Genomic DNA, 72,089 nt, shown 5'->3' on the forward strand with positions numbered 1-72,089 from the left:
CTTCCGAGACGAGAACCACCAAGGCACTTTCTTCTTCCTTCCTTCAAGTTTCGGCCAAGCATATCTTCTAAAGGATGAAGAACCTTTTTTCACCAACCAAGCTCCAAGGGATGCAAGCTTTCTCTCCTTCTTCCTCAAGCTAGATCCGGCCACCTCCTCCAAGCTCCAAGAGATAAAGGATTTCGGCCACACAAGAGGAAGAGAGAAAAGGAGAAGGGCCGACCACACCAAGGAAGAAAAGAGGGAGAAAATAGAATAGAGTCGTTCACCACGAAGGCACCTCTACCCCCTCTTTTATAATCCTTGGTCTTGGCAAATAAGGAAATTTAAATAAAAATTTCCTTAATTCCTTTGCCATGAAAAAGAAAAATTATTTTAATTAAAACAATTTTCTTTTTTCAATTGCAATGGCAGGCCACCTCTTTTCCCAAAACAAGGAGAGTTTTAATTAAAACAAAAATTAAAACTTCCTAATTTGTTTCTAGAAATTTATAAAAATTTCTCCAATAATTTTTATCCCTTCATGATTGGTTAATAAAAAGGGAATTTTATAAATTAAATATCTTTCTTTTAAACATCTGGATAATTTCTAAAAGGAAAGTTATCTCTAAAAATTAAAATGTCCTTTCAATCTACAAATAAGGAAAGATATTAAATCTTTTCTTAATCTTTTGTAGAAACTAATAAAAGAGAATTTTTAATTTTTAAACTTTTTTTTTAAATCAAGAACATGAATAAAAGGAAAGTTTTTACCAAAATTAAAATCAACCTTTTAATCTACAAATAAGGAAAGAGATTTAACTCTTCTCTTAATCTTTGTAGAATCTTATAAAAGGAAAGATTTAAATTTTTAAACTCTCTTTTAAATCATGTTATCCACATAAGAAAAAATTTTAAAATTAAAATTCCTTTTTATTTTAATAGGGTCGGCCACCTAAGCTTGAGTTCAAGCTAGGGCCGGCCACATGAATTCACCCATGAACCAAACCATGGCCGGCCCTAGCTTGGTCTCCAAGCTAGCTTGGTCGGCCCCTATAGGATGGGTAAGAAGGTGGGTATAGGTGGGTATAGTACTCTATAATTAAGAGGCTACGATAGGGACCGAGAGGAGGAATTGGTTTTGGTCTCCCGATAAAATTAAGCATCCTGTGTTCGCCCCGAACACACAACTTAATTTTATCAATAATAATTCATTCCACTAGAGAACTATTATTGAACTACCGCACCAATCCCAAATTACATTTTTGGGCTCCTTATTATGAGTGTGTTAGTCTCCCTGTGTTTAAGATGTCGAATGCCCACTAATTAAGTGTGTTACTGACAACTCATTTAATTAATATCTTATTCCAAGAGTAGTACCACTCAACCTTATCGTCATGTCGGACTAAGTCCACCTGCAGGGTTTAACATGACAATCCTTATGAGCTCCTCTTGGGGACATTCTTAACCTAGATTACTAGGACACAGTTTCCTTCTATAATCAACAACACACACTATAAGTGATATCATTTCTCAACTTATCGGGCTTATTGATTTATCGAACTAAATCTCACCCATTGATAAATTAAAGAAATAAATATCAAATATATGTGCTTGTTATTATATTAGGATTAAGAGCACACACTTCCATAATAACTGAGGTCTTTGTTCCTTTATAAAGTCAGTATAAAAGAAACAACCTCTAATGGTCCTACTCAATACACTCTAAGTGTAGTAGTGTAATTATATAGTTAACATAAACTAGTACCTAATTACACTACGACCTTCCAATGGTTTGTTCCTTTCCATCTTGGTCGTGAGCTACTGTTTATAATTTATAAGGTACTGATAACATGATCCTCTGTGTGTGACACCACACACCATGTTATCTACAATATAAATTAATTAAACAACTACATTTATCATAAATGTAGACATTTGACCAATGTGATTCTTATTTATAGATAAATGTTTATACCAAAAGCTAGGCTTTTAGTATGCATCCTAACAATCTCCCACTTATACTAAAAGACTAAGCTGCCATATCTGCTGCCATATATCTGAATCTCAACCCTTCAACATGCCCATCAAAAGCTCTTGCTTTAAGGGCCTTAGTGAAAAGATCTATAGGTCATCATCTGATGCAATCTAGGCAGCAACAACTTCTCCTCGTTTATACGATTTCTCGTATTGGGTGGTACTTGCACTCTATTGTGTTTACTTGCCTTATAGACTCATGGTTTCTTCGAGTTTGCTACTGCACCACTATTATTACAATAAATTGTAATAATCTTTGGACAAAACAGAAATCATATCTAAGTCTATCTTGAGGTTATTGAGTCATTCAGCTTTTATGACTACCTCAGAGGCTTGTCATATACTCAGCTTCTATGGTGGAGACCAGAAAAACACCTATGCTTATCACTCTTCCATAGTTATGACTTTACCTCTTAAAGTAAACACAAAACCCCGAGATTGACTTACTATTGTCCCTATCCGATTGGAAGTCAAAATCCGTGCAACCCACAGGGACCAAAATAACTGCCTTGTAAGCTAGCATATAATCTCTAGTGCCTCTAAGGTACTTCAATATATGCTTTACTGCAGACTAATGTCCTTATCTAGGGCTACTTTGATATCTGCTAACCATGCCCACGGCAAAACAGATATCCAGTCTCATACACAGCATTGCATACATTAGGCTTCCCACAGCCGAAGCATAAGGAACTGCCTTCATGTCCTTTATCTCCTTTAATGTCTTCGGAGATATCTCTTTAGATAAAGCTACTCCATGCCTAAAAGGTAAGAAACCTTTCTTAGAGTTCTGCATGCTTAAAACGAGCAAGGATTTTTTCGATATATGAAGCTTGGGATAAGTAAAATATTCTTTTCTTGCAATCCCTTATTACTTTGATCCCAAGAATATATACATGCTCCCAAGTCCTTCATATCGAATTGTTTGGACAACCATACCCTTACTTCTGATAACACTTTGATATTGTTTCCAACTACCAAAAATGTTATCTACGTATAGTACAAGAAGTACCACCACGTTTCCATCACACTTTTTGTATACACAAGACTTATCTGGTTACTTAAATAAATCCATAGGTCTGGATTACTTTGATGAACCGGATGTTCCAAGACCTTGAAGCTTTGCCTCAGTCCATAGACTGATTGAGCTTGCACACACGATGCTCTTTGCCCTTTGCAATGAACCCTTCTGGTTGCTTTATATGGATGTTTTCTTTAAGACTTCCATTAAGGAATGCTGTCTTGACATCCACTTGCCAAATAGATAAAAGAATCCGGATAGACTTAAGCATGGCTACCGGTGAAAAGGTTTCATTTTTTAACAAGCCTTGCTTTGAAAGTTTCTACCTTCCTGTCTATCCCTCTTTTCCTATTATAGACCTTTTTACACCCAATGGCTTTTACACCATCTGGTGGTTCTACAAGCTTCCAGATTTTATTAGAATACATATATTCTAATTCTGTTATTCATTACTCTTTGTCAAGATGCTGCATCTTTATCTTGGAGTACTTCATCATATGTCCGGGATCAGGCTCATGTTCATTTGGGATCAAGTCCAAAAGACTTTCCCAAAACATGAATCTTTTAGGTTGTTTGACAACCCTCCCACTACGATTAGGCACTTGTCTATAATTGTGTATCAATTGTGATACGTGTTGTAGTTTCTTGTGATATTTCATCTTGTACAGTTGGTACTAGATTAGACGTGTCCTTTATTAAGAACAAATTTACTTATGGGCTTGTGGTTCATTATATAATCATCTTCTAAAAATCAGTCATTGATGCTAACAATGACCTTCTGATTTTTAAGACTATAAACCTCCTTTCGTTTCTCTAGGATAACCCACAAACAAGTGAATTCCTATCCAACTTATCATTGTCTCTCTTCAGCATATATGCTGGACTACCCAAATCCGAATATGCTTCAAAATAGGCTTACGCCTATTCAGCAATTCTATATGAGTAGAGAGTTCTAACTTTGGAAGGTACTATGTTCACTTTCTTTTTCAGAGTATATCCTTAAAACAAACTTGGTAATTTTCTGAATAACTCATCATCAATCTAATTATTTCCATAAGAGTCATATACCTTCTTTCTACTACACCATTCTGTTGGGGTGTACCAGGTGCAGTTAGTTGGGATTGAATCTCTACTTTTGATAAGTAACTCCTAAATTGTCCCAAGAGGTACTTGCCACTACGATCTTACCATAGTGACTTGATACTTTTACTTTAACGTTTCTCCGCATCAGCCTTGTACTCTTTGAACTAATCAAAGCACTTAGTCTTGCGGCACATTAAGTAAATGTATTTGTATCTTGAATAGTTGTCTATAAAATAGACGAAATATTCGATACTACCTCTTATCTGGATAGTCATAGGATCACACAAATCAGAATGAACCAATTCCAATATCTTTGGCTCCATACCCCTTAGACTTAAAAGCTTCTTGGTTATTTTTCCTTCCAAGTAAGACTCGCAGGTTGGAAAGATTTTCACTACTAATGAACCCAAAAGTTCATCAGCTACCAATGAATCCTACTCAAGTTAATATAACCTAGCCTTAGATGCCAAAGATATAATTGGTTCATTTCCGAAGGTTGCTTTCTCTTAAAGTTAGAAGATGTGTTACTAATTTCCATTTGTTACATCGTGGGAGTTATTGGATTTATAAATTGTCAACCAATATACCATAACAGATAACTTCCCTCTTTTTCTTAATAACAACTTTGTTATTAAAAGAGGCAGAATATCAAGTTCTTTGAATAGTTTAGAAACTGAAAACTAGTTCTTTCTAAACTTGGTACGTAAAGACAATTACTTAAAATTCATATTTTATTCTTATCAAAGGATAAAAATCTCCCACTACAACAGTTGCCACTTTTACAGCAGTGCCCATGTGGACGGTATTTTTATTTTCATTTAGTTGTCGGGTTTCCTGGAACCTTGCAATGAATTGCGGACATGATTAATGACATCTGTATCTACACTCCAGGTTCTGGTAGATAACACCACTAAACATGTTTCAACTAATGAATTAAATACACTTATATTGTTCTTAGTTCTAAGAAGACAATCTACCTTAATGTCCAAGTCCTATTTCCAATCATTACAATTGGGACTACTAAGTCTTTTCTATAGTATAATAACTAGAGAATTGACAAACATTTTAAATCCTAAGAATCACAAAAATATTTGGTCAAGATCAATTCTTTAAAATCCCTATGAATTTTGTATGTCACGATAGTGTGGACGTATACAAAATCAAAGAGGAGATTTTATCCATTAATTTTATTATCTCGTCAACTTTACTTTATGACGAATAAAATTAATAGTTGATCTATCTTTGATCAAATATTTGGTCAAAACTTTTTGAATTTAAAATAACATTGATTCCTCAAACAATATTATTTAAATTCACCAACACCTCAAACACCGTGAATTTTGCATGCCACGATAGTATGGACGTATACAAAATTTAAACATTTGTAAGAGGAGGGTTTTACCCATTAATTATCTTATCAATAAATCTTTATGAAAAAATAAAATTACCTCAAACACCGTGAATTTTGTATACCACGATAGTGTGGACGTATACAAAATCAAACATTTGTAAGAGGAGTTTTAATTTTATTATCTTGTCAACCTATTTATTTGACAAATTAATAGTTGGTTTTCTTCGGTCACACAAATAATAGCAGTGACTCCGATGGGGAGGATACTATTAGACGTGCCTAAGTGTATATCATTACTAGACACTAAGTCCATTAATAAGATTGTGCCCCTTCCGATGAGGAAGATCACACGCTCTTAATTAACTTCCTATAGTCATCCAAAATGGAAGTTTAAGCTTGTAACGCCCGAAAATTCTCAAAACTATTTTAGAAATATTCTATGATTTTTCTGAAATTTTAGAATATTTTTATGGAATTTTTAGAGTAGTGGAAGTAGCAAAAATAAATAGGACCGTAAAACGGCCTAAGCGGGAATTGAACCCGAGACCTATGGTTTACGGGTAATTCTAGTAACCCGTTGAACCCAGCAGGGCCGTGCTGAAAGGAAAGGGAAACATTTATATTTAAGTTTAAGTTTGGCCGAAATACCCACTTATTATAAATAGGGAATTAATGGGTGAAGAGTTATTGGGCTTTCTCTTTGAACGTGACTTGCTCCTCCTCACCCTAGTTTCCGCCGACCCTCTCCCTTTTCTTCCTCCTCTCGGCACCAACCACAAGAGCAAGCGAGGGTTCCGTCCCAAGGGCTCCGAGAGCACTTTCCGGCGACGACTTCGACACGAAGACGCTCCCCTCTGCGAGAGGAACGCATAGACGCGAGAAGATCGTCGAAGGGATCGTCTTCTCCGGAAATTCAGCGATTAGAATCGTAAGAAAATCCTAACAGGAGGTAAGAAACCCCTCACCTGCAGTATAAGTAGCTTCTGTGTGAATTCCATGTTTTAGTTTAGTAATATGTAGACTTTCGGCACATGGATGCGAATTAGTGCATACTAAGTGTTCGATTAAATTATTTAGCACAGAAAAATGCAACTTAGGCAATTTAATAGCTCAGTAAATGCAATAGAAGCATTTAAACAGTTTAGTTAGCCTTGCCGCAGCATATATGGGACTACGGTCCAATGGGTGGGCACCCACAGTCGCCTCTAGGTTCAGATAACCTAGTAGAAGGAAGGTAAATTAATTAGCTATGATTCAGTATTTTATTTTCAGTAGTGGCACTAGATATCCATTGGGCTGGGCTCCCATAGTCGGTCCCTAGGTTTAGATAACCTAGTAAACCTTGCTAAATTCGGGATTTGCAACCCCGGGTTTAGTTGAGGATGCGCGCATAGCATGTACAGTTGTCGGGCTCATTAGCAGTATGATTATGTATTTTAATCTATTATATTATAGTTTTTCAAAACTCACAAAGATCAGTTATGTTAGTTGAGTTTGAATTCAGTTCCAGACTAGTTTAATTCATGTTCGGCTCAGTTTTCCTTGTTGTTACACATGATAGTTATGGTTAGCTTTGTATGTCATGCTTTGGTGTTCATGTTCAGCTTTTATTACACATGTTTAGATGATAGTATGCCATGACTAGCTTTGATTTCTATGTATGATAACATGTCATGTTTCAGTCTAATCAGTGCACTTTCAAACAGCATGTTTTAAATGCATATTGCATCGAATGCATGTTTTAGTGAGGTAGATGGTTTCTTACTAAGCGAAAGCTTATAGATACTTTCTTTTCCTTATACTGCAGATAAAGGTAAAGGAAAGATGGACTAGCGGAGGCTGGAGGACAATGCTACGAGGATGTGTGTGGGCAGGAACTTGGAATAAAAGATCTTAGGGATCTAACAAGCTTTATTTATGTATTAGAACTTTCAGCAAAATTAGTTAACTCTTAGAACCTTATTATTCTACACATAGTACATTTGCATGCCATGAATTAGTGAATCATGCGTGATATCATGTTTAAAATGTTAGCTAATACATGTTAAAAATGTTTCTAGCTGTTATAGACTTGATGTGTATGAGTTGGGCACGAAATAGTGCTGAAATCAGGGGTTCTGATTTGAAATCAGAAACCCGATCGATCTGATCGATCGAATTGGTTATCGGTCAGCCGACCGATCCAGATGCCAACAGAGAGTTAGCGTCTGCTATGGATTGGTCAGCCGGGAGATCTAGACGAAATCTGCAGCTCACCGATCGGTCGGCCGACCGATCGGTGACTGAAGATTTCGCCGACCGATCAGTGTACTCCTGGATCGGTCGGTAGACCGATCCAGCCGCATACAGAAGCAAGATAGCTTGTGGATCGGTCAGCCGACTGATCCAGAGTTTTTCCCGTGCCGGTATCAAGCTGGATCGATCACTGGATCGATCCGACAGCCCAATCGATTCATGGATCGATTGAAATGTCTGATTACAGCTAGCAGGACATCCGAGAGGCATAGATTATCTTCCCTAGCATGTGTACAACTCCTAGTACACCTAGAATATTAAGTTCAGATTTTACAGTAATCAGTTTAGTAAAATTTTAATCAATCCAGATTTCCGCAATAGTAATTTAGCACAGCATAATGTAGCGATCGGCCTCACAGCCTAGTCAGTAGAAGGCGGGTCGTTACAGAGTGGTATCAGAGCAGTTTCCATACTTCGTACACACACATCAACATTGTACCTGCAGCTTCCAAGTAAGAATACTTCTCACTTTGTATGTTTATTGCTTTTCTATTATGGATAACTAAAGCATGCTTGTTTATGATAGTAGTTAACATGATAACAATAGTTTCTCTATTATGCTTGTGTTAGTCATGTATGTCCTGCATGTCTTTAGAAATGGCACGAGGACGCCCAGCTAGAAGGGCACCAGCCACTGAGCCCTAGCATGAGGCGTTCGGTGCCTCCCCGCACTCACACTAGTGGCTCGATTCTGAGCAGAACAGAAATAGCCACCTTAAAGGCTAGTCGCAGAACACTCCCACCGTCACCCGGAGCCTAACTTAGTGACACCGGTGGTCTTAGAGGTTCCACCGATCCAGCCTACGGCACCAGTAGCAGAGAAAGCAGAGAAGCCTATCCGATCCAGTGGCAGAGAGTCAAGCCAGAGAATTTCTCGGGAGCAATGAACCATGGGATGCTCTGGCATGGTTCAAAACACCTGGAAAGTACGATGGAGCTCTGGTGGCGAACATGAGAAGGTGAAGTGCGCCTCATTAGGAGATGCACGTATGTGGTGGGAGAGAATCAGAGCGAAGCTCCCAGTGAACCAGATGACATGGGCTGACTTCGAGAAGGAATTCTTTGAGGAGTTCTTTCACGTGCGGGTCACCAACTGTCACTACGACGAGTTCACTGAGTTTCGTCAGGGCAACCTATCAGTTGAGGAAGCCGTGAAGAAATTCAACAGGTTGGCTCGTCTATGCCCTGAATTAGTCAGCACAGAAAGGGAACGAATCCGGTTGATGCTCAAGATGCTGAGGCCGGAAATAGCAATGAACGTGGCTGGTGGCGTTCATAGGCCACAAACCACAGAAGAATTAGTGAGCAGTGCTCTAATCACTGAGCATTACCAGAATAGCATCAAGCAGCAGAAGCAAGTCCTCTCAGAAGCTAAAGGTCAAGGAGGCTCAGGCACTCAGAAACAACAGGGCCACAGCTCTAACTGGAAAGGGAACTCCAGCAACAAGCGCAAACCAGGGAGTTACCCAAAAGGAGGGCCAGCCAGCAAGCAGCCCAGTTATCCAAAGTGTGCTACTTGTGGGAAATTCCATCCGGGAGTTTGTCGTAAGGGCACACGAGGATGCTTTGAATGCGGACAGGAAGGGCATATGGCCAAGCAGTGTCCAAACAAGACCAGTCTTCCTCAGCCACAGCCGATTCAGTATGGAGGCCAGCCAGCTCAGTTACATCAGATGCAGGCCGCTTTAGATGGTCCACATATCAGCCAGGGCAGATTAGAAGCCCCTCCAGCTACGACCAATGCGAGGATCTACTCACTCACCAGAGAGGACGCAGCAAATGCCTCGACAGTTGTTACAGGTCAGATTAGTATTTTACAGCAAAGTACAACTGTCTTATTCGATACTGGGGCAACCCATTCATACATATCCAGGGCATTTGCTGAGAAGTTAGCAGTACCTCCAGAGGTACTCAGTAGCCAGTTCCTTACGACGTTACCCTCAGGAGAAATCATGGCGTCTACGCACTGGCTCAGAGCAGTGCCGGTCACTATAGCAGACAGAGAGCTCTTTTGCGATCTGATAGTGATTAATATGACCGACTACGACGTCATCTTCGGGATGGACTTCTTGATCAAATACGGTGCCTCCATCGAGTGTCGTAAACAGAAAGTCATATTCCAACCCGAAGCAGAAGCGCAGTTTGAGTTCGTCGGAGAACCCAGGAGAAAGGCCAAAAAGTTTCTCTCAGCTATGAAGGCACAGAGGTTGATGGATTCAGGATGTACGGGATTCTTAGCACACGTAGTCAGTACCAGCTAGCAGAGGTCCAAGTCGTATGTGACTACCCAGCAGTCTTCCCTGAAGAGTTACCAGGCCTAGCACCAGACAGGGAGATCGAATTTAAGATAGAGCTCATTCCCGGTACAAATCCTATCTCCAAAGCACCTTACCGCATGGCTCCAGCAGAACTGAAGGAACTTCATGAGCAACTACAGGAGCTGCTTGACAAGGGCTTCATCCGTCCTAGTCACTCACCATGGGGAGCACCTGTATTGTTCGTGAAGAAGAAAGACGGGATCATGCGCATGTGTATAGACTACCGGGCACTGAACCAAGTCACAATCAAGAACAGGTATCCTCTTCCCAGAATAGATGACCTGTTTGATCAGCTAAAGGGAGCAGCAGTGTTCTCTAAAATAGACCTCAGATCAGGTTATCATCAGGTGAAGGTTAAAGAAGGGGACATACCCAAGACAGCATTCAAGACTAGATACGGACATTACGAGTTCGTAGTCATGCCCTTTGGCGTGACAAATGCTTTAGCTACTTTCATGGACCTTATGAACAGGGTATTCAGAGAATATTTAGATAGGTTCGTTATCGTGTTCATCGATGACATCCTTATCTATTCCAGAACTCAGGAAGAACACGTAGAGCACCTGAAAATAGTATTGCAGACCCTTCAGCAGAATCAGCTGTACGCCAAGTTCACCAAATGTGAATTTTGGCTAGATCAGGTGTCCTTCCTGGGTCACATCATCTCAAAGGATGGTATCATGGTAGACCCCAGTAAGATAGAAGCTGTGAGCAACTGGAAAAGACCCAAGAACGCCAGTGAGGTCAGAAGCTTTCTGGGATTAGCAGGTTATTACAGAAAGTTCGTAGAGGACTTCTCCAGGATAGCCTCCCCACTGACAGCTCTTACCAGAAAGAACAGAAAATTTCAGTGGACAGAGGACTGTGAGAACAGTTTCAGCGAGCTGAAAAGGAGATTGACCAGTGCACCTATTCTGACTCTACCAGAGAACGCAGATAGCTTTGACATATATAGTGATGCCTCGAAGTTGGGACTAGGAGCAGTGCTGATGCAAGATGGCAAGGTGATCGCCTATGCCTCCAGACAACTTAAGGATTATGAGAAGAACTATCCTACTCATGACCTTGAGCTTGCAGCAGTGGTGTTCGCTCTCAAGATTTGGAGACATTACTTGTATGGAGCTCAGTGCAGAGTGTATACAGTAAGTACTTCTTCACTCAGAAGGATCTGAATATGCGACAGCGCAGATGGCTAGAACTGGTCAAAGACTACGATATAGATATTCTCTACCACCCAGGAAAAGCGAATAGGGTAGCAGACGCCCTCAGCAGGAAGTCCAGCACTACCCTATTATCTCTAGCAGCCATGTCACCGCCCCTACAGAAGAAGATCTCAGATTTCGGTCTCGAGCTCATAGTCGGACAGCTCTCTACTATGACATTAGAGTCTACCTTGCTCGGTGACATCCAGACAGCTCAGGAGCAGGATCCTGAAATTCATAGAATCAAGCAAGGTTTAGCAGAATCAGAAGGTGGAGAGTTCGGAATATCAGATAGCGGGGTGTTGTATTTTGGTGACAGGCTATGTGTTCCGGATCAAGAGAAACTACAGAAGAAAATCCTAGACGAGGCTCACAAGACTCCCTATGCGATGCATCCTGGCTCCACCAAAATGTACCAGGACATGAAGAAACATTTTTGGTGGCCTGGGATGAAGAGAGACATCGCTCGATATGTCAGCACCTGCCTAACCTGTCAGAGGGTTAAGGCAGAACATCAGAGACCAGGGGGAGTTTTGCAGCCCATACAGATACCAGAATGGAAGTGGGAAGACATTTCTATGGATTTTATAGTGGGATTACCCAGAACCACGAATGGTTTTGATACCATCTGGGTAATAGTCGACAGATTGACTAAATTAGCCCACTTCTTAGCTATCAGGATATCCTACTCTATGGAACAGCTAGCTCAGTTGTATCTCAAGGAGATCGTTAGATTACATGGAGTCCCACGAACCATTATTTCAGACAGAGACAGCAGGTTCACGTCACACTTCTGGGAGTGTGTATAGACAGCTTTGGGCACGAAGTTAAAGTTTAGCACAGCCTTCCATCCGCAGACAGATGGACAGACGGAGCGAGTAAATCAGGTACTCGAGGATATGCTCCGAGCATGTGCCCTAGATTTCAAGGGAAGTTGGTGCAAATATCTGAGTTTAGCAGAATTTGCATACAACAACAGCTATCAGGCCACTATCGGTATGGCACCTTATGAGGCTCTCTATGGGCGGAGGTGTAGATCTCCAATCTGCTGGTATGAGAGTGGTGAACAGAAAGAGCTAGAACTTCAGACAGATCTAGTGGCAGATACCACAGCAGCTATACAGCAGATCCGCCAGAGGATAAAGACAGCTCAGAGCCGCCAGAAAAGCTATGCTGATATACGGCGCAGACCTTGGAGTTTTCAGTTGGGGATTCAGTGTTCCTTAGAGTAGCTCCCATGAAGGGAGTAATGCGTTTTGGGAAGAAGGGCAAGCTAAGTCCCGGATATGTGGGACCATACCTTATCAGCAGAAGAGTGGACAAGGTAGCATATGAGCTAGAACTACCCCAGGAAATGTCAGCTGTCCACAATGTATTTCATGTCTCTATGCTGAAGAAGTATATCCCAGATGCCACCCAGGTGATTGAGCCCCAGTCGGTACAGATCCGCGAAGACCTCAGCTATGACAGTCGGCCTATTCAGATAATAGACCGAGCAATTAAGAAATTGTGGAACAAGGAAGTACCATTAGTCAAAAATGATTTGGCACAGTCACACAGCAGAAGAGGCAACTTGGGAGATAGAGGCCAGCATGAGACAGAAGTACCCAGAGTTATTCTAAGTTCGAGGACAAACTTTTTATAAGGTATGGGGGATTGTAACGCCCGAAAATTCTCAAAACTATTTTAGAAATATTCTATGATTTTTCTGGAATTTTAGAATATTTTTATGAAATTTTTAGAGTAGTGGAAGTAGCAAAAATAAATAGGACCGTAAAACGGCCTAAGCGGGAATTGAACCCGAGACCTATGGTTTACGAGTAATTCTAGTAACCAGTTGAACCCAGCAGGGCCGTGCTGAAAGGAAAGGGAAACATTTATATTTAAGTTTAAGTTGGGCCGAAATACCCACTTATTATAAATAGGGAATTAATGGGTGAAGAGTTATTGGGTTTTCTCTTTGAACGTGACTTGCTCCTCCTCACCCTAGTTTCCGCCGACCCTCTCCCTTTTCTTCCTCCTCTCGGTGCCAACCACAAGAGCAAGAGAGGGTTCCGTCTCAAGGGCTCCAAGAGCACTTTCCGGCGACGACTTCGACACGAAGACGCTCCCCTCTGCGAGAGGAACGCATAGACGCGAGAAAATCGTCGAAGGGATCGTCTTCTCCGGAAATTCAGCGATTAGAATCGTAAGAAAATCCTAACAGGAGGTAAGAAACCCCTCACCTGCAGTATAAGTAGCTTCTGTGTAAATTCCATGTTTTAGTTTAGTAATATGTAGACTTTCGGCACAAGGATACGAATTAGTGCATACTAAGTGTTCGATTAAATTATTTAGCACAGAAAAATGCAACTTAGGCAATTTAATAGCTCAGTAAATGCAATAGAAGCATTTAAACAGTTTAGTTAGCCTTGCCAAAGCATATATGGGACTACGGTCCAATGGGTGGGCACCCACAGTCGCCTCTAGGTTCAGATAACCTAGTAGAAGCAAGGTAAATTAATTAGCTATGATTCAGTATTTTATTTTCAGTAGTGGCACTGTACAGGATTAGATATCCATTGGGCTGGGCTCCCATAGTCGGTTTAGATAACCTAGTAAACCTTGCTAAATTCGGGATTTGCAACCCCGGATTTAGTTGAGGATGCGCGCATAGCATGTACAGTTGTCGGGCCCATTAGCAGTATGATTATGTATTTTAATCTATTATATTATAGTTTTTCAAAACTCACAAAGATCAGTTATGTTAGTTGAGTTTGAATTCAGTTCCAGACTAGTTTAATTCATGTTCGGCTCATTTTTCCTTGTTGTTACACATGATAGTTATGGTTAGCTTTGTATGTCATGCTTTGGTGTTCATGTTCAGCTTTTATTACACATGTTTAGATGATAGTATGCCATGACTAGCTTTGATTTCTATGTATGATAACATGTCATGTTTCAGTCTAATCAGTGCACTTTCAAACAGCATGTTTTAAAAGCATATTGCATCGAATGCATGTTTTAGTGAGGTAGATGGTTTCTTATTAAGCGAAAGCTTATAGATACTTTCTTTTCCTTATACTGCAGATAAAGGTAAAAGAAAGATGGACTAGCGGAGGCTGGAGGACAATGCTACGAGGATGTGTGTGGGCAGGAACTTGGAATAAAAGATCTTAGGGATCTAACAAGCTTTATTTATGTATTAGAACTTTCAGCAAAATTAGTTAACTGTTAGAACCTTATTATTCTACACATAGTACATTTGCATGCCATGAATTAGTGAATCATGCGTGATATCATGTTTAAAATGTTAGCTAATACATGTTAAAAATGTTTCTAGTTGTTCGACTTGATGTGTATGAGTTGGGCACGAAATAGTCGAAATCGTGGGTTCGATTTGAAATCGAACCCGATCGATCTGAATCGATCGACTGGTTGCCATCGGATCGGTCACCGACCGATCCAATGAGAGAGTTAGCGTCTGTTATGGATCGGTCCGCCGGCCGATCCGGATGCGAACAGAGAGTACAGACGCTCACCGATCGATCGTATCGGTGAGTTATCGATCGGTCTACCGACCGATCAGTGTACTCCTGGATCGGTCGGTAGACCGATCCAGCCGCATACAGAAGCAAGATAGCTTGTGGATCGATCAGCCGACCGATCCAGAGTTTTCCCCGTGCCGGTATCAAGCTGGATCGATCACTGGATCGATCCGACAGCCCAATCGATTCATGGATCGATTGAAATGCCTGATTACAGCTAGCAGGACATCCGAGAGGCATAGATTATCTTCCCTAACATGTGTACAACTCCTAGGTACACCTAGAATATTAAGTTCAGATTTTACAGTAATCAGTTTAGTAAAATTTTAATCAATCCAGATTTCCGCAATAGTAATTTAGCACAGCATAATGTAGCGATCGGCCTCACAGCCTAGTCAGTAGAAGGCGGGTCATTACAAAGCTAGTGATCCGCAAACAAGCTCATCCGATATGGAGGAAGGCACTCAGAGCCAACGCGCAAGCTTGTTGCATCACTTATAAACCAGTAATGGAGACCCTGGAATTTATTTAAAAATAAATCCCTCTCCCACTTAGTTATTTAAAGTGAAGAATTTTGACTATGCTAGCCTACTTTGCATGCATACTAACAAGCAAACACAATACAGCATAAAAACAATAAATAGAAAAATTAATTTTCAACTATTATGGCTTTTATCTATTGTTGTTCTCCGTGTGTTGCCAACCCTAACTGCTGCCATCTTTGGCCACCGCCACCGGGTCTAGTTGTCACATCCATCTTGCTCCTTGTTCCGCTGCGCCTCTGGTCCTCAAAAGGTTCCACGCCTTGCAAGATTCGATCCGCGACATAAATAGAATTTTACATTTTTCGATCCTATATTCCTCGAAGGAATGTACACGTAAACTAGATCGAACATAAAATAAAATTTACATCCATAGATCCTATATTCCATAAAAGGAATGTACATGTAACTAGATCAAAAAATAAAATCCTAATAAAACTAAATACAGCTCCTGCTGTATTTTATAATACAATCATGCACACACGATAAAATGCCTTTGACATGTCCAAGGGTCCAATCACACACACAATATCTATAAGCCATAATAGTTGGATCCTGCATCCACAAAGTTAGCACATCCTACTATTATCCTGTCTAAATTATGTATGACATGTGCATAATTAAACTAATACCAAATACACAGAGGCAAAACCCTAGCTCTGATACCAATTGTTGGTTGCTACTCGAAAAACCTAATGGTTCCACTGTACAAAAATTTTGTACAAAAGTCTGAACCTTTCCTAGCTACCATGTGTTCTTTTAAATTAAACTTGGATCGCCTGCGGAACTTAACACGTTTGATCCAAAGTTTAATTTATTTGTTCTTTTAGGTTTAAACTTGGATCTCCTGCGGAACTTAACACGTTCGATCCAAATCACCTAGGTTATTAATTCCATTAAATATTAATTTCCAAAATTGGCTTCCAGGACTGCATGGCGAGGCACATGGCCTTCTTGGATATGGGAACAACCACCACCGCCTAGACAAAGCCTTTTAAGGAAAGCTAATATTTAATTTCCTTAAATAAATTTAGGTCAACCGAAAAGAACAATCAAATCACAAGGAAAAGAAAAACAAAAGAACACAACATCGAAAACAAATTCGAAATACTAGAATCGCATGCCTCTTGTATTTGGTATTTTTACATGAAGATAAAACTAGTATGATGCGGAATTTAAATAGTATACCTTTTCTTTTGTAAACAAAAACCTCTAGGTCTTCTATCGTATTCCTCTTCTAATCCCGGACGTTGTGTGGGCAACGATCTTCCGAGACGAGAACCACCAAGGCACCTTCTTCTTCCTTCCTTCAAGTTTCGGCCAAGCATATCTTCTAAAGGATGAAGAACCTTTTTTCACCAACCAAGCTCTAAGGGATGCAAGCTTTCTCTCCTTCTTCCTCAAGCTAGATCCGGCCACCTCCTCCAAGCTCCAAGAGATAAAGGATTTCGGCCACACAAGAGGAAGAGAGAAAAGGAGAAGGGTCGACCACACCAAGGAAGAAAAGAGGGAGAAAATAGAATAGAGTCGTTCACCATGAAGGCACCTCTACCCCCTCTTTTATAATCCTTGGTCTTGGCAAATAAGGAAATTTAAATAAAAATTTCCTTAATTCCTTTGCCATGAAAAAGAAGAATTATTTTAATTAAAACAATTTTCTTTTTTCAATTGCAATGGTCGGCCACCTCTTTTCCCAAAACAAGGAGAGTTTTAATTAAAACTTCCTAATTTGTTTCTATAAATTTATAAAAATTTCTCCAATAATTTTTATCCCTTTATGATTGGTTAATAAAAAGAAAATTTTATAAATTAAAAATCTTTCTTTTAAACATCTGGATAATTTCTAAAAGGAAAGTTATCTCTAAAAATTAAAATCTCCTTTCAATCTACAAATAAGGAAAGATATTAAATCTTTTCTTAATCTTTTGTAGAAACTAATAAAAGAGAATTTTTAATTTTTAAACTTTTTTTTTAAATCAAGAACATGAATAAAAGGAAAGTTTTTACCAAAATTAAAATCAACCTTTTAATCTACAAATAAGGAAAGAGATTTAACTATTCTCTTAATCTTTTGTAGAATCTTATAAAAGGAAAGATTTAAATTTTTAAACTCTCTTTTAAATTATGGTATCCACATAAGAAAAAATTTTAAAATTAAAATTCCTTTTTATTTTAATAGGGCCGGCCACCTAAGCTTGAGTTCAAGCTAGGGCCGGCCACATGAATTCACCCATGAACCAAACCATGGCCGGCCCTAGCTTGGTCTCCAAGCTAGCTTGGTCGGTCCCTATAGGATGGGTAAGAAGGTGGGTATAGGTGGGTATAGTACTCTATAATTAAGAGGCTACGATAGGGACCGAGAGGAGGAATTGGTTTTGGTCTCCCTATAAAATTAAGCATCCCGTGTTCGCCCCGAACACACAACTTAATTTTATCAATAATAATTCATTCCACTAGAGAACTATTATTGAACTACCACACCAATCCCAAATTACATTTTTAGGCTCCTTCTTATTATGAGTGTGTTAGTCTCCCTGTGTTTAAGATGTCGAATGCACACTAATTAAGTGAGTTACTGACAACTCATTTAATTAATATCTTAGTCCAAGAGTAGTACCACTCAACCTTATCGTCATGTCGGACTAAGTCCACCTGCAGGGTTTAACATGACAATCCTTATGAGCTCCTCTTGGGGACATTATCAACCTAGATTACTAGGACACAATTTCCTTCTATAATCAACAACACACACTATAAGTGATATCATTTCCCAACTTATCAGGCTTATTGATTTATCGAACTAAATCTCACCCATTGATAAATTAAAGAAATAAATATCAAATATATGTGCTTGTTATTATATTAGGATTAAGAGCACACACTTCCATAATAACTGAGGTCTTTGTTCCTTTATAAAGTCAGTATAAAAGAAACAACCTCTAATGGTCCTACTCAATACACTCTAAGTGTAGTAGTGTAATTATATAGTTAAGATAAACTAGTACCTAATTACACTACGACCTTCCAATGGTTTGTTCCTTTCCATCTTGGTCGTGAGCTACTGTTTATAATTTATAAGGTACTGATAACATGATCCTCTGTGTGTGACACCACACACCATGTTATCTACAATATAAATTAATTGAACAACTACATTTATCATAAATGTAGACATTTGACCAATGTGATTCTTATTTCTAGATAAATGTTTATACCAAAAGCTAGGCTTTTAGTATACATCCTAACACTATAGAGCTTTAAATAAAGATTTGCCAGTAGAGTTGGAGTCCTTACAACTCCAGAATACCACTCGAACTGAAATAGGTCCAATCAGAGGTGTCTAGGTCCATTAGTGGGTTTTGACCAAAATCCACTGATGGCCCTCCCCTACTTGGATTTACCTGAAATCAAGTCCCCTGTGAAGGTCTTGGTGGGGAGATGGTATATATGGTGTCAAACAGAATTTATACCCCCTGTCTAAGAAAGTATGGCTCAGTGTCAGTTGGCACGGAACAGTGCACAACTTTTCTTTTCAACCCTATGGAAGCACCTTTTAAAATTGATCTTATTTTAATTTTTTTATCAGGCCCCTGTTAGCATGTTTGGAGTTTATATTAGGGGGAGATAGAATCAAGTTTTATGAAACGATACCATACCAGGCCCACTTTGGGCCTGATATACACTCATATCAGGCCCACGTTGGGCCTGATATTATAGCATATCAGGCCCAACGAAGGCTGATTATATTTTATTTTTTTCCCAACACCTATAGAGCTTTAAATAAGGATTTGCCAACAGAGTTGGAGTCCTTGCAACTCCAGAATACCACTCGAATTGAAATGGGTCCAATTAGAGGTGTCTAGGTTCATAAGTGGGTTTTGACCAAAACCCACTGATGGCTCTCCCCTACTTAGATTTACTTGAAATCAAGTCCCCTGTGATAGTCTTGGTGGGGAGATGGTATATATGGTGTCAAATAGAATTTATACCCCTTGTCTATGAAGGTATGGCTCCGTGCCAGTTGGCACGGAACAGTGCATCTCTTTTATTTTTCAATGACCAAGAACTGCTGTCCTATCTTATTTTGCAAGGATTACCACAATCCCTTTGTGCGAGTTTTAAATCATTTATATTTCACAACATATTTACGTGACTTTGAAATTACTAACCCCTTCCTGTTGAATTGAAATGTATCACATTTTTATTTTACACAATGGAGATATAGTGTGAAGTATTATTTCTGCCTTGCAGGTGATGGTTTACACTTCTCATACCTACAATAACACTGTAACATAAAATAAATACTCCATAAACCTATATAACAGAAACATCACTTTCCACAACTGTTTTTCTTACAATCCTATATGTGTACTTCGTACAAAACATATGGCTCACCTCCTCCAATTTACAATTCAATCAAGAACCAGGGGCTGGCGACATTCTACAGGTCCTCCGATTATGGCCCAGTTGTTTGCACGTGCTGCATTTGATTTTTACCTTCTCATTATGTTTCGACTCGATCCTTGCCTTCTTTCGCCTACCAAGTTGCACAAGGCTATGGGGACATAGCACTATAATGTTGTTTACTCCCCTAGGCCAAAATTTCTTGCTTCGACAGGGGTAAATACGATCCATGTATGTCGTTTTCCAATTCTGTGAATGAAAATAATGCTCACAATATGGGAGTGTATCCATGTTCCGATGAATTATGACGGTAATTGTACGTGAGCAAGGCAATCCTGAAATTTGGAATTCCCCACAGTTATAATATTTTCTCTACAAATCAACAATGAATGAAATGTTAGAGCAATCCCAATGGTTCATGCGACCATGTGTTTTGGTGTTTGAGCAAAGGGTTTAAGTTAGGTTCACCCTTATTATTTGATATGTGTACTTGAGTTGTGCAGGACTGCAGGATACACATGTGACTCAGGTTGACGGCTTTGGGTTCGATGAAGGATGGAGCATCCGAGGGACCGTGGACAAGGCAGCGAGGACAAGAGTCGAGGGAAGCAACTTCGAGGCATACGCGAAGGATGGCATTGGGGACGAGCCGCGGGCTTGAATGCATCCAATGGACGAGAGCCAAAGGAAGTAGGCTTGAAGGCAAGAGGTCAAGGCTGCAAAGAAGCGTCAAGTGAGTCATAAGGGTGAGGGTACGAGTGTACGAGAGATTGTACTCGGAGCAAAATCCTAATTCTAGGGTTATTGTAGCAGTACTGTAGCATTACTGTAACAGTACTGTAGCGTTATTGTAGCAATACTGTAGCAGTCGACTGCATGTTTTAGCAGTCGACTGGGCACAAACAGAATGGTTCTGTTCGTTCGGTCAGTGTGGATCAGTCGACTACACGTTTTAGCAGTCGACTGCACTAGTCGACTGCTAGTTTTAGCAGTTGACTGGTATCGAGCCGTTGAGATATAACGGTCGAATTTCCACAAAGGGCAGTCGACTGCATGTTTTGGCAGTCGACTGGTAGGCGGGGTTTTCAACCCGCGGCCTATATAACCAAAGCTTGGGAGCTTGGTTATAGTTGACGAAATTAGTGGTGGATAACCTCTAATTAGTAGTCAACTAGTGCCCTAGCAATCCAAGTGCTCTTGATCGAGTTATGGCGAGGTTTCTCCACCGACAAGGAGGATTGTGCTAGCCAAAGTTTCCGGGGATTAATCCACCGACGGATTGAGGGATCGTCCACCTTACGGACAGCCGTGGAGTAGGAGCAAGTTATCGCCGAACCACGTAAACGAGCTTGTTAGCGGTTTGCATTCTTTCTTATTCTTGCCTTTAGTTTAGCTTATTTGTTTTGTATTTCCGCTGCGCAAGCTAACAAGTGTAGGAAGCAAGGATTTGGGGGAAACCCCCCTTCAAGCCGGCCACCGATCTCCCAACATGAAACACCCCATGTCTCTACTTCCATTTTAGATTAAGAGTAGGGGTGGACTTTATATCGTCTAGCTTTCTCCCTCCTTGATTCCATTTCTTTTGTAGCATGAGGTGTCAACGCAACATACCATTTCGACACTTCCTCCCTACGGTTAAAGAACCATTGAGCTACCTTTCTTCTGGTATTATCAATTAACCTGTTTATGGAAAGTTCACGCGTCTCCTTAAACAAAGCATTGAAACTCTCTACACAATTGGTGGTTAACATTGTGTACTTTCTTCCACTAAAGTGTGCATTAGCCCATCTTTTAGGATCAATGTTCTGAAGCCACTTATGAGCATCTGGATGTTTTTCAAGCATGGATTGCATTATGAGATCATATTGTAGTGTTGTGTTTGCTCGAGTTGCTGCCCAAAACAACCCTAAATCTGACCTACTGCCAGTATCTGTTACCATATTGCAAGACATGTGGTGGAAACAAAAAGCATGATGGGCAGTAGGGTAGACTTTCGTAACTGATGATATAATGCCACGATGTCTATCTGATACTATGCTCATTAACTCTGGATCAACATTAAAGAATCTCTTCGTATGATCCAGAAACCACTCTCATGCAGACCCACATTCAACTTCAGCGATTCCAAAGGCTACTGGGAGGACATTGTCATTAGCATCTATTGATGTAGCGATCAACAACACACCCGGATATTTGCCTCTTAGGTGTGTGACATCAATTCCAATTAATTTACGAATATAAGACCTGAATACTCTTCTACAAGCTCCAAAACTCCAAAAATAGCGTTGGAACTGATTATCCCCATTCTTGTGTAGTGCCACATAGGTTTCAGGATCCCTAACTCTTAACTCACGTAGATATAGTGGAAGATCTCTATATGCTTGGTCATAATCTCCAACAACTTTCTTCATCGCTTTCTCTCGAGCTATGTATGCTTTTCTGTAGGATATGGTCACTTTGAACCTAGCTTTTATATCTGCTATAATCATACTTGGCTTGTATTGTTCATTAGCAACAAATTGCTCTTCAACAAAAGAAGCTACAAAGGATGAAGAGCATGCTTGATGATCAGCACTTTCCCTAATGGTGCCACATTGGTGTTCCTTTATATATTTCGTAACAATGAACTCTACATCCCCCCAAGCAACTACTCTCCACTTACACGGTTGATTGAAGCAGACAGCTTTTACTTTATTTTTTCGAGTGTCAACTGGGTTATATCTCATATGTTTAACCATAGCATGCTTCACAAGTTCATTCTTGAAATCTTGTCGAGACGGAAATATCTGTCCTATAAAAAATTCATGTTGATCTGTTGCCTCTTCAATTGCCCTTTCGAGCAATCGAGAATTTAGAATATATGGATCATCAGCTATTGGGAACTCCTCCTCTAAGTCACTGTACTGCTCTTGAGATATTTCATATTGTTCAATCTGCATATCATCAGTAAAGAATTCTTGTACATCTGTATTGCATTGCATTTCCTCTTCCTCTCCATTTCGGTTATAATACCCTTCCTCCTCACACCAAGTAGGCTCATAGTAATCACCAAGTGTTGTACACGAGTTCAGAACTTCATCTTCTTGAATACTAGCTTCTTCATTTAGATCAAATGTGAAATTACTGCTTGTATTTCTATTTGTGTTAGGCACACAACTATACTGCGAAGATGATGGAATATTTGTTCTGGATACTTCTCCTTCATTAGCTCCATGTCCAATGTTAGAATTTGCATCAAAAGTATTTCATATCTCAGAGAGAATTTCTTCAGTTATATGATCATCCCTGATAAATAAATTACAAACTAATTTAGTAAATTTGCAACTACATAATCTATTGTTGTAGTTAAATTATAATTTTGCTCAAACTAGGAAGGGTTGAACGAGGAAAAGAACTATCTAATGTAAAAGCAAAGTTTTAACCACATAACACGTTGGGTCTGATATCTATGATATCAGGCCCAACGTGGGACTGATATCATAGATATCATTCCCCTTTTGAAGCAGATACTTCTTGTAAACTAGGACGACGACTAAATAAACCCTAAACCATAAATAAAAAAAAATTAGCCCAACTTAACTATCAACGTCAAAAACTAACAAGACTTAAATCGATTAAGTCTTCTATTACATCATAATTCAGGTGTTGTTGAATATTTATTCCACACACAACCAAAATAAACCATAACAACACTTTTTGCCGCCACCCTTCTCACCAATACTGTAATTTTTATTTACCATCACTACCCTAATTTATAGTAAAAAAATCAATACATACATGTCTAAATCTTTAAATGTATTCTTCTTCTAATTCCCCTCTTGCAAGAAGTTTGTCCTTCTCGGCTAACGTTCTTAACTGCATTTGTCCTTTGGTCTCCTCTAGCAACTCTTACGTCATTATGCCATAAACCTAACTGGTCTATCGCAATCCCGCCAACCAGCACGAGCAGTAATGGCAAGCGTAGGGTTCATATTTCTTTCAAGTTTATAACACCACGCAGAGGAATGGAGGGAGAGAGACGGTGAGAAGACGTGCATCCGAACCACAAAATATTTTTCAATTCTAATTTCAGCTTGGATGCTTGAAAAATTATGTTTGAAAAAGGCGGTTACCAGGTTAGTCAGAGGGGCAATCTGGGAATTGATTTTGATAAACGGCACCTTTTGGTAAATACCAAACGGTGATGTGTCTTTTGGTAAATACATTAAACCAAGTACGTCTTTTGATAAATTACCGTATATTAAAAAAAAAAGTAAATCCCACCTTTTTAATTTAAAATATTTTTCACTGAGCACGTTTTTATTAAAATTTACTTTAAAAATATTTTTAAAAAAATGGACTTTATTAGAGGTGAGCCCTATGCACCAACCTCGTGAGGATAAAAGATAAATACATTCGCTCCTAGTATTTCCATCAATTTATCCCAGGATTAATACAGAAGAGATAAATCATGGATAATTACTAGTCTATGCACCACCGACCTCGTGAGGATAAAAGATAAATACATTCGCTCCTAGTATTTCCATCAATTTATCCCAGGACTAATACAGAAGAGATAAATCATGGATAATTACTAATCTATGCACCGATCTCATAAACTCATTGAAGGTATCAGCTTTGACTTATATGTATATATATACTCACTTTATAAGCATCATGTAATTTTTTTTAATTTCTTTGGCTCTAATTTTATAACTCAAATTCTAAACCCAGCCCAAATTCTAAATTCTAAACTATAAGCTCTAAAAACGATTAAAAAGATATACATAAAACCCTTGAAGATATAAAATATAAATGAACGAACTCAACTTTCAATATTCATCTTATAAAGAAACATTTGAATTTTTTAAACAATATTCCAAAAATCAAGATTACAGGTATAATAAATTAGAAGTTATTGGATAAAGAGATTAAGTTTTAATTCAACAAAATAATACCATACTAATACTGTTATCATCATTACACCATAGACTTACACTACTAGAAAATAAATTCCTCCAAGTAAAAGTAGAAATAGAAAAGACAACCAAAGGCTGGGAGTGAAGAGGAAGTATAGATAACTTAACAAAAGACCTAAGTTATCCATTGAAAATATAATCCCCAAACGACAACCTAAAATTTATTTATTCTTAACTTATTCATCAAAATGAGTTTGATAAAAACTCAAACTGAATCATTTACAGACCCCTCACGAACCATGAGAGGACAAACAAAACCCAATATAAACTCCTAGATAAATATTATAACTGGACGATGTAACAGTACAATCACATCTCAATTGGAAGAACTGATAAATATAGGAAAAAACTTAGAAATATATATATATATATATATATATAAAAGATAAATCTAAATGGTCGAAATCTTACCAGCTGGAATGAAACCTTTTATACATTAATTAAGATAGCATATATTAAATAAAATACTTTATATTATTTTTTAGCTGGTTATTCTAGCCATTGAGGTTTATGGTAATATTAAATATTAATAAATGCAAATAGAATGCTGAATTGATGTAATTAAGACACTTTTCAGGCATTAACTCTTTGATTTTACAAATTAATTTCAATAGCATTCCAATAAACACCGGTTTAATCGTTCACTTTCCAATAAATAATAAACAGGCATGCATTATGAACCACGTGGAGCATTATTAATGAGATTAGTCACGAAATAAAGAAAATTAACCCAATGAACCAATCTTAGAGCATCTAATACAAGCTTTGTCAAGGGTTTATAAAATTAAAAAATCTTAACAAAAAAGCTTTTATGATTTGTATAGGAGATCATCTTTGAGATTTTTAATTTAGTGGTTTGAATTTGTAAACCTATTTTTTCTCTTGAAGGTGGAGTCAGTAATTAATGTCACTTTTTCCAAACAATTAAAAAAATAAATTATTTGATAAAACATTTAATTATAATATTTTATTTCATAAATAGTTAGTAATAATTAAAATGGTACTTTTTTCTTTTAAAAATAAATATATTTGAGATAAGTTTAAAAAAATATACAAATGACTATAATTAAATTAAATTTATAAGTAAATTAAATATTAAATAAAAATTATAAATTTAATTAAATTAAAAAACATAAATTTATTAATTTATTAATTATAAATTACAAATAAATTAAATTAAGGATCATAATTAATTAAAATATCAAATGAAAATTATATAGAGATATTAAATGAAAAAATAATAAAGATATATGATTTATAATATAGGAGACACAAAAAAAATCGTATGGAGATTTTTAATTATGGAGAGAATAGTAGGTTTTTATACTTGTGATGTGGCATATTGGAAATTACAAAAAAATTATTGAGAGGTTTAGGGCATCTCCAATAATTAGAGCTCTAAATGAGTTTTTTTCAAGATCCCAATATATCACATCAATAATATGAAGAGCCAGAATTTAGCCAGCAGAATACATACATGCATGCATGTACAAGGGTATTTTAGTAATATCATATTTATATATTAATTACATGCATGCATTATAATTGGAAGATAGAGATTTCTAGCTGGTCAGATTACAAGATTTACTCTAATATGAAAGCTTATTGACATATCTCTAATAATTAAAGCTCTCAATGAGTTTTTTTATGACCCCGTTTATAGCATGAGTTCCATGACTTCATGCATATTGCATCAAATTTGAGACAAAAAAAGTAGGTTTATGTTTTCACTACTGTTCTTAAACTACAAACCTCAAACCTCACCTCTATAATGGTTCAAGACTTTTTATTCAACTTTTTGGATTTTGAAAACTTCTCATAAACCTTGCATTGGAGATACCCTTAATCATTAGAGAAGTCCTAAGAGGCTTTTATACTTATAATGTGGTATATTGGGAACTATAAAAAAAACTTATTGAGGGATTTAACCATTAAAGATGCTCTTAATTACTATACATTTTTGCATTTAGGAATGAATATCAAATTCTATACTAGATTTTATATGAGTTGAAATTCATTTTTTTTTTTAACTTAGGAACATTAACTTGTAAGTACATTACAATAATAACATATTTTTTAAATTATATTTTAAAGTCACATAAATTAGAAGTAATTTACAAAACTTATAAATATAATTTTGCAATTAAATAATATACAATTAATTCATACTAATATCAAATTTTAGTTAAGTTGGTGAGATGTCTCCATTATTTATTCTTTTCACATTGCTTAATAAGCCTACCAATGCACCTGAACCCCTTAATTACGTAATTTTCTCAAATCGAAAGAGAAAGGTGAATTTTTATTATTATAAAAGGTAAAACAAAATTGTCACAACTAGTGCTCGAGGAATTTTTTTACAATTAAATAGGCAAGATTAATAGGAAAAAAAAGGGTAAAACTCATGGTGAATATAATATCATTGGCAAGCAAGATATGAATGTTAAAATAATGTCACATTTACCAAAACTTTACACCAAATAAGTTGGTAAATTTTTTTATTATTAATCAATCATTTATTTTCCCACTCTTACACCATATTTATTCATTTATTTTCTTCATCATCACCATCGAAATCAAGTCCTCTCGCAGTACTGAATTTTATTTATACGATGATTATTATAAGTAAAACAGTATATTTATAAGCTACAAGAGAGAAATTAATTTCCCTTTTATAAAATTAGAATACGTATATATATGTATATATATATATATATATATATATATATATATATATATATATATATATATATATATATATATATATATATATATATATATTCTTAATTAATTAAATAAAACAGAGTATTCATAGTTAATTAACTCTATGCATGTTCTCCGGCGCCGGCGACGGATTAGATCGCGTTATCGATCTCGAGAGCATAAGAGGCGTATCCAGAATCATTGGAAGGGAATCCAATATCATCAGCCAAGAACTCCGAGATCCTCCCGAGCTCGTCCCAAATGCTGTCTCTCATGAAATCGTTCGAGCTCGGGCTGATGATATGTTCGTTGGTCATCACGGCCGACGAGTTCGCCGGGAACAGGGGTTGGCCGCCGACATTTGTGCTGATAGAGCTCCAAAACACGGCGCCGGGGGAGTTGTTAATGTGGTCTAGTTGATGAACGAGTTGCAGCCCCGCGGCAGAAGAGGTGCAGCAGACGGAGTCGTCAGGGTCGCAGCAGTTGGTGACGCTGCTGGATTCCGGCGGCGACTTCGTCGGAGCAGCGATCGTGGTTTTGTAGCTGTTGGGCTGCTTCTTGTAGGAGGCGCTCCTCTTGAAGATTCTGCAGATCGTCCAAACTTCCTGCAGAGTTTCAATTTCGATCACAAATCCGAACCAATTAAGTAATCGATCAATCCATAATCCATCGGGCTAGCTTAATTAATTAATTGAACTACCGCTTCTTGCATGGTGGCGGCGTTCTTGGTGGCGACGGCGGTCGAGGCGGCGGGAGGGACCGGGAGGCGGAACTCGTGCATCATCCAGTCGGTCTTGGTGCCTTTTCCGGCGTGGCCGCGGTAGTAGACGAGGGACTTCTTGAGGCCGATGCAGTGGTGGGAGGCGGAGTGGATGGGGCGGTCGATTCCGGTGGCCTTCCAGAAGCCACAGCCAGTGACCCTGTTCGGCCGGACGCTGTTCCTGTACTTCCTCCCTCGCCGGCAGAAGAAGTACCACTCCTTCTCCCCCGCCGTGATCATAAACTCTGCAACAATTAATTAACCACAACAAATCTCATCAAAACCACAACATTTTGCCACAACCATATCATTAATCTCATCAAAGCCGCATTCAATTTTTTCTGTTAGATCATTAAATTACTTGGCAAATCCCAAGGTTCGTGCTTGTACACGTCCATCTCCTTGATGATCTCGATGCTGAGCGGCTTCTTCTCCACCTTCCGGCGGAGGTAGAAGCCGACAAGCTCCTCGTCGGTGGGGTGGAACCGGAACCCAGGAAGCATCGCGTCGTCCTCCTCCGCCTCCGCCTCCACCTCCGGCGCTGGCTCCGCCACCGCCTCATGCTCTGCTCTCACCAACTCGGAATTCTCCATCGAAATATACGATATCAAACCACTGCTTCTTCTTCTGCTTCTTCTTCTCCTCTTTGGTGGCCGGAGAAGAGAGAGTCCGGCGAATGGGATGAGCTCCGGCGGGCGCGGAGGAGGTATATATAGAGAAGAGAGAAGGGAATATGGCGCATTGCATGAACAGAAGCGGAATAGAATATGGAGATGTGGATGGGTGAGAGGGACGTATTTGCAAATTTAATTATTTTCTTCAAAATTTAGGGATGGAATAATTAATTTCATTTATTTATTATTATTATTATTTTGATGGGAAATAAATAAAGCTGGTTGAATATCAAATATCAAATATCAATAGAGAAAAGATCATGTGACGAGCGTGGGTGGGTTTTGATAGATAGCGAGTTAGCTTAATTAAGTATATTCCAAAGAAAAATATTAAATCAGGTAATATCCATGACGATTGATCCAGTCTCATCAAAATTTTTCACTAATTGACAAGATAAATCAAGAATCGTTCATGATGGACAATTCAAAAGTTAAACATCTCATAGTTATGGATCTCATTTAGAGAATTTTTTTTTACAAATACGTCGTAACTGAAAATCAAAATATGATTATCTAAATGATAATTTGACATCTTTCCACTACATTATAACCTCAAAACCAACTCAAGTATATTCCAAGAGACATGCCTATATGATAAATTTGGGAAAAATAATGAACTTGTTTTATTATTATTGTTGTTACTTTTCAATTAAATTAAAAAAATTATATATATATATATATATATATATATATATATCACCGTGAGCATTAAGTTTTTTTTTTTTAGTTTAGGATTTAAAATTTAGAGTTGGTTTGATTATATATAGAATCTTGATTCTCTACTATTTTATGATGCTCACTTGTGTAATTTTATTTTATTTTTTAAATTTTTTTAACTTCAATATTATAAATTAAATATAAGGATTAAACCCTAAATTCTAAAAAAAGAAAAGGAAACTTTATATACTCGGTGGTTACAAGGTGAGAACCATAATGTAACATTCAAAACACATTACTTTGAAAAATATACCATCCACGTTTTTAGATTCATCATTAAAACAATCTAATAGGAATATTTATAGCATGCATAATAATATTACAATGATTTTTTTTTTTTTTTTTGCAAAAGGTCATAGGCTAATCCAGAGCAACCTACACGATTGATCTCATAGCTATCCGTAGAGAAATAAATCAAGAAATTGAATAGATCATCACATGAAAAGATATTTTCCTCGATTTTATCGGGAATCGACCCTTGCCCATATCTACAAATCTACTATAAGGTAACCAATTTGACTATGCCCTTAAGACTATAATAATACAATCTCTTGAATGGTTACCAAACGGTGTTAAGAAAGAATAGAAGTACAACCAATTGAGTGAAGAACATTAGTTTAACATTGATAACCCAAGTTAGAGATCCAATATTCCTCTCATCACCTCCCTAATAAACTTCCTTAACAGATCACTCAATGAAATACAAATGTGTATATCGTTTTATCGTCCTTTACATTATTCTATCTAAACCTTCCTAAACACATTGTCACCGTTTCACCTAATTAATCTTTGATACATAATTTAGCCATAAGTATTTTACTCATTTAAGGAGTTTGTAAAATTGAAAGCTTCAAAGTGAGCCTTTTGAAAAAGTGTAAATCAATATATTATATAATATTAGAGGGAAAGGTTGGGTGCTTCTTTAATTAAATTAAAGAATATATAAAGAATTAAAAAATGTAAAATTATTGCGAATTTTTTATGAAAATAAAATGGCAAAATTATTATGATGTAAAGAAATAATAAGTAATGATAGGAGTCCCCACAAGCTGCTCAGTGTGTCTTTCTTTACAAGGATGAATTGTTTCACATCAATGCATGGCTTTTGTGGCCATTACTTTACAATACCATCTCTAACTCGTTGCCACTTATAACTTTGAGGGGGGAAAACAGATGAATTATTTATCCCCTTTTTTATTGCATTATTAATTTGGGAAAAAAATAAATTTCCAAGATATAATTAATTTAATTATTTATACGAAGGGGGGGTTGCCTCGTCAGGATACTCAAAGAATAAGAATAAGAAGACAAAACTCTAGTACTTTTCATCCTTTAAAGTAAACAAAGGTTTTGCAACGATATTCGAATTCATTCTTCACCTCCTCAATCTAGAGTTTAGGGTTTAGGGATGATGCTAGACTTTTTGATCTTATATTGCTAATATTTTATGATTGATAGACTTGGAAGCTTTAAACTGATTTTGCCCTTAATCATCAACACTAGTCTCAATTAATATGGCTGAATAATAACAAAACTTCTAAAAGGCAACAACATCAATAGTTAAAATTAAGTAAACCCATAAGAGATGGCATTTAAATGATCTTTTAAAAAATATAAAGACAAGTAAAACCTTTATTAGTCATTACCTTTGACCTAACAACATTAAGTTCAACACTAAAAAATGGTACAACCTTACAGAGCTTTAGGGTTAGCAAAAGAAGTGATGGAAGGAATGGAAGGAAGAGATTAAAGTAGTAGCTTAGCCTCACAGCATTAGAAAGCTCAATTAAGCTAATCACATTTAATCAAGAGAGGTTTTATCCTTTTTCTAAGAGAAATAAATGTCGATCCATTAATGAGACAAGTATGGAATTTGGTAAACACGAAAGAGTCCAGAGACAATTCACATCATGCTATATTTAATATTTCCATCCATTACATTACTGCCTTAACTCTTCTTTATTACTGAATCCCCATGCACTAATTGAAGCCAGCAAACCCTGTTCCATCACATCTTCCACGGTCTTAATTCCTTTAACTCACTCCAGCTCTCATTTTCAAGATTAATTCATTAGTTGGAACTTGAAGGGCACACCAGAAACCAAAGCCTCTCCTCATTCCATAATTAAATATGGCCAACTAAGAAGCATGCAGAAATATAAAATCAAAGTTTTTTCGTGGCTTTTGTTTATTTATACGTATAAATCCTGCACATGATCGAGGACTAATAGCAATTAAAGTAAGTGGCTTCCCGGAGATGTATCAAGCTCTCAAAAAAAATAACCACGGCAGAGTATGCATATGAACCAATAAAATACTGCAAATGAATGACAGCGTATTGGATTCATTTTCACTACTTTTGGTTAATTGAGAGAGTCTGAGTTAGATCCGATTCGAGATTGTTCTTCGATATGTTAGGCCAACCTAAAGGCAGTTGAGGCCATAGTTGTTTCCGGGAATCATTGTGCAGTGTTGGCACACCATAAGATACAGATTGCTAATGGTGGTTTGAGTCAAAGATACAGAGAAGATATGCATGAAATAAATAAAATGTGTTGCCAAGAAGAGTTTACCCAAATATATTTGATCAAAGCTTCTGCTCAGTGAGTTGAGTTGAATGATGCCTAGCAATAGCATCCATACTAGTTGAATGGACAGAGTGTGTATTACTAGGGGAGAGCTGAAGCTATACATGAAGAAAAGGTGACAGTAGGAAGCACAAATCCATATACAGCTAATATTAAAACCTAGCTTGAATGTGCAATATAACTGCATGTAAATGATAAACGATTGTAACTTTAGCTTTATATTTAGTATGCATCAGGGTTTAGACTCTGTTAATAACTTAACTGAGTACTGCAACTTCAGCACTTGTTTGTATGAACGTTTTCTCTTGCTCTCTTGCTCTCTTGCTTGTCTATTCTGCACTCAGAAAAGTGGACAAGACATCAGGACAAGTTTAATTCCTCTGTGTAATGTGAAAGAGAAGAAAAATGTCCTACAAAAAGTGCAAAAACAATCCAAGCCCAATGCCAAGGGTTAGTGCAATGCTAACAATCATGCTGTGCTTGCAGGCATGAAGAACAATGCATGCTGATTATGGATGGCTAAGCAGTATTACTCTCTGTAAGAAAAGAAAAAGACTATTAGCTCTATGTGAATGTTCATTTAAAGCAAGTTTCATAGCTTTAGAAGAGAGCCAGACAGCATTAATTTCAATTGTTGTAGTCATATGAGCATGCTTCAAAGCAAAGCAACTTTTCTTAAATGGTTCGTTTAAAGCTTCCTTTAGAGCAACTTGTCAAAAATAAGTAACCTATTCTTTTCTAGTCACCAGATCCCAAATTGTGGCACAACTTATGGCTCAAGATAATATCCAACTCAGAGAGTTTAAATACAACTTTGTTTACTTTTGATCAATGCTTTCATAATTCATTGAACCATTAGAAGGGAGGACATCCATTCTCTCTTGCCATTGATGATGAACCATAGAGCTTCCAATGAACATAAAACTTCTCTCATAGATCACTGTTCACCAGTACAAGTGCTAGATTAACCCTTATTTACCTTTTTGATTCATCCCTTCCAAATTTAGAGATTTAAGCTTCAACATCAAAGGTTGATGATGATGATTGTAACGGCATCAAGATGAATATTCTCGAACAATCAGACATCTAATGAAAGAAAATTATAACCAAATCAGCAATCATTAGCAGCTGTTCTTCTTTTTTTTTAATTGCTTTTTGAAGCATCAATTTTCACAGTGGACCCAATCTTTTGCTACATCTCCTGAAGTTGTGACAATAGAAAATATCTCCATCCCCAAGGTTCACATCAAAAGCACTTTGAACAACCACAATTCTATTCGGACTCATTTTTCTGTGCTCTGGGAGCTTTCTTCTAAGGTGGAGGAAAGGAAACCTTCCCCAAAACAGACAAATTGTTTGACATTTTGTGACAAGGCAAGCTGTGGACCACTGGAAGAATTCAAACAAAGTCATCTTGAAGATTTACAAAACTAATGACCAAAATTTGTGCTGGGCTGATAGCTATCAAAGTATGGATGGGACAAGCTCCTCCAAATAAGACGCATGTACTTACTGTTGTTTTTCAAAATATTTATGTGCAACTCCATGATCTGACTTTCTGGCTGGTCTGTGTTTTCCTTTTCTATTTTGGAACTATCAGGTTAGTGTTTCCAACTCTTCTGGCAACCTTTCAGCTCCATGCTCCACTGCAGTTAGGGTCATCTTCTCTTGTATTTGTGTAAATACATGCTCACAATTTTCCTGTTTTCAGAAAAAAGTTGGCAATCACAAGGAAGACTTGAGCAGTTTCAATAACACAAATTGGTGACAGAAAAGAAATGCACATTTTGTTTGTTACGACTTGCAAGTCCAAGTTGCAAATATTTTAGGAAATCTTCCAAGTCCGAAAAAAAAGGGGAAATTAGACGTACAACACCTAATGCAACCTAATACAATCAATAAGTTAAACCTACCATTTTGATTACTGATCCTCATCTAAAAGCCATTCTGAAGACTCTACAAATATATGGGTCATTTCTTAGTTTCATAGGCAATACAACATTGGCTTGGTGAGTCCTTGAGGATGATGTTATGTCCACTCCAACAAAGAGTGGAAAAGAATACCTGGGTTTGTCAGAGTATCTAGTATGTTTCTGGGACACTATTATCCTTATGGAATTCAACAGAGCTCCGCAGGGTAATGCTTCTTAAATCTTAAGTATAACTGTTTCCAGTAACAGTTCTTCAAGTATCAAAATTTCATTTAACTACAGTTCCAGTTCATTTCTTTGATACTGACCTCTTTAAGTTTTTCCCGTTGCAATTAATCAATGCATCCCATACCTCAATCTGCGTCAGTTAAATAAATCATCATCTTAAAGTCAAAAACTCAAAGAGAAAACAGTAGAGATCATGTGTTTATTCAGTGCAGGCATATATAAACAATATTCTGCCCACTTTTCTTTTATCCACAATTCTGCAGAGTTTATAAAGAGATCCTTTATGACATCTGTCATATTCAAGATATAGCAGAATCAATTTTGGGGTTATAGAGTAAGCAACAATTAATCAGTTTGTGTAACGCCCAACTGTTTACCACATTCTGCCTTCCGTGTTCATTGAAAAGTACATATCTTTCAATGCAGCAGTGTCAACAAGGCTAGCCCAGCTAATTAGTTTTGAAAGGAACACACATTCAAATGCTTATAAGAACAAAGGCATGGTCCTCAAGTGGAAGATGTAAATATGTAGCAAGTTGCGAACATTAAACTACTTAATTAAGTAGTGTCATTCATGGCAGTGTATTATCCAAAAATAGTAAATTTCTTTGATCCTATTGAGTTAGGCCATCCCTAAAGTGGCATGTGATACATGGAATATTAGATTGCCAATACGGAGCTAATTAACTATTTTATGGATAATAATAGAAAGTGATATTGAATGAGTAAAGCATCCACCATTTATGAACGTGTGAAGCCAGTTAGGTAATTTAACTCAAATGTCTTCAGGCTATAAATTCAATGTATCACCTCATCATTAAGTTCTAAATATTCCTTAGGTGGTGAAATCCTTGGTCAAATTATAGATATCTGTTATGATAATGTTCCATATTTAGATGGTGCATTGATACTCATTTATATATGACAGATTACAAGTACAACCACCATAAAGTTCACATAGATATCTATATTCAACACGTGCACTTTCACCAAAAAAATGGCAAAAAAAATATCACTAAAAGCATATACTAATTTTGTTACTAGATTCATCGGTCTAAATCTGGTGGTTAAAAAATATCATTAGTGATAATTTTTAACATTAATAGATTTATTTTATACTCTCGTTACTAAATGATATAACTGTGATACTAATATTAAACATATTAGTTGTGGCTAAAGATTCATCTTTTATAGTGAATTTGAATATAAAGCTAGATTTTGAAACCAAAAAAAATTGTCTACCTAGAATTTGGTGACCAACAATGTTTTTCATTGAGTTTTCTACACAATGTTATAAATCATTTGTATTAGTATTACAAGGTAAATCTTTACAATATCCAAGCCAAATTAGTTTCTGTCAACTTCCATCCTCTTTTTTCACTTAAAAATAAAGGTATCTGTAAAGATACCATCGTTCTAGATGATCATAAGCTATTTCGAGCAACTTTATGAGGATTGGAACTCCCTGAGTAGTTGAGACTATTATAATATAATAATGATTAGATGATGATAGTGAAGACGAATGAATCAAATACACTATCTTCAATCCCTCACTGCTTTCCCAATGACCAGAGCTCCAACCCAATTCAATGCTTCATTAATGGTGCATTTGTAGGGAATGGGGAGGTCCAAACCTCAAGTTACATGTGCCACTGCTGATGACTTTTAAGGAGTCTGCTAATTCAAGGAACTGCATGAATTAGACTGAAATTTAATTGTTGATAAGAGTTGGCACAGAACTTATGGTTTTCATAAATGGGTTGTAAGACTAATGTTTCCATTGGGAGGATCATTTACTAATCTGAAACTAAACCAATTTGGATTTTTTTTTTTATGTCCCAAGAGGCTCTACGGCTGTCAACCTGCATTGTGAAAACATTGCTAAACTGTTTAATATCTAAACTGGTTGTGATGAATTAGAGGATAATAGATTCAATTATGAGGGAAAACTTGTATTTAGAGTCAAATTGATTGTTCAGTTAATTCTAATCCAGAATTGACCCATTAGCTGATTAAACTGATTGCTCACCCATATTCTGCTAGTAGGGCCACAGTTTCAGCAGAAACTGGGACTGATCTTGAATCATGTAGGCATACTTTATTTGCATCATCCTCTAAGAGTCAGCATGCTTTTTTGGTGGAAGAATGTCATAAAAATCAGAGCATGTCTTGGGTCTTTCAACAACAAAGAACCTGATTCGGATTGCTTTGGCATCTGCTAAGACGAAATGGAACATATTTGTTTAGAGACATGCAAGAACAAATTTCCCGAGGAAATGTCCAAGTTAATTAAGATTTAAAAGAAGTAGACGCATCATAATAGTTGAATTCATGAATCTAAACAAGTAACATGCTAATGTAAGATCTGGTCGATGTTACAAGGAGCACATTTCTAATTTTTTTGAAGCATAATCTGGTCATGCCAGTTGCCTGACATGCTATCTGTACGCATGCATACTATGCTAGCTCATCTCACTTTGGCAAGTAATTCTTAGATAACAATGTCCTATTTACATTCCTCTAAAAGATAAATTGAATGAAGATACACGACCTTTCCAGCTTTTCCAGACACAGAACACCAGAAATTCATATCACAAAATGGATAGACATTGTTTGGACTCGTGTGAGCTAGAAGGGGATGATGAATACTTCAATTGCTTCGCGTCTTCACTTTGTGCTCGTTGTTGAATATACAGTAGAAACTTCAATCAACTTTGACGTATATACATAACACCTTAATTTTACTTGGTATTGATATCCTTGAGGCGACTAATTCAAGGATCCACTCCTAGCGATCTTCTTCCACTATGAACTCTCTCATTCTTAGGAATTTTCCGGAGACAGAGAAATCTCTTACAAGCTTGATTATACAAGAACACAACAAGAAGAGCAAACACAAATACAATCGAAAGCAAAAACGACTTTACAATGAATTTTTTTTTGCTTGGAAATGTCGCATTTTAACTCAGAAATGCACCAGCACTTTACCTCAAAATCTCCAAGAACCGGCGCCCAAAATCTCCTCAAGAACCTTCTTTTATAAACTTTAAGTCCGGCTTGATTTTCGCCTATCAGTCGACTGATCTTATGCATTGATATGTCAAATCCGACCATTTAAACCTCCAAAACGACTCTTTCTTGACCTCTTTGACCACCATCAGTCGATTGATGAAACTCATCAGTCGACTGATATCATTAGTCGAGTCTAACAACAAAATCTACTTGCTTCTGTTCGGTTTTGATCGTTATTAGTAGAGATCGATGCAACTCATCAGTCGGCTAATTCCATCAGTTGAGTCTAAAGCCATCACTCGATTAATCAAACCCATCAGTCGATTGATACTTGAGTTTTACAAACATAGATCTCTGAACGAGCTCCGTTAAACAACAAAAATCGCCTCATTCTGATATCCGAGTAAAAAATTATGACCTTCGGAAACTTACTCTATCGGAACTTCATCATTGTCTAGCATCCAATCAACTTTGGCTTGTTAGGACTTCATGCTTCATCGCTAAGTGTTTGGTCACCCTTAACTCATTTAGACTTTCCGTCCAAATGTTCAATCCTTCATGATGTTAGTACCTCAAGATAGTTTTGATATGATCAACCAAGTCAAGTTAGGTCATATTAGTTTTTAACCCTGTGTCTAAGTGTGCAGGAACTTAGGAGCACAGGAAGTCGAGCGAAAGACGCAACTAGCGAAAAAGACGGCACGGGAGAGAGCTGACGGACTCGGTGCGTCCGAGGGACGAGATGCTGCAGAAGAGTACGCGGACGGACGAGAAGGAGGCACACAGCGTTTTCGAGGGACGAGAAGCCGAAGCAGAAGATTGCTCAAAGGCTGGAAGTTGGGTTCGAATGAGCCCTATTCCGGATGGCCGAGATCACCCAAGCAAGCAGAGCCGAAGCTGAAGCGGAAAACCCAGACCCAAGGCTAGCGGAGCCGGAGCAAGAGCCTAGACCAAACAAGTTAGCATAAGGTTAACTTTGGTCCAGACGCCCGGACCAAGAGTTTTATCCGGATCACGTCAAACGCGATCCATTGCGACGGGAATAAAGTTTATCCCCTGGAGGCGCATGAAACCCTTTCAGGGCCCTGACCAGGGCTATAAATACAACCCTAGTCCCAATAATTCAACACAACACTTAAAAATGCTTCTAGTTTGTTCTATTACTTGTTTGTGAGTCTTCAACGTTGTAAGAGGCTTCTCCGCCTGAAGGAGACTGTGAGCTTTCAACTTCCTTGGATTAACAACCTTCCCGGTTGTAACCAAGTAACCCTTTCGTGCCTATACTCTTAGTTTACTTCTTAAACTTATTTTATGCGAGTGTTAGTTTAATAAAGCTATAAAGTTCGAGGAAGGTTCGTTTTTCTTTGCAGGATTATTCATCCCCCTCTAGCCGGTCGCCAAGGGTCTTTCAAGTGGTATCAGAGCGGGTTCGCTTCGGGAGGACTAACCGCCGAACGAAGCACACGAGATGGCAGGACCGAGTATCGACCCACTGAAGTTCGAGGGGAAATTCGTGAGCTGGAAGAAAAATATAGAGGTATTTTTCAAAATAAATTTTAAATTATTAATAATTATGGAATATGGTTTTATAGTCCCGAAAGACAAAGAAGAAGAAGGAGCAAGTCAACTTCGTGGCAAACGACAAATCAGAGTTTCATCGTCTTAGTGTTTTACCACCTCAAAAAGTCAACCGTATCGGAGCTTACGAGTTAGCTAAGGAATTGAGAAATTCCTGGAACTATAAGAAGGGACCTCGGAGGCAAAACTAGCGAGACGGGACCTGCTCCGGAACCAGATCAGCAACCTCCGTTTAGAAGAAGGCGAAACCGTTGCAAACCTCCACTCAAGAATTAAGGAGCTCATCACCGGACTCACGAATCTTGGAGAAAATGTAACTGTTGGAACTCTAAGGTAGTTTTGATGTGATTAAACAAGTTAAATTATGTCATGTTGGGTTTAACCTTGTGTCTAAGTGTGCAGGAACTTAGGAGTACAGGAAGTCGAGCAAAAGACGCAGCTAGCGAAAAGGACGACACTGGAGAGAGACGACGGGCTCGGTGCATCTGAGGGACGAGGTGCTGCGGAAGAGAACGCAGACGGACGAAAAGGAGGCACGCCATTTCCGAGGGACGAGAAGTCGGAGCGGAAGGTTGCTTGAGAAGGCCCGAAGTTGGGTTCAGGTGAGCCCTATTTTGGATGGCTGAAATCACCCAAATGAGCGGAGCCATAGCGGAAGACCCGGACCGAGGCGAGCGGAACCGGAGCGGAAGACCCGGACAAAAAAAGTCAACTATGTTGACTTTCCTGGTCCGAGCGGACCAGGTCAAGGAGCCTGAGCCTGGTCGGGGCGCACGGAATCCAAACTTTACCCAAATCGACGTGGCTTTTAACCATTGCATCGGGGATAGAATTCTATCCCATTCCAGGCGTCCCGACCAAGGCTATAAATATAACCCTGGTTCAAGAGGTTAAGAACAACACTTGTGATTCATTCTAGTTTTATTTTGTTCTGTAATTGAGTACTTCAACTGCTGTAAGAGGCTTCTCCGCCTGAAGGAGATTGTTTACTGAACTCCAACTTCCTTGGATTAACAACCTCCCCGGTTGTAACCAAGTAACCCTTTCTTGCCTCTTTTCTTTCCGTCATTTATATTATTTATGCAAGTGTTACATTAATTAAGCCGTAAATTCAAGAAAGGTTCTTTTTATTTGTCAAGGTTATTCACCTCTCTCTAGCCGGCCAACGTCGGTCCTACAGTAACCAACCAAGATTCGCTAAGGTACGCACTTAATACATTTCCTAAGACTCCGGAATGGTCGACCTTAGTAGATGCGATTTCATCTCTAAGGATTTAGAGGTAAGCACTTTAGAAGAACTTTTTTCAACTTTTGAAATTCATGAGTCAAGATGTGCAAGTCTAAGGAAGGAATTAAGGCAAAACATTGCCTTAAAAGCTAAAATAGACGAACCAGATTCTGAGACATCACTTGACGATGACGAAACGTTGTTAATAGTAAGGAGATTTAAAAAATTATTTAAATCCAGTAAGTTTAATCAAGTGCAGAGTAAGAAAAGAAAAAGAAAGGTAAAATGCTACCACTACAATGAAGAAGGGCACGTAAAAGACAATTTCCCTAAACTAAAAAGCAAGGACAAGAATAAGGACACAAGCACGGATAAGAGACCAACCCAGAAAAGTCAAAAGAATCTAAAGGCGACGTGGGACGAAACGTCATCCGAGTCAGAGATCGAAGCTCTCGTCGGACTTGTGATAGTGGCAAGTCACCAAGAAGACGAAGGCGAAGCAAGCACGTCCGAAATGAGCATCGAGAGCATCGTTGAAGGGGAAGCGACATCGGAAGAAAGCAACACTTCAGGAGGAGCTTCAGATTGTGGGATCGACAAGGTAAGTCAGGTACGGTCTCTTCCTCCTGATAAGTCATTTCAGTTTATAAAATACTTATCGAAAAATTACTGTAAATTAAAAAAAGAAAATAAAGAGTTAAAAATCAACCTTAGCTATATCTTGTCGATTAGAAGATCTCGATAAGATTAAAACTGAAAATGAAAAATTAAAAATTGAGAATGCAAATTTAAAGGATCAAATAGAAAACTTAAAAAATTTTGCATGTTTAAATTTGTCTACTTCAATTTTCAGGAACTATAAAAAATTAAATTGACAATTTAGATATTACAAGGGGAAAATTAGAAAATTATCTAAAAAATATATTTCTCAGAAATTTTTAATTAACCCGCTAGGAAAGAACCTCTATTGAGTTCCAAAATCATATTTAGATTGACTATTTTTTTTAGACTTAGGGCTTTTAGAAAGAAAGTTAAATATTTAATTTTCTTTAAAAGGCTTTGTCTAGAAAGTGGTTGTTGTTCTAATAACCACGAAGGTCTAGTATCTCGCCACAGAAATAAATGTTTAATTAACTTACTGTGAAGCACTTAACTAATACTTTAAATTGTTTTTTAAAATTTTTGTTAGAAAAATTCTGATCATTAAAATTTATTTAATAAAAATCATATTTGTTAGAGTTATTTTAGCAAACTTATTTTTCTTTGAAATTTTATCTAAACAATTTTTTTAAAATTTTTTATTAGAAAATTTTCTATGAATCAGTTATTAAAGTGCAAATTGTTTTTAATTTTACTTCAACTTTTTGTAATTTTTTTTTTCTGTTCAACCTGTTTTTAATTTTACTTCAACTTTTTGTAAAAATATTTTTTTCTGTTCAACCCCTGTTAAATTTATCAACAATTAACGAAGTTTTTTTCAAACCAGAGTTTTTGAAGCCTAACTTTTCATATATTTTTTTTATTTTCCCTTAGACTTTAAATTTTTTAGATTTTCCCTATTAATGTGATCAAAGGAGGAGAAGGGAAGATTAAGTCTAGGGGGAGGGTAATTTAATTTTTTTTTAATTATTGAGTTGTAAATTTATTACCTTATTATTATTTCTTTATGTCTGCTTATCCTAACTTAACTTGGGTTGCTCATATCAAAAAAGGAAAGATTGTTTGTACCCCAAGGTAGTTTTGATGTGATCAATAAAGTCAGGTTAGGTCCTGATGATTTTTAACCCCTGTGTCTAAGTGTGCAGGAACTTAGGAGCACAGGAAGTCGAGCGAAAGACGTAGTTAGAGAGAAGGACGACACGGGAGAGAATCGATAGGCTCGATGCGTCCAAGGGACGAGATGCTGCGGAAGAGTACGCGAGCGGACGAGAAGGAGGCACGCGGCGTTTTTAAGGGACGAGAAGCCGAAGCGGAAGATTGCTCGAAGGTAGGAAGTTGGGTTCAGGTGAGCCCTATTTCGGATGGCCGAGATCACCCAATCAAGTGGAGCCGAAGCGGAAGACCTGGACCTAAGCGAGCTGAGCCGGAGCAAGAGCCCGAAACAAACAAGTTAACATAAGTTAACTTTGGTTCGGGCGCCTAGACTGAGTCCAGGTGCCCGGGCCAAGAGTTTTATCCGGATCATGTCAAACGCGATCCGTTGCGACGGGAATAAAGTTTTATTCTCTTGGAGGCACCTAGAACCCTTCCAGACACTCCGACTCTATAAATACAGCCCTGGTCCTAATGGTTCAAGACAACACTTAAAAACGCTTCTAGTTTGTTCTACTACTTGTTTGTGAGCCATCAACGCTGTAAGAGGCTTCTCCGCCTGAAGGAGACTGTTTACTGAACTTTCAACTTTCTTGGATTAATAATCTCCCCGGTTGTAACCAAGTAACCCCTTCATGCCTCTACTCTTAGTCTACTTCTTAAACTTATTTTATGCAAGTGTTAGTTTAATAAAGTTATAAAGTTCGAGAAAGATTCGATTTTCTTTGCAGGACTATTCATCCCCTCTAGTCGGTCGCCAAGGGTCTTTCACATGACCCACTTAGACTTTTCATTTCATGTAAAGTGTCTGATTCCCCATGACCCTCTTAGACTTCTCTCTTGCTAAGTCTCTGTTGGCCTTTCGATCACTAAATGTCAGGTCAACCTTGACCCACTTGAACTTTCATCTTACCAACTTTCCTATTGGACTTCCGATCACCAAATGTCCGGTCCTCTATGACTCACTTAGACTTCCCTCTTGTAAACTTTTTGTTGGACTTCCGATTACCAAATATTCAATCAACCTTAACCCACTTGGACTTTTCTCTTGCCAGCTTCCCGTTGGACTTCTGACAACATCAAATATCCAGTCAACCTTAACTTACTTGACTTCTTTACTATCAAGTATCTAGTCAACTTTGACTTAAATTGGCATCTTACTAACATATTGATCAAACATCGAATCCCAAATTCGACCTTGACCTGAGGTCGATTGCACCAACAATCTCCTCTTTTTTTATATTTGACAATATGTTTAAATTTAGCTAACTCATTAGCCCAACTTTCCTCAACATCCTAATTCTCATGTCAAAGCATGAATTAGGGTTTCCTAAATTAAATCATATATTCTCCTCTTTTAACACACATCAAAAATATTTTCTCAAAATTTATTTCTTAAACTTCCAACATCATAGTGGAGGTTCACTGTCTTCCATTGTCTTCAATGATCAACCTTGATCATACACCCATTATCCTACTTCTCAATTCTTCAAATATCTACCATTCATTTCTAATTCATGCATTTAAGTTGGACCTCCTCTCAAAGCATACTCTAACTTTTGTTATTGCACTACTAATTATTTGAAATTCCTAGACCTTTAGGAAGTACCAAAATCTAAGTCCTGAGGTTAAAAATTCAACCTTAAATCTAAATCTCCCCTCGAGTCCTTATTCTTCTCCATTTAACTTCTCTTTCTCATTTTCACCAAGAAAATTACCTTTGAATGTTTATCCAATCATATTAGAGGGTTAGCGATAGTTAAGATGCCTATGATTGAGTTTAAACGACCGAAATAACATATTTCAGCTAAAAACACAGTCATCAATCGATCGATGACGGACATCAGTCGATTGATTGACTGAAAACTATAATTTCAATTTTAATTTCAATTTTAATTTCAAAAATACATAAGTAATTCTACATTTTTTAAAAAATCACGAAATTTAATTCAGACATTATTTATGTCAAACATATCAAGGAAAAATAGTTATCCATGAAAATACATTTTATTTTCAAACAATAGTATAAAGATGGAAACCGATGTATCAACCTAATCAATGATGATTTATATCAATAAATAGAATTGAACAAGGTTTTCCAAAATATTTTAAAATTATTTTCAAAACTAATTTTCAATGATGATCTTTGGGCTAAATGCACATGACTTGCACATTAGCTTTCCCTATAATTGGCCAACACAAAATTTATTTATTTTGATAACACTATAAGTCAAATAGATGTACTAAATCAACATCTTAAACTTTGGTCATCCTCCTAATATTTCACTTAAATCTAATGTATCTCAATACACATATAAATTAACTCTATATTTCTTGTGAGATGTATAAATTGATTTTTCCCTAAACTAAGGCATCATGCATCTAAGGTTTAAAACATCATTCCGTGCTGGGGCGAAACAGGTGAAACTTACCATTCTGCTGGCAGATTGAAACCGGCAACGACACTCCGGAAGTTCCGAGGCCCATGGCAGGCCTCATAGGTGTAGCGCGAGCCCCGTGGTGAACTCGTCATGCGAGCCTGCGACGAACTCGTCTCGCGAGCCCCGTGGTGAACTCGTTGCGCGAGCCCTACGGCTACAATTGCATGAGCCAAACCACGGTGGACTCGTCGCGCGAGCCCAACAACTGCAGCAGACTCGTCATACAATCGGTGCAATAGTTCAAACATAGTAAAGATTAAATAATAGTTTAATAATTTCAATCAACTTCTAACTATAGTAAAGATATTTTAAATCTGTTTAATTAGGGGGTGTTTGGTTGATGGGTTTAAGAATGAGGGAATGGAATGACAGTAAAAGATAGTGTTTAGATTGTGGGTTTGGGAATCACATTTTGGGAATGATTACCAGATTTATGGGAATCAACCAAACTCATATAACTTGATGGGTTTCATTTCCATTCCTATTCCCATTAGACCCTACTATCAAACTCATACCCATAGTCATTCCCATCATTTAACCAAACACCCCCTTAAACCCTAATAAAATTATCTGATTAATTATATATATATTTTTAAAAAATATTTTATTTTTATTTTATATTTTAAATATTTAGATTAGTTTTTATTCTTAATTAATATATTTTATATTTAAAAAATATTAAAACCGTATTGACACAGCACGATATAAAACCGTACTGTTCTAGTCTAGGATTGAAATCTCGACATGAGTCGAGATTTTAAACCTTGTATGCATCTCTAACTAGACATTTTAAACTTGATCACCCTATCTAGGATGTCAATTAATGTCATTGTCCTTAATTATAAGGAATTGAAATAATGTAGGTAAATAATTATGACATACATCAAATGTATATTTTCAAAAGAAAAACTATCATAACTTAATAATGCATGTATGACATGACACGTATCAAATATCATGGCAAAATGTAATATTTGTGTATTTCATGATGTCATGACATATGATATAGCATACAAAGCATGACATTTATGGCACAAAGAATATACTCAGATTTTCCATCTAAGTGTTATCAACTAATCACTAGCCAAAACCCCAAATTTGGCCCACTCTTGAATTCGATCTTATTTTGCCAATTTCATTAATTTTAATACCTTAAATTTTTATTTGCACACTATAAACTCTTCAAGGATAAAAATCAACTTCTCATTTTCAAAATGTCACAATACTTTAAAAATGCTCTAAAATGTCAACTTCACTATGGTTGGGTTCACTATCCTCAAATTAGAGTTGACACACCCTATACTCATCTAGTGTGAAGAGATCACATTCTTAGGAATCCAAATACTTATTCGAGCTCCTTGGGTGAACTAGGTATTCACTAAGGATAACCTTCCTAGATACTTTTCTAATGACTTTCCTACACTTCTTTAAAGCCTTAATCATGCTAGTCTTCTCAAGGTCAACATTAGGGATAACCTCCCTTATAACCTTAACTTGACTTCTAGACCTACGGTTATATGGAACTATATGGTATAAGGTCATATTTTCCTTAGACTTAGGTTTGTATTCCAAACCTTTTTTACCATTAGATGACTCTTGTCTATTTAAGTCTAGATCTTATCTTTTTGACCCTTTAAACATATTTTCCATCTTGCTAAGGGTCTTCTCTAGCTTATTAAGTCTTGACCTCAATACTTAATTTTCAATTCTCAAATTCCGATTTTTCATTATTGCCTTAGATATTCTTTTTTTAAGACATGTGTCTAATTTCCTTAGGATTTTTGTCTAGATCTTTTCCATCCTTAAGTAAGGTTGTTCTAACATGATATGATGTATAATTATCCTTAGAATTATCTTGCTTCCTATTTTTATAATGATGAGCTCTAAGAACATAAAATTATTTGTAGCATACTTTTTATCTTGAAATCAAAGAAATAGCATTAATTAATGGTACCTTGGATCTTGTCTTAAGCTCCTTTAAACTTGAGCTCCCACCTTTTTCTTTTCTTTGATCCTCCCCTTGGACATTGATTTTGGTAATATCCTTTTTTATTACAGGTAAAGCACACAATATGCTCCTTGCCCTTTCATATCATGGGACTAACATCCCTAACTTCTCCTTCACCCTAGATATCACTTAAGCCTTCTTCTTCATCAATTTGGGACATTTGCTCTTGTAGTGTCATCTTTCTCTACACTCAAAACACAATATATGATCTTTATTTTTAATACACAAATTTGTTATACCATCATGAGTTGAGCTCTCCATGCTTGTCGAGGTGGCACAATCTTCCTTATTGGCTCCCAATGTCAATGCATCCTCTCGGTGGTGTCAAAGGCCTCTCCCTCTTAATTCTTAAGGTGAATACTTCTTCAATTTCCTCCTCAGATGTTGTATACCTCTCAACTTCTAAATTCTCTAATTCTTATCCAAAGAGTTTCTCTTTTTGAATTTGTCTTCGCTTTGCACTGAAGTTGGATTTTCATGGAATTTAGCTAACTTGCTCCATAACTTCTTGACATCTTCATATATATCTTACACAAAATTACATTAGGCAAACCTTTATGTCCATTGAATGACTCTTACTTATCTCTTCTTAGATTTTGTCCATTTAACTCCTTAAAGACATTTTCCATTCTTTCAAAGGTCTTTTCTAATTTATCAAGCTTTAACTTCGAGACTTGATTTTTCATTCTTAAATCCTTATATTTGGATTTTTCTTGATTGCATTGGACACTTTTATTTCTAGGCATATATCTAAAGTCCTTAGAAATTTTGTCTAGATTATTTTCTACCTTCCTATCTGATCTGGTACTGACAAGGCACCCTAACAAGGATAAGTCAAAGTCAAAGGAACGGGTCGACGTGGAAGATAAAGTCAAATATGGTTCCTAAGGCCGGCTAGGCGAAAACGGGCCGAGTGGGCTAGTTCCTGGTCGAGCGGAGCCATGAGACTAGTGCATGGCAGGGCAGACTAGTGCACGGTCGAGTGAACCAGGGGAACTGCCGAGCGAACTAGGGAACAGCCGAGCGGATAACCTATGGTCAGGCGGATGTCGTATTGCCGAGCGGGCCATGCACGACCGAGAGAGGAAGACAAGATGTTGTGTTCTCCCGATCGAGTATAATAGGTCAACCGGTTATTGTTGGAGTGTATACTAAAAGTCTAGCTTTTGTAAACATTTATTTTAAAAGAATCACATTGGTCAATATCTGCATTTATTTGTTAAATGTAATTGTTCAATTAATTTATATAGTAGATAACATGGAGTGTGGTGTCACACTCAGAAGATCATGTTGTCGGTTCTTTATAAATTATAAATAGTTGCTTACGACTAAGATGGAAAGGAACAAACCATCGGAATAGTCGTAGTGTAATTAAGTATTAGTTTATCTTGATTAATAAATTACACTGATACACTCTAAGTGTATTGAGTAGGACCATTTAGGTAAGTTCTTTTTGTACTGACTTAATAAAAGAACTAGACCTTAGTTATTATGGAAGTGTGTGCTCTTAATCCTAATATAACAACAAGCACATATGTTTAATATTTATTTCTTTGACTTATCAAAGGTTGAGGTTTAGCTCGATAAATCAATATGCCCGATAAGTTGGAAATGATATTACTTATAGTGTGTGTTGTTGATTATAAAATGAATCTGTGTCCTAGTTATCTAGGTTGAGAATGTCCCCAAAAGGAGCTCATAAGGATTGTCATGTTAAACCCTGCAGGTGGACTTAGTCCGACATGACAATAAAGTTGAGTGGTACTACTCTTAGAGCTAGATATTAATTAAGTGAGTTGTCAGTAACTTATTTAATTAGTGGACATTCGTAATCTTAAACACAGAGAGACTAACACACTCATGATAAGGAGCCCATAGTGTAATTTGGGATTGGTGCGGTAGTGCGATAATAACTCTCTAGTGGAATGAGTTATTATCGATGAACTTGAGTTGTGTGTTCGGGGCGAACACGGGATACTCAAGCTCATCGGAAGGTCAAAACCAATTTCTCCTCTAAGTCCCTGTCGTAGCCTCATTAGAGCCTCAAGTCCATCCAAAGAAAGGCCCATCTTGGTGTCCAAGAAGGGGGCCGGCCCATTGCTTGGTGACCAAGTAATGGCCGGCCACATCTCCTCTTAAAAGGCCGGCCCTATTGCTTGGTGACCAAGCTAGTAGGGGCCGGCCACAATAATTCAAACAAGGATGTTTTGAATTTTTAAAATCTTCTCTTTGTAGAAAACTATAAGTTTTAAAAGAGATATTTTAATTTTAAAAACTTTCCTTATTTGAATTAGGTCATATGTTTTAAAAGAAAGTTTAAAAGATTTTAAAACTTTCCTTTTTTAACCATCCTCATGATTTAAGAAAAAAAGGAAGATAAGTTCTAAAATTTAAATTTTCTATCACCATGTTAAAAAAGGAAATTTTATAAGAGAAGTTTTAAATTTTAAAACATGGTTTTAATTTTTAGAACTTTTCTTTTTTAACTCCTACTTTAGGAAAGAGAGCTTGTAAAATTTTATAAGAGTTTTTCTTCTGGTAAAATTTTATAAAAATTTTATTTCCTTCCTCTTATAGGGGCCGGCCACCCTTGCTTGGTGCCCAAGCAAGGTGGCCGACCATATTAAAAAAAAATAAAATCATCATCAATTAATTTTGGCGATTGATTCAATCAAGAGAAAAGAAAAGGAAAAATTAAAAGGGAAAAGGAAAAACTAGAGGAAGATTTAATTTTTATAAAAAGTCTTTCCTTATTTGCCTTGGGCAAGTATTATAAAAGAAGGGGTGAGGAGGCTTCATGAGACACAATTCTTATTCTCTTGGTGGAGACTCTTTTGGTGGCCGGCCTTCTCCCTTCTCTTTTCCCTTTGCTCTCTTCTCCTTGGTGGTGGTGGTGGCCGGATTTTAGAGGAAGAGGAATGAAGCTTTTGGGTGGTGTTCATCTTGTAAGATCGTCACCCACACGACGTCCAAGGCGAGGCGAGGAATACAGCAGAAGATCTCGAGGTCATTAGCATACAAAAAGAAGGTATAATTAGCAATTGTTTTCCGCATCATGCTAGTTATTTCTTTTTGTAAGAATTCCAAACACAAGAGACATTAGATCTAGTTTTTCGAGTTTGTGTTTTCTTCTTTTTCGAACTTGTGATTCGATTGTTCTTTTTGGTTAACCTAGAGTTATTTAAAGAAATTAAATATTAGCTTTCCTTAAAAGGCTTTGTCTAGGCGGTGGTGGTTGCTCCCATATCCAAGAAAGTCATGTGCCTCGTCATGCAGTCATAGAAGCCAATTTTGAAAATTAATATTTAATGGAATTAATAACATAGGTGGATTTGAATCAATAGTATTAAGTTCTGCTTGCGATTCAAATCTAAACCATTAAGAATAGATAAGTTAAATTTGGAATTAATGATGTTAAGTTCCGTCTGCGATTCCTAATTTAACTTCTAAAGAACACAATAGGTTATTTAAGGAAAGGTTCGACACTTGTACAAAAAATTTTATACAGTGAAACCGGTACGTTTTCCTAGGACTAACCAACAGTTATTAGCGCCACTCAATAGCCTGAGGTCTAAAGAAGTAGGTGCCGCTCGGAGTATAGTCCGACCGGGTCTCGTATCTGGACGGGCGAGGGACAACTTACTGCGCCGAGCGACCAAAGGAAGGAACAACCCTGAGTGGTCGCGCGGGGAATCCCGACCGAGCGGCTCACCCGCTCTGCCAAACAGTGGGACCCTTGCTTAGCTCACCATATCTTCCTGGGAATTGGCACCACAAACAACAGGGCGTGGTCTGCCTACGATTCATACGGTAGAAACTCCTACTGTCCCTTCAGAGATATGCATGCCCTTTTGAGGGAATGTGTCAGGGACACTTTCTGTAGTTGTCTTTTTATGGGGCATCTGTGAAGACGCGTCTGTGCTTTGAGATGCGTGCACAGTCGCTACCATAGCTCTATAAAAGGTGGGGTTCCCTTCCACGGTGGAGGTATGCGCAATACATTTCTTTCACACGCTTTAGCTACAGTCTCTCCATGATTCTGCTTCGTCGGAAGACTAACTTGAGCGTCGGAGGGCTCGGGAATCTCTTCCCGGCTCGACACTGACGTTCCCTGTGCTTGCAGGACTAGCGAGGAGGCTTCGCCAAATCAACCAGTGGGCCACGTCGCCAGCTCGCCATCTCCTCAGATTTTGGACAGACTATCCTTAGGTGAGGTAGTCCTGGTATGATATGATACATATTTTTCCTTAATTCTATCATGCTTTCTATTTTCATGATAAATAGCATTAAAATAATAAAAATTATTTCTATCATACTTCTTATCATGATTAACATAAATACCATTAACTAGTGGTATCTTAATTTTGTTCTTGGAAGCTCCCATTGATTTAAGCTTCATTCTTTATAGGGGTGTCAATTCGGGTGGGTCGGGTCGGGTTGGGTCGGGTTGAGTTTTTTTTTTTTTTTTTTAACCCAAACCGAACCCGACCCGAACCCGAGTTCAACCCAAAACACCTCAACCCGAACCCGAACCCGACCAACCCGATCAACCCGAACCCAACCCATATAACTCGAAAATCCGATTCAAAACGACTTTTTTGGGTTATTTTCCCTATAATTCTTCACTTTTATCTCAATATTCCATCATTATCATACAACATGATATTAATATACATAAAAACATCTAAATTTTTAAAATAAAATTTGATTTAACCCCAAAAAAACCCACAAAACCCTATATTTAAGTCAACCCGGATCAACCCGAACCCAACCCGACCCAACCCGAGACTCTTTTACTCTCCAACCCTCCAACCCGAACCCGACCCGAACCCGAAAATGCCCAACCCGAACCCGATTTTTTTCGGGTCGACTCAGGTTGGGTCGTCGGGTCGGGTTCATTTTTGACACCCCTACTTCTTTATTCTTGATATAAATCTTCTTCCTTAGGTATTGATTCCGGTAATGTCTCTTTTGATTGCAAAGGAAACATATAATATGCTCCTTGCCTTTGTGCACCAAGGCTAGTGTCTTCTTTTACTTCTCCTTAGCCTTAAGTGTCACTTGACCCTTCTTCTTTGTCAACTTTGGACATTTGTTCTTGTAGTGTACATTTTCCCTACACTCAAAGCAAATGAAATTATTTTTATTTTTACAAATTGAAATCTTTATACCTTTGCTTATAGGGGAGGGGCTTAGTTCTGTTGGTGCAATCGACCTTTAGAGTTTCGATGTTTTACAATATACCTAAGTATGGTCAGTTTGACTAAGGGTTGATCTAAACAAGACTTAATGTTTGGAGGAGAAAAGTCTAATCAGAGCTAAATGACTAGCAAAGGTAAGTCCTAATTGAAGGATAGGCAGGTAAGAAGTCTACTAAGTGATTAATCCTAACTGGAGGTTAGGTAGTGGAAGTCCTGGTAAGTGAAGTCGGGTCCTAGTGAATGAAGCTAGGTAGTGAAAGTCCTGGTTAATGAAGTCGGGCCCTAGTGAGTGAATTTAGGTGGTGGAAGTCCTGGTGAGTGAAGTCAGGCAATAGAAGTTCTAGTAAGTGAAGCCGGGCAATCTTAGGGGAGGTAACCCTAGGTAATATGTGACCGACTGATTTCCAATCAACCGCACACGATCTACTGGAACAATGAATTATTAATAATGCTAACACTATTTTTCTTTACCATTTTATATATATTATGTTAATTCAGTGTTACAAGGAAAGACTTAGTAGATCAACTTGGTCAAATATTAAGCAAGGCTAGAGAAAGTCCAAATATATCTAAAGGACCAGATGTTTGACAAGTAAGTAGAGGTAAGTCACTAGAGGAGAGTGACTAAATGAGAGCACATCCCAGTTGAGAGGACAGTAAACGTCGGTCCAATTTAGGTCCATTTCAGAAACCTAAATTGAGACCCTGGCTAGATCATGGTCTCGGAAGACAGGATCTAATTACTACTATTATCCTGCTGTATTGTGTTAACTTTGTTTTGCAGGATAAATTTATTCTTGTTACCTGGACTTAACCCTTTTTACAGGGAAGAAGCTACTGAAAAAAGGAGAGTCCGGGTGTTCGAAGCTAGTCCGGGCACCCTGGCGATCGTCAGGCACCCAGGCGGTCCGGGCGCCTGGAGCTGGTCCAGGAGCCCGGACCTAAATTTCATCTTGAAGTTGAGTTGGAGAGCGATGACGGGCTAAACCCACGTCAACGATCCAGGCACCTGGAAGTAGATAAACTCGACGAATAAAGTTTCGATGAAAGATTGCCACGTCAATAACGGTCCAAGCGCCCGGAATGGGCCTATATAAAGGCCTTCGACCAACAACTTCAGAACAATATCTGCTACAACTTTCGTTCCACTGCGCTACTCCGAAAATGCTCCTACGACACTGTAATGCTTCACCGACAACTGGACATCAAACTCTACTTAGTTTTCTCTGTTGTCGGTAACCTTTCACTATAGTTTTTGTACTTCATAATTGTAACTTTTCGAACTATTAGTGAATTGTCCAACGAAAGCACTCAACGAGTGCGGGCCTTGGAGTAGAAGTTGTCGAAAGCTTCGAACCAAGTAAAAAATTTGCCTATGTTAGCGTGTGCTTGTCTTCTTCCTTCTAGCTTCTTTCTTGCTATCTTTTTATCCGCTACTTACTCTCGATTTTTCGAGAAATCGACGATCGCTATTCACTCCCTCTAGTGTCTTTACGATCCATTAGGTTCTTCATCAATTGATCCAGAAATTGAAGTTTCTTCTTGTTCCGGTGTTGATGATCTATGCTCCCCCTCAATCCGTGAGATGGATGTCTTTTCAATTTCTTCCTCAGACTTTGAGCATTCCTCAACCTCCAAATCTGTATGCATATGAAATAAAGACTATCCCCTTTGCCTTTGTCTTTGCATTCTCTTGAGGATGGATCTTCTTCAGTTTCTTTTTCTTCAGATATTGAATATCTCTCAACCTCCGAATCTTGTTCTGTTTGATCGAGAAGCACTAGAGAGAGAGGGGGGGTGAATAGCGCTCGTGGCTTTCACTTGACGTAATCGAAAACGTAACGAGTAATGCAGCGGAATAAAACATAAAACAATCGCGAACACAAGTTATTTACTTGGTTCGGAGCCTAGGGCGACTCTTACTCCAAGGCTCACGCTCGTTGAGCATTTACGTTGGGCAACAACTATAATAATGTTAAAGTGTTTACAAACGAAGTACAATCGACAGTAGTAAAATATATCAACGACAAACTAGAAATAGTAGTCTCGAAGCTCCAAGTCGTCGGCGTCAGGTTGAGGCTTTCTCGGAATGTTTCTTTGATCAGCAACACGAAGAAGATCACTTGGAATTTGTTTTATAGAGTTGCTGGTCGAGACCTCTATAAAAGGACTGTTGAAGGTGCCTTAAAGCCCATTGAAGGCGCCTCCATTATAGCCGAGTTAGCCGCGCGGATGAGCGTTGAAGAAGTCGCCACTGATCCTCTTGAAGGTGCCTCCATACCCATTGAGGGCGCCTTCAAGGTTGTCCAAGGTGCCTCAAGCTTCCATGAGGGCGCCTCCAACCTTGCCGCGCGCACTTCTTCTCCTTTGCACCCGAGGCGCCTCCAAGCTCCATGAGGGCGCCTCGGGTACTGTTCATCCGAGGCATAAAGTGCTCTTTTGTTCCTGCAAGATAGGTTAGTCCCCAAAACAACGCTATATCCTGTAAAACAAAGTTAGCACATAAATAATAATATAAACAAGAATATATGACAGTCACCCGACTGTCTGGTTCTGACTTCGGATTTCTGATCACAAACCCTAAGTCGAACCGACGCCTACTGTTCCCTCCGCGGGGAACGCGTCCTCACCTACTCCACTTAGGAGAACATACCTGATGTCAGTCAAGTACTCCAGACCGACTGGACTTTCTGCCTAGGGTTACTATCCCCTAGGGTTTTTCGCCATCTAGGGTTACCTCCCCTTAGGACCTAAGGTTACCCCCCTTAGGATTTTCCTCCACCTAGAGTTACCACCCCCTAGGACCTAAGGTTGCCACCCCTTAGGGTTTTCTTCCACCTAGGGTTACCACCCCTAGGACCTAAGGTTACCGCCCCTTAGGGTTTTCTACCACCTAGGGTTACCACCCCTAGGACCTACGATTACCACCCCCTAGGGTTTTTCACCTGCCTAACACAACTAGGACTTTTGCCTAAGAACACTTAGGATTTTCCTGCCAAGCTCATTCAAGCACATTAAATAACAAAACAATTTAACTTGAACCCTTTGACATAATCAAAACATAGGTTCAATCGTCGGATGCTTCCTGCACCAACATGTTCTTCTTGATACAACGAGTCTCCCTCTTTGGATTTGTCTTGATTTGGTACGGAGGGATCTTCATGAACCTTTGTCAATTTTCTCCAAAACTCTTTGGCATCTTTATACTCTCTAATTTTACTCAAGATGTTGCTTGGCAATAGATTGACCAATAATTTGATCACTTTGTCATTTGTCTCACATCTTTGAATTTGTTTCTCGCTCCATTTGCTATTCTTGAGAATATTTCCTTTGTCATTTGTTGAATCTTGAAAACCTTCCATTAGAATAAACCATTGCTCTATCTCTATCATCAAAAAATTTTCAATCCTTGATTTCCAAATATTGAAGCTTGCCGATATGAATGGTGGAGGCGCTCTAGTATCATATCCGAGTCCATCTCATAAATTCATCTTGAAGTTGAACTCTCTAAATGAAATCTTTGACTTGTTGACTTTAGGGACTCAACTTCTTCTTTTTCCACTAGCTCATTGCCCTTTCTGATAATGAGTCCAGTGAAGAACGATCTCACTCTGATACCAATTGTTATGATACTCTGGGAACTAGAGGGGGTGATTAGCTCCGTTCGCTTCGTCGATGATGATTTGCAACGGAAGACTCAAGGCAAATGCTAACACCTTGATTTACTTGGTATCCACCTCAACAAGGTGACTAATCCAAGGATTCGGCCCTCTCTCACACATCCATTATGAAATAACTCCTTCTCGGAAATACTCCGGAGGTAGAGAAACCTCGTACAAGCTCTCAACAAGAATATAATACAAACAAGAAGTAAATACAAGAATACAAATGGAAAACCTCTTCTTGTTTGATCTCTTATAACTTGTAAATGCAGCAACACTTGTCTCCAAGAGACTTCAAAAACTATCGACAATGGCAGAGATGATATCAGAGAGAAAGGTTACTAAGAGTTGCGACGAAAATGCCCTTTATCTACGCATTTTAGGATTCCCAATCGATTGAGCTTGCCATGTTGAATTCCCATTCAAATCTGCGCAACGACTCTTTTCTTCTTCTCTCAATCGATCACTCAACTTCAATCGATTACCTGATCGATTAAGAAGCCCAATGTTTCTCGCGAGTTTCTCCTCCCAATCGATTACCTAATCAATTGGAAAACTCACCGTTCGTCGTGAAGAAACACTCTCAATCGATCGATTAGCAGCTTCAATTGATCACCTAATCGATTCGGAAGCTCAATGTTCGCTCACAAACTCTCCCAATCAATTATCCAATCGATTGGGAAATATCTTAATCGATTACCCAATCGATTAAGACACTTTCTGTACTGTGCTTCGTCAACTAATCGATTACTTGATCGATTGACCCCCAATCAATTGGTAAGTAGTAAAATATGTAGAGCTCTAAACGATCTTCGTTTCACATCCGAGATCACCTCATTCCGACATCCGAGTAAAAAATTATAACTTTCGGAAGTTTGCTACGTTGGAACTTCCTCGTTTCATGTCAACTCCCTGTTGGACTTACGACCACCAAGTGTCTGATCAACCTTTAACCCACTTGAACTTTCTCTTTGCCAACTTTTCGTTGGACTTCCAATCCCCAAGTACGGTCCTTTTTACCCACTTGGATATTCCTCTTGCCTAATCTTAGTTAGGACTTTCCTTTGCTAACATGCGGTCCTCCTTGACCCACTTAGACTTTCCTTTGCCTAACCGCAGTTAGGACTTTACCTTTGCCAACGTGCGGTCCTCCTTGACCCACTTGGACTTTCCTTTGCCTAACCATAGTTAGGACTTTTCTTTGCCAATGTGCAATCCTCCTTGACCCATTTAAACTTTCCTTTGCCTAACCGCAGTTAGGACTTCCCTTTTCCAACATGCGGTCCTCCTTGACTGACTTAGACTTTCCTTTGTCTAACCATCGAGTTAGAACTTCCCCTTGCCTAACCTTCGAGTTAGGATTTTGTCTTTGCCTAACCTCTAGTTAGGACTTTACCTTACCTAATCTAACTTTACCCTTGTCTAACCCTCAAGTTAATACTTTGTCAGTCAAGTACCCGATCTTCCACAACCTATTTGACTTTCCTCTCACATATCTCAAGTATTCGGTCAACCTTGACCTACTTGATCTCTTTCAGATATTTTTCAAACATATTATCCAAACATTGAAACTCAAGCTCGAATCAACTCGAGCTTAGTTAAACTGGTCAATCTTGACCAAGGGACGATTGCACCAATAATCTCCTAACATTACACAACAACATCAAGATAAGTAGGATTGCTAACAGCAAAGGAAAAACAAGAGCTTGTGCCAGAATACAAAACTATGCATAGAGCATTCGAGTGCATAAAAAGTGAAACCAAAACTTTGAGAGAAACTAGATTGGTCTTGTAGATTGCATCAGATACAGAGGTGGACTGTGCATCCAAAAACCGGATTGGCCTTGGAGGTTGCAGCTTGTCAGATGGTTGAAAGTAAGACTAGGCTCAAGCAAGATGCAGAAAGATCCAGAGCATAGTGATGTTGGTTTGGATGAAAGGAAACAATGTGACTGTATATGATATCAATTACATGGATTTACACTGAAGAAAGACATCAAAGTTTGTCAGACACTTACCTAATTATTCAGCTTACTGCATGAGAAAAAAACTACTATATCTTGTATACATTCGTCTAGTTCTAGGCTGATTTTATACTTCACATTCATAACAGTAAGAATGATAAATCAAATAGAAGGATGGAAAATGGAAAAGAGACATTTCACAATTAGTGAAATAGTAGTTATGTACATAATTGTTAGAATCATAAATTTCCCAATTAGTGATAGATTCAGATGAAATGGTATGTTCATATACATTAATCAAAATTTGAAAGACTGATAATGATTCAATTTGGTACAATACAAATCATATTTCATATGAAAAAAAAGGGGAAGGAAAGATGTCCAAAAACCTAATCCAAAACCTGTTGAAATTAATGCAATCCATTAAATTAAACCCAACAAATTGAAAATTAAATGCAATCATCTTACAAAAAGAGGGAAAGAATGTCTTTCTCAGAATTGACAATGATATAGAAAATAAAACACAGTACAAAGACAGTGTCAATGACAACAAAATTGAAGTAGAAACCCAGTAGTGAATAAGAACAAATCTAGTCAAAACAAGACTTGAAGCCTATTTAGATGGTGGAGGCAATATTGACTAAAAAGAAATATATCAGGTCAAAGTCGTCTTCTACTCCTCTCATCATGTAGCCATTATATTTGTTGTCCCTCTTCCTCTCTTCAACCATAGTGATGATCGAGATACAAAGTCAACGTCAAAAGTGAGCCTAATAAAAAAAAAATCTAGTTTCAATAACAATGGATGAAGACATGTCTCACTGCCCTTTTTTCACTTACTGATCAAAGGAAATATACAATATTCTAAGGTGAGCATATTGACAAATAGCTAATTTTAAAAATCAATCATGTAGGTCAATTATTAGATATAAATTACCAAAAAGCACTCATCAACACAAACAGGATCAGTGGAAATTTAATAATTACCATTTGCACAATTGTGGAGCAACAAAGAGTTGGACAATGACATCAAAGTTCATAATATCTAAATTCACTTATTTACCCCAAATGCAGTCGCAATTGACCAAGTTCCAGAATCTACAGCCGTAATAAATCCAAGCATCCTTTGCAGGGATCCACGGAAATTAGAATTTCTCACCTCACTAAGGAAAGCAATTTAGCCATTCCACACGACTTTATAAGAAAGACGACAGAAACAAACTACAAAGGGATGCAATGCTTCTTTATTGAGAGCAGCTTTCTCACACAGAAGAACTATACACATACATATTGCGTCATAGGAATCAGGCAAGCATGTATTACATCTAACTCAAACATCCATAGTTGATGGACAAAACTATACCTGTATTTTTTCTAGTACAACAAATTTTATTCATCTCCATTTAACGACTCCGATGTAAAAAGTATACACATGGAATTTATAATATGTAGAATTGGTGGAAACTCCAGTTTTCCCTCAAAAAAAGGTCCAACTTTTACAAGTATCATACCCAATGAAAGGATGGAACTTAAACAGCAAGAGTTGAAAGCCACACCATTTCTAATCGCTCCTCCAGCTGACGTCGTCCGCCACTGGATCCATCTCCAAGCTGCTCTCAGTGCCCTCTTCGCTCAAACGTCACAGGAAGAGGGGATGAGATGGATCCCTATCCGAGCGCGACAACCATCAAGATCCAAAATCTTTCTGTTAATTGCAAAACAGTCCTCAACTGTTGCCTAACAACAATTTTGGTCATGAACTAATACATTCCTCTCACACACACACACACACATTTTGATAAGATTGACATTACACGCGGGTCTACTGATTGATATTGATCCTGTCCAGAATCTAAATCAGACAAATCGTCAGATGAAATAGATAGAATATTGATCGAATCACGATGTCCCTTAAGAACATCCACAATGGGAGCTCTGAAAGAGCTCCCACTGTGACGTGGTAGCAGCGAAAAATCTCCCTCCCATAGCGGGAGGGAGGTTTTTGGCTTTACACGAAAAAGCGGCTCCATGGTTATGGAGCCACTTTTTCGTATTTTTTTATTTTTTTATATATTATTTTTATTTTAATAATTGTAAAAAAAATCAACGGTTAGAATTTTTTTAATTTATATATTGTGATATTTATGTAATTTTTTTAATTATGAAATTTATTTTATGTTAGTAATTTATGAATTTAAATTTTATTAAAATTTAATTATATAAAATGTAAATATGTAGAAGAGATAATGAAATATATATAATGAAAAATGTGGGACCCATAAATAGGTTATTGAGAGGTTTTTTGATAGTGGAGAGTGGTATGAGGTTTTTAACTTTTGATGTGGTGCAGATGTGGCAACGAAAGAGCTCTCAATGGGCTCTAACCACTGTGGATGCCCTAAGGGGTATGCTGAGATGACTTATATGTTGACCAAGTCTTCAGAAGTCCTTTGGTCAACGTTACCTACAGCCAGCGACCGGGTCATCCCGGTTTCTGGTACCCCGATGCTCGAGGTAGATCCAACAAATATATAAGTAACAGACTAAGACATAAAATAATGAAATGCGTATAGAATATGAACGGAGAACGTATCTTGGCCCAAGGGGTGCCCTCGGGTGGATCGGTGAGCTGGTCGAGACGCTGGTCGAGTTCTCGTCACCCGAAAGAGTAGATGAACAAGAGTCGGATGTGGAGCTGGATCTAGCGGCACGGAGTCGAATGCGACCTAGATCCGGAAGATGACACGTAGATCGGGAGATAATAATGGCACGTAGGCTAGGAGATAATAGCGTCACACAGATCGGAATAATAATAATGGCACGAAGGCCAGAATACCACACTAGCATGGAACTGGAACACACTAGCGAGGTGCCCTATGGTAATAGCCCGAGGAAGGTTGGATCGCATCAACAACGCTCGACGACATGGATCAGGGCTTGGATTGGCGGCAGACCTAAAGGCTAGGGCACTAGACGATTGGATCTGGAGATGGGGGTGAAAGAGGGGACGACGCTTGGCTACTGGATGCGGCGACGACTGCGGGATATTGCGAGATGGCGAAAGAGTGGGGACTGAAGACGACGACAACCAGTGGTGACAGTGGCATGAGGGACAAGGAAGGCGAGGGGATATCGGCAGAGCTAGCCTCGTCGAATTTGCGTAGACGCCGACAGAAGAGCCTCTCCCCTTAGAGAAGAGAGGTGGCGTGTCGGCCCATTGTCGAGAGAGAGCAGAGGAGGAGGGAGCCACTCGCGATGGAATCGTCACGGAGAAGGCATGAAATGGCGATTCCTTTCCCCCTAGCTGAGGTTCCCGGCGAGGTGAGGGCGAGAGGGTTGCTGGTATTGGAAATGACCGGCGTCGGAGGTGGCGAAGGTGGCCTCCCCCTACCTTCTCGCAGTGTCGACACCGCTAGCCATCCTTGGGCGTGAATGTGAGGCGGTGGTGGCGTGACGGAGAGGGAGAAGACGACGATGGCTATGGCGTGAAGAGGAGGTGGTGGCATTGGCGTGAGATGACGGCGGCGGTGCAGAAAACCCCCAGCCCCCCTTTGCGACGGCGGTGTGAAAACACAGACAAGAGCTCCCCTTGTGAACAGTGCTTCCTATGCCCTTAAAGCCCTATCCAGTGCAAAGACCCAAATGCCCCTCCTCCTCCTAATTTCTCCTCTACCCTTAAGACATATCCACATCACAAGCCTCCCCTTCAAGTCTAGTCGAAGGAAGTGCAAGTTCGACTGACTAGACATAGCCAAACGAAAAGCGAAATCCCTCCTGAATGGAGAGTCTGATCACTAGGCTTGTCGTATAACGTTGAACCAGTAGCCATGGCGATGCCGAGTAAGTGACGAAAGTAATACCGAACGAGCGATGAGAAATATTACCAAGTGTATGCCGAGTAAGTAAGCGGTTGAATGTCAAGCGGGAGACCAAGTGATATCGAGCAGATGGTCGAGCGACGTAAAGCGATTGGACGATTATGCGAATGCCAAGCAAGAAGTAAAATGGGTGTCGACCAAGCAGTGAATGCGGGGTAGAGCGATGTAAGCGAGTAGCCGAGCGGACGACTGGATGATACTGATCGGGCGGCTCTGAAGATGCTGATCGAGTGACCAAAAGAATGTCGAGCAGGCGACTGAAATGATGCCGAGCAGGTGGAAAGAGGACGGGCGAGCAAAGCCGAGTGTGCGACCAAGAAAATGTCGATCGAACGACAATAAACTACGACTGGGTGATCTAAAAATGTCAAGCGGGGCAAAGTAGATGATCGAGTCGATGTTGGGCGAGCAAAAAAAGTAATGTCGAGCGAGCAATAAGTCAAACGATTATCGACCAAGTGGCAAGCGGGATGTCGAGCTGGACAAGGAATGGAAAACTGAGCAGGTGATCGAGTGAATGCTTAAGGGGAGATCAATCGAATAAAGTTGTACCAAGATGATCGATATAAGGAATGTCGAGCTGAGCAACATAAGAAATAGTGCCAAGCGTATGCAAAGTAAGCGACCGATCGAATGCCGAGGGAGAGACCAAGCGATATTGAAAAGACGGTTGGGCGATGCTGAGCAGAGCGATTGGGCCATTATACAAATGCCACATAAAAATAGATGTCGACCGGGTGGCGAATGCAGGGTAGAGCAACGAGTGAGTGGTGACTACCGAACAGAACGACGAGTGAGACTCGAACGATGAGTGCTGGGCAGAGAGGCGAATGCAAGGCAGAGCGACAAGTGAGTCGCGAACGATAAGCGCTGGGCAGAACGGCAAATGAGGCACGAGCTATGAATGTCGACCAGGCGACGAGCGTCGAATAGAGCGACAAGTGAGACCAGCACTAGATCAGGGTGAAAACCCCGCCAACTAGTCATTGTGCCCGACCGAGAGGTGGTTGGCCACGAGAGCTCTGCTCATTTATAACTCACACTTGGGCGAGAGTCTGGAAAGCCGACTTAGAGAATTTAATAGAACGACCGAATGGTACCCAGTGGATACTAAGCGAACGAAAGCATGCCGAGCGTGCGGATAAATGGAACAAAGTGAAAAACTAAGTAGTGTCGAGCGGGAGATCGAAGAAATGCCGACCGAGCACTCGAGAGAATGCCGAGTGAGTGGAAAGACGATGGGCGTACGGTATCAAGCGCGTGACCGAAAATATGTCTACCGAGTGATAGTAACCGTGATCGGGCGATCGAAAAATGTTGATCGGGCAATAGGGAGAATGCCGAGTGGGTTAAGCCAAGAGGTCGATGGCAAACATAAGCGGATCCCGTGAGCGGAGCCGGCGTAAAGCCTATGAAATTGAAGGCGAACGGGAGCAAAGCCCTTGAGCCGAGCATGTGCAAAGCTCGTGAATCGAGCAGGAGCGGATCCCATGAGATCGAAAGACACCACGTCGATGCCCCAAGTGGGTGTGAAGCTCTTCGAAGGTGAATGCAAGAAGGGGCAAAGCCGGGGATCTGAGTGGGCGTAAAGCCCGTGAGCTAAGCAGCGAGTGAGACGCGAGTGTCAAGCAATGCGGCGAGTGAGATGAGTGTCGACCGAACAACAGCAATGAGCGAAACGCGAATTGTCAGTGCCAGGCAGAGCGACGAGTGAAGCGTGTGATGAGTGTCGGGCAAAGCGACGAGCGAGCGGTGAGTGCCGACCGAGCAACAATGGTAAGCGAAATGCGAATGGTGAGTGCCGGGCAGAGCGGCGAGTGAAGCGAGTGTGATGAGTGTCGGGCAGAGCGACGAGTGAACGATGAGTGCCAACCGAGCAACAGTGATGAGCGAAACACGAATGGTGAGTATCGGGCACAACGGTGAGTGAAGCGAGTGCCTGACACCAACCAGGAGGGAAACCTGACTGACTAGTTGTGAGCGAGAGCCCTGCTTGCTTATAACTTGCACTGGGGCGAAAGTTTGAAACACAGACCGGGAGGTCGTTGGTCGTGAGATTATACTCACTTATAACTCGCACTGGGGCGAGAGTCTAGAATCTCGACCGAGAGATCGTTGGGATGTGAGAGTATGCTCGCTTATAACTCGCGCTGGGGCAAGAGTCTGGAGTCCCGATCGAGAGGTCATTGGGGCGCGAGAGAATATTCGCTATTAACTCACACTGGGGCGAGAGTCTGGAGGTGTGAAAGCATGCTCACTTATAACTCACACTCGGACGAGAGTCTCGAGTCCCAACCGGGAGGTCGTTGATCGCGAGAGCATGCTCACTTATAACTCGCAATGGGGTGAGAGTCTAAAGGCGTGAGAGCATGCTCACTTATAACTTGCGCTGGGCGAGAGTCTGAAGTCCTGACCGGGTGGTCATCGGTCGTGAGAGCATGCTCGCTTATTACTCGCGCTGGGGCGAGAGTCTGGAGCCCGACCGGGAGGTCATTGGTCGCAAGAGCATGTTCGTTTATAACTCGCATTGGGGCGAGAGTCTGGAGCCTAACCGAGTGGTCGTTGGTCACGAGAGCATGTTCGCTTATAACTCACATTGGGGCGAGAGTCTAGAGCCTGACTGGGAGGTCGTTGGTGGTGAGAGTATGCTCACTTATAACTCGCGCTGGGGCAAGAGTTTGGAGCCTGACCGGGAGGTTGTTGGTCACGAGAGCATGCTCGCTTATAACTCGCGCTGTGACGAGAGTCTGGAGCCCGACCGGGAGGTTGTTGCTCGCAAGAGCATGCTCGCTTATAACTCGTGCTGGGGCGAGAGTTTGGAGCCTGACCGAGAGGTCATTGGTCGCGAGAGCATGCTCGCTTATAACTCGTACTAGGGCGAGAGTCTGGAGGCGCGAGAGCATGCTCAGTTATAACTCGCACTAGGGCGAGAGTCTCGAGTTCCGACCGGGAGGTCGTTGGTTGCGAGAGCATGCTCGCTTATAACTCGAACTGGGGCGAGAGTCTGGAGAAGTGAGAGCATGCTCACTTATAACTCGCGCTGGGGAGAGAGTCTGGAGTCCCGATCAAGAGGTCATTGGTCGCGAGAGCATGCTCGCTTATAACTCGCACTAGGGCAAGAGTCTGGATACGTGAGAGCATGCTCGCTTATAACTCACACTAGGATGAGAGTCTGGAGGCGTGAGAGCATGCTCACTTATAACTCGTAATGGGGCGAGAGTTTGGAATCTCGATTGAGAGGTCGTTGGGCATAAGAGCATGCTCACTTATAACTTGCACTGGGGCGAGAGTCTGGAGACCGACCGAGAGGTCATTGGGCGTGAGAGCATGCTCACTTATAACTCGCACTGGGGAGAGAGTATGGGGCTTGACCGAGAGGTCGTTAGCGATACTTCGATTTGAGACCGGTGGCGATACTCTAATCCGAGACTAGTGGCGACAGTCCGGTCCGAGACCGGTGGTGATATTCTGGACTGAGACCAGTGGCGATAGTTCGACCCCGAACGGGGGAGGTGAATTCCTGAAGTCCATAGAAGCGGAGCCCGTAGCAATATGAGGGAGGAGAACCTTTCTCATACCTGATCGCTGAGTGGTGTCGACCGACTGAGGATCTGTCTCGGTCCCTCAACTCCCGAATACCCGTGGAGCAAGGGGAGAAGATAATAATCTGAGACCTAACTGTTAAAGGGAGTGAAACCCATGACAATATAAGGGAGCAGAATCCGTAGTAATAGAAGGAAGCAGAGCACTGTGGGTGAAGGGAGCATAGCCTGATCGAGGAGTCATGCCAACTGGCTGAGGGGTTTTCTCGGTCCCTTGACTCCCAAATACCCGTGGAGTCAAGGGAAAAATATAATGGAAAAACTAACCTGTTGACCAGCTGAAGCTCCAATTCAATCCCTCACTCCCGAATACTCATGGAGCGAGGGAAGAAGATAATACGTTCGTCAGGATCCTCCAGGACTATGATAATGGAAGAGAAGTTATTACTTCACCGTAAGTGCACGGTTACGTCGTCAGTAATATAAAAGATATTGAATCCATAGGGACTGTTGATTAAGCATTAGTTAACTTCACATGGTGAATTATCTAGTCAATCAAAGGTTAATTGGAAAAGAGAGAGTGAAGAAAAGAGAGAATGTAAAGAGTAGATAAAGGGGGAGAGTTAAATTTGAGAATGGATAGATACTAGGATTTCGGTTTTGTTATGATGCTAGTTAATGTCCCTATGCATTATTCATCCTCCTAACTCTGTGCTTACACTTGTGTAGGAGTTCTAACTAAAGTCCGGTACTATCCCCCGAAGATCGCACCAAAGAGTTTACCCAAGTTCTATCACCATTAAGTAGAAGAGGTAATTTAGGAAGTCTGATTATAGGGATCATCCTTCCCACACAAGGGCCCACGGTCCTACATTCCTAAATTACATAGATCACTTCCTAATGGTAGATTAATACAATTAAGTAAAAAGAGGTAATTTAGAAGTCCGATTATAAGGATCATCCTTCCCACACAAGGGCCCACGGTCCTACGTTCCTAAATTACACAGATCACTTCCTAATGGCAGATTAATACAATTAAGTAAAAGAGGTAATTTAGAAAGTCCGATTATAGGGATCATCCTTCTGTCACAAGGGCCCACGGTCCTACGTTCCTAGATTACACAGATCACTTCCTGACATTAATTTGGGAGAACCCTCTAAACTCTAATTAGTTTTCCTAGTAGAGAGTCGATCTCCGTTTCAAGGAAACGTCGTAGAAAGTAAGGGATACCTTCTGTCACAAGATCCCATGATCTTACATTCCAGGGTTCTTCCTCTACATGGTGATCTAAACCCTACATCTATATGAATTGACCTCACACATATTTTGTCAAACACATACAAGGCACAATACACATAGATGATGATATAAACACTATTGGTTGGTCCTAGGAAGATCGTACCGGTTCCACTGTACAAATATTTTGTACAAGTATCGAACCTTTCCTAACAACCTATTGTGTTCTTTAGAAATTAAATTCGGAATCGCAAACGAAACTTAACATTATTGATTCCAAATTTAACTTATCTGTTCTTAATGGTTTAGACTTAGATCACAACGGAAACTTAAGATTATTGATCCAAGTCAGACCTATGTTACAAAGTTGATTATATATTTATTTCTAAAATCGGCTCCCAGGTTAAATATGGCGAAGCACTAGACCTTCTTGGGTATGAGATCATCCACCACTGCCTCGACAAATCCTTTAATAGAAATTTAATATTTAATTTCCTAAAATAACATTAGGTTTAACCAAAAAGAACAATCGAATCACAAATCCAAAAAATAAAACAAAAGAAACACAACTTCGAACAAATCCGAAACTCTAGAATCATATGCCTCTTGTGTTTGGAATTCATACAAAGAAAAACTAGTATGATGCGGAAAACAATTACTGGTTATACCTTTCTTTGTAAGCAAATAACCTCTTGATCTTCTACCGTATTCCTCTTCTAATCTCGGACGTTGTGTGGGCAACGATCTTCCGAGGCGAGAACCACCAAGCTCCTTCTTCTCCAAGCTAGATTCGGCCACCACCAATTCTCCAAAGAGATGTAGAGGTCCGGCCACTACCACCAAGCTCCAAGGGATGCTAGAAACAAAGCCTCCTTTCTCTCCTTCTTCTCCTAGCTAGAACCAAGGACTCCTCTTGTGTTGATGTCGCCTACCACAAAGGAGGAAGAGAAAAGGAGAAGAGCTAGAAGCAATAGGGTCAGCCACCACCAAGGAAGAGAGAGAGGGAAATAGAATAGAGTTGTTAGCCATGAAGGCACCCCTACCCTCTCTTTTATAATCCTTGGTCTTGGCAAATAAAGAAATTTAAATAAAAACTTAATTCCTTTTGTCATGAAAAGAAAATTTTAATTGATTAAAAATCAATTTCCTTTTCTTTATCTACATGGCCGGCCACCTACAAGCTCCAAACAAGAAATATTTTAATACAAGAATTAAAACTTCCTAATTTGTTTCCAGAAATTTTTAGTAAAAAATTTCTCTAATAATTTATCCCTTCATGATTGGTTATAAAAGGAAATTTCATTAAATTAAAATCTCTCTTTTAAAACATGTGGATGATTTCCAAAAAGGAAAGTTATCTCTAAAATTAAAATCTCCTTTCAATCTACAGATAAGGAAAGATATCTAATCTTTTCTTAATCCTTTGTAGAAACTTATAAAAGGAAAAAATTATAATTTTAAATCTCTCTTTTAAATCATGAACATGGTTATAAAAAAAGAAAGTTTTCTCAAAATTAAAATCTTCCTTTCAATCTACAAATAAGGAAAGATATCATATCTTTTCTTAATATTTTGTAGAAAGCTATAAAAAAGAAAGATTTAAATTTTAAACTCTCTTTTAAAACCATGGAATCCACATAAGAAAAATTAAAAAAATAAAATTCTTTTAATATGATGTGGCCAGCCACACCAAGCTTAGGTTCAAGCTAGGGTCGGCCACACCATCTTACTCATCCTAATTGCTTTGGTCGGCCCAAGCTTGCTTGGCCGACCCCATTAGGATGGGTATAAGGTGGGTAAGAAGTGGGTATGTGGTGAGTATAATTCTCTATATACAAGAGGCTACGATAGGGACCGAGAGGAAGAATTGGTTTTGGTCTCCCGATCAAATTAAGCTTCCCGTGTTCGCCCCGAACACCCAACTTAATTTCATCAATAATAATTTATTCCACTAAAGAATTATTATTGAACTACCGCATCAATCCCAAATTACATTTTGGGCTCCTTCTTATTATGAGTGTGTTAGTCTCCCTGTGTTTAAGATGTCAGATGTCCACTAATTAATTGAGCTACTGACAACTCATTTTAATTAATATCTCAATCCAAGAGTAGTACCACTCAACCTTATCGTCATGTCGGACTAAGTCCACCTGCAGGGTTTAACATGACAATCCTTATGAGCTCCTCTTGGGGACATTATCAACCTAGATTACTTAGGACACAGTTTTCTTCTATAATCAACAACACACACTATAAGTAATATCATTTCCCAACTTATTGGGCCTTTTGATTTATCGAGCTAAATCTCACCCTTTGACAAGTCAAAGAAATAAATACTAAATATATGTGTTTGTTATTATATTAGGATTAAGAGCACAAACTTTCATAATAACTAAGGTCTTGTTCTTTTATTAAGTCAGTATAAAAAGAACTTACCTTAAATGGTCCTACTCAATATACTTAGAGTGTACTAATGTAATTTATTAGTCAAGATAAATTAATACCTAATTACACTACGACTATTCCAATGGTTTGTTCCTTTACATCTTAGTCGTGAGCAACTGTTTATAATTTATAAAGAACTGATAACATGATCTTCTGTGAATGACACCACTCACCATGTTATCTACAATATAAATTAATTGAATAACTACACTTAGCAAATAAATGTAGGCATATGACCAATGTGATTCTTTTATTTCAAAATAGATGTTTACAAAAAGCTAGGCTTTTATTATACACTCTAACAATCTCCCACTTATATTAAAAGACTATGCTGCCATATATCCCGCCATACATCTGATTCCCAACCCTTCAACATGCTCATCAAAAGCTCTTGCCTTAAGGGTCTTAGTGAAAAGATTTCTCAGGTTATCACCTGATGCAATCTAGACGACAATAACTTCTCCTTGTTATACGATGTCTCGTATTGGATGGTACTTGTGCTCTATCATGTTTACTTATCTTATGGGCTCGTGATTCCTTCGAGTTTGCTACTGCACCAAATAATTTTGGGCAAACCAGGAATCACATCTAAGTCCATCATGAGGTTACTGAGCCATTCAGCTTCTATGGCTGCTTCTGAGGCTGCCACATACTCAGCTTCTATGGTGGAGTCCGAAAAATACCTATGCTTAACACTCCTCCATAGTTATGACTTCACCTCCTAAAGTAAACACAAAACCCCGAGGTCAATTTACTATTGTCCCTATCTGATTGGAAGTCAAAATCCGTGTAACCCACAGGGATCAAATTATCTGCCTTGTAAACTAGTATATAATCTCTAGTCCCTCTAAGGTACTTTAATATATATTTTGCGACAGTCTAGTGTCCCGGTCCTGGGTTACTTCGATATCTGCTAACTATGCCCTAGGCAAAACAGATATTCAGTCTCGTACACAGCATTACATATATTAGGCTTCCGATAGCCGAAGCATAAGGAGCTGCCTTCATGTCCTCTATCTATTTTGATGTCTTCGGAGACATCTCTTTAGATAAAGATTCTCCATGCACAAAAGGTAGAAAACCTTTCATGGAGTCTTGCATACTTAAATGAGCTAGGATAATATGAAGCTCGGGATAAACACAACATTCTTTTCTTGTGATCCCTTTAATCTCGAGAATATGTGTGCACTCTCCCAAGTCCTTCATATCGAATTGTTTGAACAACCATACCCTTACTGTTGGTGCGGGAAGCATCCGACGATCGAACCGGTGTTTTGATTATGTCAAAGGGCTCAAGTTAAGTTGTTTTGTTATCTAATGAGCTTAAACAAGTGTGCAGGAAAGTCCTAACCGCGGTTAGGCAGGTGAAAATCCTAAGGGGTGGTAACCTTAGGTCCTAGGGGGTGATAACCCTAGGTGGAGGAAAATCCTAAGGGGGGTAACCTTAGGTCCTAGGGGGTGGTAACCCTAGGTGGAGAAAAACCCTAAGGGGCGGTAACCTTAGGTCCTAGGGGTGGTAACCCTAGGTGGAGAAAAACCCTAGGGGGCGGTAACCCCTAGGTCCTAGGGAGTGGTTGTTGGTGCGGGAAGCATCCGACGATCGAACCTAAGTTTTGATAATGGCAAAGGATTCAAAGTTAAGGTGCTTTGTTATCTGACAGCTTTTGCTGAGTGTTTCAGGAAAGTCCTAACTGCGGTTAGGCAAGGTAAAACCCTAGGGGGTGGTAACCCTAGGTCATAGGGGGTGGTAACCCTATGCGGAAAGTCTTGGCAGGTCGATGGCTTCAGGCAAAAGTCCTAGGGGGTGGTAACCCTAGGTGGAAAGTCCTGGTGTCGCGAACTGTGAAAGTCCGAATCGGGTGAAGCGGATGTTCACAGAAGTCCGGAGCATCGAAAGCCGAGCAAAAGTCCAACGATCCGGAGGATCGATCGGCAATGTAAAATCTCCCGAGAGGAGTAGGAGGACGCTTCCCGTAGAGGGAACAGAGGCGTCGGTCGACCTAGGGTTTCCGGTTGGAAACCCGTAGTCAGACCGGAGACTGCCATAATTTCATATTCATACTATTATGTTGTGTTAACTTTGTGTTGCGGTATCTTTGGATTAACATACTTGCAGGTACCAAAAACACAAAGAAGGACTCGGATGAACAGGGTCCGAGGCGCCTCCATGGAGCTTGGAGGCCTCGGGTGCGAGCCAGGAAAAGGCCAGCGCAGCAGACTGGAGGCGCCTTGAATGGGGTTCAAGGCGCCTTGAACCGGAGGTTGAAGGCGCCTTGGATAGGCTGAAGGCGCCTTAAACCAGATAGAGTTCGACCAGGTCCGTGCTGATCCACGCGGGTGACTCGGCTCGTTCAAGGCGCCTTGGTGAACAGTGTAAGGCGCCTTGAACCCCCTTTATAAGGGGTCTCGACCAGCAGCTTCAGGACACAACTTCCAAGCAATCCTTGTGCTGCGTGCTGCTCATTCAACGACCCTGAAGTGCTGTTACAAGTCCACGACGACCAGGAGCTTCGAGATTACGATTCTGTCGTCGGTAAACTTGTTTTTAATTATTGTACTGATTGTAAATCTTGTACTCTTTTTCGTACTTATAAGTGTTGCCCACCGAAAGCGATCAAGGATCGCGGGCCTTCGAGTAGGAGTCGACCTAGGCTCCGAACGAAGTAAAACTATCTGTGTCCTTCTGTGATTGCATTCGTTACTTCCGCTGCGTATATTTACTTTGGTAGTTTTACGTTTCTGATACGATAAAAATAGCCGCGAGCGCTATTCACCCCCCCTCTAGCGCGATCTCGATCCAACAGTGGTAACCCTAGGCGGAAAGTCCAGTCGGTCTGGAGGACCGGACTAGCATCAGGCAAATCTCCTGAGTGGAGTAGGTGAGGACGCGTTCCCCGTAGAGGGAACAGTAGGCGTCGGGTCGACCTAGGGTTTCCGGTCGGAAACCCAAAGTCAGACCCGGACAGTCCGATGACTGTCAAATTTATTTATATATTATCTTTCGTGTTCTAACTTTGTTTTGCAGGCTCAGGATCGGTCGACCGAACCTGGGATAGATGTCGACTGGATCAAGCCGAGGTGTGTGGGTCAGAGGAGACTGATTGGTCGACCGAACCTTGGGATCGGTCGACCGAACGCAGGGATAGAGTTTGACCAGATCGAAGCGGAGCGACAGATCGACGGATCAGATGCAGTGGAAATCATCTGATCGGTCGACCGAACATGAGGATCAGTCGACCGATCCGCTTCGGGTCAAATCTGATCCCGAGACTTGGGGATCTGGATCAGACCTTACAGAGCTATAAAAAGAGGCCTTGAGGTGCAGCTCAGATCATGAACTTCGAATAGAAAACTCTGCTCTTCCGTGTGCTGCTGCTAAACACCTCAACAACGCTCTGCTACTCCAACGAATCACTCCAAAGTTTTCTATTCTCTTTTTCGTTGGTATAGTTTCTTTACTGCACTTACTTGTACTTATTCACTTGTAAAGATTTGCGCTATATAGTTGTTGCCCACCGAAAGCGGTCAAGGACCGCGGGCCTTCGAGTAGGAGTCGAAATAGGCTCCGAACGAAGTAAACCACTTGTGTCTTTGTATTTACTTTACTTTTCATTTCCGTTGCGTTACTTTAGTTACTCGAATGATTTTCGTAAATCGCTAAAATAGCCACGAGCGCTATTCACCCCGTCCTCTAGCGCTTTCGATCCATCAATTGGTATCAGAGCGGGGTCGCTTCGAATAGGTGAAACCACCATTCGAGCATTTC

At 39.3% G+C, this 72,089-nt stretch overlaps 1 protein-coding gene and 1 long non-coding RNA gene across 4 annotated transcripts; both read right to left on the reverse strand.

Moving 5' to 3' along the window:
• Positions 1–27,491: 27,491 nt before the first annotated feature.
• LOC121984857 (transcription factor JUNGBRUNNEN 1-like) lies at positions 27,492–28,920 on the reverse strand. The gene is made up of 3 exons (XM_042538006.1): positions 28,539–28,920; positions 28,118–28,422; positions 27,492–28,022 (listed from the first exon to the last, which is right to left on the reverse strand). The coding sequence occupies exons 1-3, from the start codon at positions 28,768–28,770 to the stop codon at positions 27,570–27,572; spliced, it is 990 nt and encodes a 329-aa protein (XP_042393940.1). The 5' UTR covers positions 28,771–28,920; the 3' UTR covers positions 27,492–27,569.
• A 2,545-nt stretch (positions 28,921–31,465) lies between these two features.
• Positions 31,466–58,922, reverse strand: LOC121984858. 3 transcript variants are annotated; one of them, XR_006113012.1, is made up of 6 exons: positions 58,778–58,922; positions 36,345–36,530; positions 34,396–34,445; positions 33,670–33,857; positions 32,571–32,692; positions 31,466–32,490 (listed from the first exon to the last, which is right to left on the reverse strand). It is a non-coding gene; the product is annotated as an uncharacterized LOC121984858 (long non-coding RNA). The 3 variants fall into 3 exon arrangements; XR_006113011.1 differs by lacking the exon at positions 32,571–32,692; XR_006113013.1 differs by lacking the exons at positions 31,466–32,490; positions 32,571–32,692 and adding an exon at positions 33,260–33,545.
• Positions 58,923–72,089: the final 13,167 nt, after the last annotated feature.

This window comes from Zingiber officinale, chromosome 5B, assembly GCF_018446385.1.
Source record: "Zingiber officinale cultivar Zhangliang chromosome 5B, Zo_v1.1, whole genome shotgun sequence".
NCBI lineage: Eukaryota > Viridiplantae > Streptophyta > Magnoliopsida > Zingiberales > Zingiberaceae > Zingiber > Zingiber officinale.

Excerpts from the sequence above, each read along its gene's own strand:
- LOC121984857 (XM_042538006.1), bottom strand. The coding sequence starts at position 28,770 with ATGGAGAATTCCGAGTTGGTGAGAGCAGAGCATGAGGCGGTGGCGGAG. Across the intron at positions 28,423-28,538 it reads CGAACCTTGGGATTTGCCAA|AGTTTATGATCACGGCGGGG; the intron begins GTAATTTAATGA and ends TAATTGTTGCAG. Across the intron at positions 28,023-28,117 it reads CCGCCACCATGCAAGAAGCG|GAAGTTTGGACGATCTGCAG; the intron begins GTAGTTCAATTA and ends GAAACTCTGCAG.